This window comes from Quercus lobata, chromosome 12, assembly GCF_001633185.2.
Source record: "Quercus lobata isolate SW786 chromosome 12, ValleyOak3.0 Primary Assembly, whole genome shotgun sequence".
NCBI lineage: Eukaryota > Viridiplantae > Streptophyta > Magnoliopsida > Fagales > Fagaceae > Quercus > Quercus lobata.
The window spans coordinates 28,290,003-28,361,693 of record NC_044915.1 but is presented as its reverse complement, the minus strand read 5'-3'; the positions used below and the strand labels follow the sequence as shown (position 1 = coordinate 28,361,693).

Genomic DNA, 71,691 nt, shown 5'->3' with positions numbered 1-71,691 from the left:
GCTTAAAAATCCCCACCCCCACAACACCTTGTGTAAATGAGACACCCATCATCACTGGTGCACAGTAAAGCCAAAAATAAAATTTGTTCCATACATGAGAAGTGAGAACAGAAATCAATAAAGTTGCCTTTCTTTTGCTTCCTTTTTTATTGCACAAGGGAGAGGGGCTGGAGTTTTCTTGTTAAATAAAAATGACATCTACTTCAAGCATTCAGCACTTTAAGGAAAAATATAAATTTAGAATCAGGAGTACTCACATCTGATTCTTTTTCCTGCTCACCATAATCCATTTCCAACCAAGTATAACTCTTTGGGTGGCAAATGAACTCTTTTCGAGTGGACCAGTGGTTCTTGGTCTTGGCAAAGAATTTCTGTTCAAACTCCTGGATTGCACTGTCACGTGATGTATAAGGACCAAATAACTTGTCTTGACCCTTTATACCTACTCTCCCCCACCTATTGTAAACCATGAATGCGCTGCCATCATCAGATTCTGCAAGTAATTTTGAAATAATATCAGTAAGAATTCAGGATACTAGATTACTAGTGCAACAAAGTAAACAAACTAAGCTTGAGTGCATTACCAAACTAGATTATATGCTCAAGCTTAGTTCATTTTCTTGTCAAGAAAGTTCATGCTTCTTCACAAGCTACTTGCTTCTTCACATGCTAATAATTAATAACTAAATTTAGTTGAAACTATTTTATTTGGGTTAATTAGATAGAATGATAAGTTGCTTTGGCACAAAATAGGAAAGGGTCTCGTTACAATTACAAATACACCCTCCTCTATTTATCCATGGATCCTTTACTCATAATGATTTTCATTTATAAAACTACAAAAATTAAATTTACCAACCTCGTAATGTTAAAAAGTATACTTACTTTGATTACAAATGGACTTTCTAAATTATCAATAAATTTCAAATAATAAGTTCCACTTCAAGGGGATCTAGGTATATGAAGTGTGGGTTTGGATACCGCTTATTTTGTTGAAAACTGAAAACAATAAAAAAAAATTTTCGATTACTGTTCACTTTTAAAATTACTGTTCATTTGCCTATTTGCACTATGAACAGTGCAAGAGGTGCTGAGCTGGAAAAAAAAAAAAAAAAAAAACCGTAAATGCAGCAAACGCAGACGTGATCCACACGGAGCCGAAGTCTAGTGTGGTGAACTGACATTTTATGTCTCATGAATTTATTTACAAACTTAAAAAAAATTCAATCTTATGTCTATATAAGTATATTTCAAATATTTATACATATAAACATATAAAATTATATATACTTTAATTGAGCATTGTACAAACAAGCTTGTTTACAAGTACATTATTACGTATGAGCTCGGCTTTTTAATAATCAAGCCTAAATTTAGGCTTTAGCTTAGCTCTTTTACTAAATAAACAAGCTAAAACCAGATAAATTGGACCTCAAATTAAAAAAAAAAAACAACCGGCATTGTTATCATAAGAAGCTTCACAGTTCACAAATTGAATTCAAATCTTTACTCAAGCCTATAACTGTTTCTGGTTGGTTGCATAGACCATGTCACACCAATTTATCAGTGCAAAAACATGTCCAGTTTTGGAGAAGAGAAGTTGGTATAGTGCATAATCAATAAATTTGAGAAACAACCAGGGATTGAATCAACTAGAACTATAAATTTTTTTTCATTCAAACATCACTATTGACACAACTTCCTACTCAACATACTTTCATGATTCGAAATGAATTAACCAAAAAATATTAGAGTAAATAAAATTTGCAGGGAATCAAGAGCTAACCAAGAGCTTGAATCACGTAAAATTTATTATTATTATCCCCAACATTTGTCTGGTTCAACATGGCATCGTATATTTCATCACCCTACATCATAAAAAGCAACATTCAGTCCAAATTCAGAAAACCAAATACCAATCAGAACACTAAAAAAAATATTGATATTGATTACGTTCTAGTGAACAAAATCTCTACTCATTCACTACATTGTGCTACAATAACTATAGGACTTGCCAGCTGCAAAACATGGTAATGGGCCTTTATGTCATCTGGAAGCCATTGATCCAGCACTGCCGCACCCTTTTTGGTTGCTGTTACAATCTTCTCCTCCTTGCTTTCACGTTCTTCTTCATCAGCTGGCACCATCAAATTTATATATTAAATAAACTCCCCAACTCAATCAGAACCAAACCGTAAAAAATAAAAAAGGTCCACTTCTTTGTTGTGAAAACAACTCAAAAGAAATGCAATGCAAAAACTGTTAGCTTCACATTCTCTTAGGCTCCATAACAATAAATTATCAATTGTCCCAATAGCTTAAGCTATTAGAACACTCCACCTCACGTGGGGCCTAGACTCCCCCTAAATGGGAGGTAGAGTAGAGACAAGGTTTAAACTTAGGACCATTGCTCTAATATTATTATAAATTATTGATTGGCCCAAAAGCTTAAGCTATCATGATATGATAAATCCTCAAAGAAGCTAAATCAAAACAAAACTTTTTGAATTCCATATACGAACTATGTTATACTACATATACGACAGTAACCAGTCGGTATTGAACTCGCAAACCCAGTTGCCTAGTTCCTCATTTCCTACATTTTCTCAGCAACCAAACACAGCACAAAGAAAGAAAGAAAAAAAGAGTAGATACCTTGAGGACAGTCCTGTAAATCGTGGTTTGAATCTTTAGAGAGTCTTTCTATGAGTTCTTTTTTAGACCCAGTTGCGGAAATGCCACGAAGAGCAGCTTGTTGACGCAATTGCTGAATGCCCATTTCTCTAAACTTCTCAACGGCCATGATTTTCTGCTGGGACCCAATTGAATCCCCATTTTCCGAGTCTCTATCTCTCTTCTTATTGGCTGACAAACCATCGTCTGCACCCGCTGATTGCTTGTTTTCTTTGCGTAGCGCTGCTCCGAGTCTTCGAACCTGTCAAAGAAAACATTCAGTTGAGACTTACAAAAGAGAGAGAGTTTTGTAAATGTGAGAGAGTGAGAGAGAGACAGAGAGACAGAGAGGGCTGGACCAGAGTGGGTTTGGTTCCGGTGGTACTGAGTCCGCGTTGGCCGAGTTGGGTTCGGAGTTCTTCTACTTTGAGCTGTTGTATTGCCATGAATTCGCACAGAGACGCAGAGCTGTATGCGTTTGAACTTTGGAGTTAGAAGTTGAAAAGCTTCGCTGAGGTGAGGGACATATAAACGAGGCTGTAACAACCTTAAACGTCGTCGCTTCAGCAAGAAGAGTGCACAGCACGATAGACTCAGCGCGGGCTTTGGACTTTTTGTTTTGAATGGCCCAAGTTGCCAAATGACATCCCAACAACTTTTAGAAGGGACATGATATATAGTAACCAAGTTGTTTAAATAATAATTTTTGTTATTTAAATAATATAACATGTATTTTCACAACATATATTTTTATCAAAGGACTTTCATCAATCAATTTACTTTGCATTTAGTCAAGGAATTCCGCCACTCAGCTTCATCCAATGATTTATATCTATTTAAAGAATCTTATCATTTTGGGTTCGTCAAAATGATTTACATCCATTTAAGAAATTTTATCATTTTGGGTTCGTCAAAATGATTTACATCCATTTAACGAATCTTATCATTTTGTGACTTACATCCAATTAAGGAATTTCATCACTTTGTGACTTACATGTAGTTAAGGAATTTTATCACTATAATTTGAATGAACGAGCTCATAGTGGGCATTGATTAATATGTTTATTGATCTGCTTCAAAAATTATAAAACATTGTCAATCGTTTACAAGCGAGTTACAGTTTCTATTGGTAATACCTTTTCAGGTGTTCAACATTCCATGGACGAGGTAACTTATTTCCGTCAAGGTCCTCCAGGTGGTAACTTCCTCGTTGTGAATAGTGGATGACTCGGTATGGGCCTTCCCATGTTGGTCCTAATTTGCCTTGAGTTGAATCTTTCGTTGTGGGTGTCACTTTTTGTAGGATGAGATCTTCAATGCTAAATCTCTTGAGTTTTACCGTCTAGTTGTAATATTCAGTCATCTTCTGTTGGTACTTTGCCATTTTTTGAGAGGCTTGATCTCTAACTTCATCCAGGTAATCTAAATTTTGCTTCAGTTAATAGTCGTTGCTGTCTTCGTTGATGAACTCCTTTCTTAGGCTAGTGGCTCCTATCTCGACAGGGATGACTGCTTCCGTGCCGTATGTGAGGTTGAACGGTGTTTCTCCTGTTGGGGTCCTTGTTGTGGTTTAATAAGCCCATAAGACGCTTGGTAACTCTTCGGGCCATGCTCCTTGCCCTCACTAGTCGAGCCTTGATGATTTTCAGCAATGTTCAATTCATCACTTCTATTTGTCCGTTGGCTTGAGGATGTCCGGGTGAGGAGAATTTATTTTTGATGCCGAGGTTTGAGCAGAAAGAACGGAATCCTTGGTTGTCGAACTGATGACCGTTGTCCGAGATGATCGTCCTGAATATCCCAAATCTACATACGATGTTTTTCCATACAAAGTTCTAGATTTCTGCTTTTGTTATCGTGGAGAGCGCCTTTGCTTCCACCCATTTCGTGAAGTAATCAATTGCGACGAGCAGGAACTTTACTTGTTTCTTACCCTGTGGCAAAGGTCCCATGATATCAATTTCCTATTGGGCAAAAGGCCACGGTGAGGTGATAGCTGTCATCTTTTCTCCTGGCAATCGTTGGACATTCCTATATCTTTGGCAGCGATCACACTTTTTTTCAAACTCTGCTGCTTCTTTCTACATCGTGGGCCAAAAATAGCCCGCCCTCATGATTTTTCCTACTAAGGACCTTGCGCCCATATGATCCCTACAAATACCCTTATGGACTTCTTCTAGAATGTACTTAGCTTCTTCCACTTCAACACACCTCAAGTAGGGTTGTGAGAATCCCTTTTTGTAAAGTTTTTCATTCAGCATAGTAAATCTAGTAGCTCATTTTCTGATCTTCCTGGCTTCGTTTGGATTAGATGGCAATCATTCGTCTCTAAGGTAGGACATAATTGGGCTCGTCTAGCCAGCACGATTCTGTATTGGAAAAGTCTGAAATTCTTCTATACTGGGGGACTTTTGCACCTCCAATTTCAGATCAGTCAAGCTCGTCTTGCTTTCTGATGACGCATATCTAGTCACTTCGTCAGCTGCTGAATTCTGATCTCGTGGGACTTGAGTAAAACTTACCCAATCGAATTCATTAATTAGTTGGTTTGTTAACTTCAGGTATCTCTACATCCTTTTTTATTTTGCCTCGAATTCTCCATTGACTTGCCCTATGACGAGCTTTGAATCACTTTTAGCAACGCAATCTTAGCTCCAAGGGCCTTCACGACCTTTAGCCCTGTCAATATGGCCTCGTACTCAACCTCATTATTGGTTACAGGGAATTGGAGCTAGACTCCATACTTCAAAGTGTCTCCCTCAGGTGTAATAATGACAACGCCTGCCCCTTCCCTTTTTTTTGTCAACGATCTGTTTGTATGTATCGTCTATCAGTGCCTAGGCTTTTATAGCCATCTTGGGCTTGTATTCGATGTCGAATTGACTGAGCTCAATGGCCCACTGCACCATTTGTCTTGTGGCTTCAGGTTTATTCATCACCTTCTTGATGAGTTGGTCCATCATCATTATGATAGGGTTCGCTTGAAAGTATGGACGAAGCTTCTGGGAGGCAATAACAAGGGCAAATGTGATCTTCTACATGCAAGGGTATTTGGCTTTAGCCCCTTGGAAAGCCTAGCTAATATAATACACCGGGTGTTGTACTCTTTGCTCTTTCTTGATAAATGTCGCTCTCACAGCAGTTGTAGATACTGCCAAGTATAGGAATAGGTCCTCGCCTTCCTTTGATAGGCTCAGGAGTGAAGGGTTGCTCAAGTAGCGCTTCAGTTCTTGGAATGTTGCTTCACATTTGTTCGTTCAAAAGAAAACCCGTTTCAAGATTTTGAAGAAAGGAAGGCACTTATCTGTGGCTCTGGAGACGAACCTATTGGGTGTCGCGATCTCCCCGTGAGTGATTGTACCTCCTTCACTATCTTTGGTGATGACATCTCGAGGATGGCCTTCACTTTCTCTGGATTGGCTTCTATCCCTCTTTGTGATACCATGAAGCCGAGGAATTTTCCCGATGATACTCCGAATGCGCATTTGGTTGGGTTTAACTTTATATTGTCTTCTTTTAGTGTATCGAAGGTCTCTTTAAGGTCGTCTAGATGACCTTCTTCTTCCCTACTTTTGACGAGCATATCGTTTATATGCACTTCTACATTTCTTCCAATTTGTTTGTTGAACATTTGGTTCACCAATTTCTGATATGCGGCCTCTATGTTCTTCAGCCCGAAGGGCATAACCCTGTAACAATAAGGTCCTTGGCAGTGACAAAAGCCGTTTTCTCCTGATCTTCTTTAGCCATTTGTATTTGGTTGTACCCCGAGAAGGCGTCCATGAAGGTGAGGAGTTTATGCCTTGCTGTTGAGTCAACGAACTGGTCGATCCTAGGCAAAGGGAAGCTATCTTTGGGGCAGGCATTGTTTAAGTCTGTGAAGTCCATGCACATTCTCCATTTCTCGTTTGTTTTTTTTACCATGATGACATTGGCCAACCACTCTGGATAGTAGACTTCCTTGATAAAACCAGCGGCAAGTAACTTGTCCACTTCGTCCATTATTGCCCTATTTTGTTTAGGGGCAAAAACTCTTCTTCTCTATTGGATTGGTTTTCTTTCGGGATTCGCCTTTAAGTGATGCTAAATGATACTTGCTGGTATGCCAGGCATATCCTTATGGCTCTATGCGAACATGTCTAGGTTGTTCTTTAAAAAGCTTATGATTTTTTCTTTCGTCAAGGGATTCAGGTTTGTCCCTACTTTGGTTGTCTTCGTCGGTTCCCCTTCCACCAACTTGATTGTTTCCAAAGCTTCCATGACCTCTGGTGTTTTCTCCTCGATCATCCATGTATGGTTTTCCTTTGAAGCCAACACTGCTTGATAGCATTCTTGAGCTAGCACCTGATCCCCCTTTATCTCTCCAACTTCTTACTCCATTGGGAACTTCACCTTTAAGTAATAGGTGGACATGGTTGCTTTCCAACTGTTGAGAGTGGGCCTCCCTATGATGACATTATAGGATGAAGGAGAGTCAACTACCAAGAAATTATGTTGGTTAGTTACCTGGAAAGGGTATGAGCCAGCTGCAACCATCAACGTCATTATCCCTCTTGGGTACACCTTGTCTCCACTGAAACTGATGAGGGGAGATTCAAATGGACGAAGTTTCTTCAAGTCTACCTTCAGTTGTTGGAATGTGGAAAGATAGATGATGTCTACTGAGCTTCTGTTATCTACCAGGACTCCTCTGGTGTTGAAACCTTTTATCATGAGCATGATAACTAAGGGGTCGTCGTATGGCTGCGTCAGCCCTTGGGCATCCTTGTCGGAAAAAACCATGTCTAAGTTCTCCTTTCTTCGTTGTTTGGGTGGGCGTATTGCGTGGATGCTGTTTACTTGTCTTTGCTTTGACTTTTTAAAGGACTTAAACGACCCTCCTGTGGTAGGCCCTTCATTGATCATCCTTATTTCTCTTATTGTGTCCCTCGGGCGATCTTGTAGACTATCCTTGTTCCTAGGTTTCTCGTATGATCTCGTTCGTGCCACTTGCTTTGCCTGATCTAGTCTGTCCTTCCTTACAAATTTTTGAAACTTTCCTTTTTAGATCAATACTTCTATCTGTTCTTTTAGATCTCTGCAATCCTCCGTGTAATGGCCGTGGTTTTTATGAAAATGGCAATACTTCTTTTTATCGCGAATGTTGGGCGAGAAGTATAGCGGCCTTGGCCATTTGAGAGCATGGTCATCCTTGTTCTGCATCAAAATCTTGTCAACTGACATAACTAAATGAGTAAATTTTACCATCCTTGAAAGCTTGTCGTCTTTCCTCTTGATAGATTCTCGGCTAGACGCAGGGGAGCTTCTTTCCCTCTTCCTACTCCTTTGCTAATCCTGGATGCCTCTTCTTTCCTTCTATAGGCTCTCGTGCTCAATTATAGCTAGTGTCTTTAGCATTCATGTATTTTTTGGCCTTCAGCAACATCTCTGCCATTGATTCAAGGGGAATTTTTGCAAAGGCAACCACAAAATCCTTCGATTTCAAACTAGCCTTGAACATAGTCAACTGCACTTTGTCTTCCGCCTCATCTACCTCCAATACTTCCTTGTTGAACCTCTTCATGTAGGATCTCAGTGACTCCTTTTCTCCTTGCTTGATTGTGAGGAGATTTTGGTGCTAACCACCAACGAAATGACGAACGAAGGAGTTGCTGAGATGCTCAAAGTCGTCAATGGACGAACAAGTGAGTTTGTCGAACCACACCCTCGCGGCCCCCTTGAGGGTGGTCGGGAATGACCTGCATAAAATTTCGTCAGGGGTTTGCTATAAACTTAAGGTCATCTTGAAGGTGGTTATGCGATCCAGAGGATCCCTCAAGCCGTTGAACGACTCGAGCTGGGGGAGACAAAACTTCGGTGGCAGGGGGCACTCCAAGACTTTAAGGGTGAATAGAGAGCCAGTTCTTTTTACCATCACATCCAGGTTCTTGTCCGTCTTCTCCTTCATCGCATTCTTGAGCTCGTCCATCTCCCTTCGCATGCTCTTCAAGAGATCATTGCTAGCTCCATCTAATGGGTCTGCCCTTCTCAATCCATCTCTCCTGTTGCTGTTTTCTTCGTCCTCATTCCTGTTGACATCGTGATTTTCCTCTTGTAGTAGCTGCACTCTCATCTCTTGATTCTGTCTAGTGAGTTCTTCTATGTTGGTCGTGAGTGCCTGGATTTTTAAGGCTAAGGCTGCTGGATCTTGAGAAGCATTGGATTCCATTTGGGCGTCATAAAGGGTAGAGCTACGTTTTCAAACTAAGGTTTGAGACGTCCCTACAAATGGCACCAAACTAATGATGCCAAAATTGTCAGTCAAGGTGATCGTCTAGACGGAGGATAGCTCATAGTCGTCAAGAAGACCTACAAGAAATATAGAGTTCAAGCAAAAAGGGTCACTAGTGTGGTGCCAACCACTGAGCCTCCGATGACAAAGTCAGATGACTAGAAAAGAATAACTAAGAGCTACCAAAGTAGAGTTTGAACTTTTTGTTTTGAATGGGCCCAAGTTGTAGAATGACATCCTTACAACTTTTAGTGGGGATGGAATATGCATATACACTGATATGAAGACTGCTAAGGTTAGCGCATAATTTTTTTGCATCTCATTGAAAGGATAAATTGTGACTAAAACGACGTCACTTTAACACTTCTTGAAAATGCATTTTGGAGATAATTAGTTTGAGGTAAAAAAAAAAAAAAAATCATGAATATTGAAATGATGCAATATGATTTGCATTAATATAAAAGCAATTTCACTAGTAAGTGTTGGCGCTGAATAAGGATGTTTAGCTAGTGAGGACAGTGATAACATAGAGAGGAAAGTTTGAGTGGAAAATGACTTGAATGTTCCTATTTGTTGAAGTGTTTGTATAATTGTATCATTTCATGAAGAGTCTCAAAAGTAGGTAGAGTTGTGTCTTAAAGGCTACAACACCTTTTTTTTTTAGTTTAAAAAAAAATGGTTAGAAGTGAGTGATCATGGTGGTTTTCTTACATCATTTTGATGAAGTATAAAAAACACCAACATTTCACTAGTAAAGAAAGAGTGTCTAATTTAATGAGTACAATAATAAAGTACATGAGGTTGTATGCTATGGTTAGACCAACTCTCATTTATTTATGGTGTGCTCAAATGAAAGTGAAGTTACTTCAACCACAATTTACCACCTCAATAGTTATGAATAAAAATTATGAAATTTTTTGTTACCTTGGCCTTTATCTTCTAAATAAGTATTATTTTTTATGCAATGAAAAATTGTGGCTAAACTTCAAGATGTTTTAGTGCTAGTTAGGTGCTTTTTTTTGTGGTTTGCTTAATTAGCTTACTTGCTTATGTACTTTATATAAAAATTATATTTGTGTCCAATTTTTTATATATTATAATTTGCTAATTAGGAAATAAGGGATTTAAACCTTTAACATTTACGTTGAAAATATCATGAAATACCAATTGAGCTAGTTACCCAACTTCCTTTTTAAGCTTTAAGCTAAAAATGTTGATGAAAATAAATTATACCAAACCAAGCTTAGGAGGTTGACCAAAGTTTTCCCACGTTCTAAGAGACAAATTTTTCGCCATTCGTCTATACATTAGGATACCGTATAATTGGTTCTCATACTTTTTTGTCAAAATCTAATGAAGTACTAGTTATATGACATCTACGTTATAACCAAAAAGAACTAATCACAAATGAGATTTCTTGTAAATCGCTGTTTATATTAGATTAAAACACACCTCACAAGAAACACTCCTTTGTACATGATCTTTACAAATCCAAATCCATACCACCACCACAAATCTATATCTATATATATATATATATATATCTAAAAACTGCAACGTAGCATTTATTGTTGATATGCTTCTGTTAAGGCACATCAATAGCTACATCATTCACTTATTTTTTATATTTTATTTTCTCTATTTAAACTTTTCTTCCACTATTCTAAAATAATAATAAAAACTTCTTCTCCTATTAGTTCACGGGAAATTCTTACCTAGTCCCGGACTACAAGGTCACCAACCTGACCTTGTAGTCCCAACCAATAAAAACAAGACACGTAATATGAAAAAGCTAACATCATTTAAATAGTACAACTTGGCAGCACACTCTTGAAATCCCCAACGTTAATTCTCAAAACAATTAAAAAAATGTCCCCAACGTTAGTCAACAGTTAACGTTAACGTTATTAAAAGAATAAAATATGCAAAAGGGAGCCAGCCAGCTGTATTCCAATTGAAACTTAGGACAAGGAGAACCTTTTAGGGTTCTCACTCTTGTGAACAAAAGCCACAAGGTCTTCCTCAGTGCCGACAAAAACCAAGTGCACTGTGTGACTGCAAACAAATGTTACTGTGTGTGATTTTTAGTGAAATCAAGTGAAAAGTTCTAGTGTAAAGAGATAAAATCCTGTTCACATAAGCATGGAAGAGCCCAATTTTCAAAGTAATGGAGGTATAATTTATTATGTCTTCTTGTGTTTTGTTTCGTTTTTTAAAGAATGTATTATGATTTGTTGTGATATGTTAGATCCTAAATAAACATATAGAAATGTAATTAGGTATGAATTTAATGCTTTTTTTTGTGAAAAATTTAATGCTTTGTTGTGATATGTTTGCTCCCAAATAAAATATATAAAAATGTATTGAGGTATGAATTTAATGTTTTTTTTTGGTGAAAAATTTAATGCTTTGTTGTGATATGTTTGTTCCCAAATAAAATATATTGAGGTATGAATTAAATACTTTGTTGTGATAAGTTTGCTCCCAAATAAAATATGTGTAGTGATGTATGTTTTTTTTTTTTGTTATTATATTCTGAATTTACATGTGTGTATATATATATATATATATATATGACAGGAATAAATAATATATTCATCTTTATATTGGTAACTATGTCTAATTTCTAATTATATTTGTGCCTAGAAGTGGGGAAGCTTTGTAATCAAGCATACCATAGGCCTTTAAGTACACATAAAAAATTGCACACATAAGATAATTATTGTATTGTAAATTCCTTAATATTTTATTTCTAACATTTATATTTTTCATAGAAATTATTGTAGTTATTTGCAATTAAAGTGATATTGAAGGAATTGAAGATTGTTTATTTGTTGAACGACTAGAAAATAGTGATGACAATTTGTTGGATAAGGTGACAAATACTGAAAATGAAGCATACAATTTATACAACAATTATGCATTACGAACATGTTTTAGTATAGGAAAGGAAAGCCTAGATATTTTAATGGGACAAAGAACATAAGGCAACGTGAATTTCTATGTTCTAAGGAGGGGTTAAAAGTAGATGAAGATCCTTGTGAAGAGAAAAATTGGAAGAAACTAGAGACTAGAACTGGCTGTAAAGCATTTATTCGTTTCACAGTTAAAAATGATGCATGGAGGGTTACTGCATTTAATCCAGAGCATAATCATGAACTTGCACTACCATCAGAGAGACATTTGTTAAGATCGAGTTGTCGTATTTCAAAACCTAAGGTAGGTTTAATTGATTCCATGGTGAATGCTGGTATAAGTACAAAGAATACTTATTTGTATTTAACAGAAGAAGTTGGAGGGAGTGAGAATGTGGGCTTCACTGAAAAAGATTGTTATAATCATGTGAACACAAAAAAGATGCCTACGATTAGTGCTGGAGATGCTCAAAACCCATTGAATCATTTTAAGAAAAGGCAGATAGAAGATCCCATGTTTTTTTACACGATTCAAGTAGATCAAGAAAATCGCATGACGAATTTTTTTTGGAGAGATGGGAGATCAAGGGTTGATTATGATTGTTTTGCAGATGTTGTGGTATTTGACATTACTTACCGCACCAATAGATATAATTTGATTTGTGCTCCATTTGTAGGTGTTAATCACCATTGGCAGAATGTAATATTTGGGTGTGCATTTCTTTTGGATGAAACTACTGCTTCTTTCAAATGGTTGTTCAAGTCATTCTTAGACTCAATGGGGAATCGATCTCCAATAACAATTTTTACTGACCAAGATCAAGCCATGTCAAATGCTATTGAGGAAGTGTTTTCGAACACACATCATTGACTATGTTTGTGGCATACTTCAAAAAATGCACCTTCCTACTTTGGAGAGTTAAATTCTAATTCAGAGTTTCAGTCCTTGTGGAACAAGTGTCAAAAATATTGTGATTCAGAATTGGAATTTCAAAACACATGGGATAAAATGATGCATAAGTTTAATCTTGAAGATCATCACTGGCTTAATATGATGTACAAAATTCGACATAAATGGAGTACTGCATTCACTAAGGATAGCTTCACAGCTGAATTTAAAGCTTTCTCGAGGAGTGAAAGCACAAACCATGTTTTGAATAATATAGCAGATACAATAATAAGCCTCACTAACTTTGTAATTAAATATGAAAGTGTGTTGGCAGGTATGCGTTCTTCAGAGTTTAATGAAGATTTTCGATGCAAGCAAGGCGCCCCGCAAAGAGCAGTTAAGAAGAGTGGTATTTTGGGTCATGCAGCTCAAGTTTACACATGTAAGATATTTAGATTATTTGAATATGAATTCCTTAATAGTCTTGCAATAGAGTGGAAGCAAGTTGATTGTCAAGATACAATTGATGTCTTTGAGGTGAAAGAAGAAGATAGTGAAAGAGTACACATTGTCCATTTTGATCATTTCAATAGCAACATTTCTTGTTCTTGCAAGAAATTTGAGTCATTGGGAATTCTTTGTTGTCATGCGTTGCGGGTCTTCAATTTAAAAAATTTGACTAAAATTCCAAGCCAATACATTTTGAAATGTTGGACAAAGGAGGCTAAGCAAGGGATGATGGCTTATGAACAAGACAATCATTCAAGTGGCAATGCTAAAGAGGCCGAGATAGTGTGGCGTAATAGCATGTTACGTATAGCTAATACAATTATATCCAAAAGCCAAGAGGATGATAGCCTTAAAAGCATTTGTCAAAAGATACTATTGGGACTTGATGAAAAAATCGAAAGAGAGTCATCAAAGTTGGGTTCAAATGCAAATTTGGAAGAAAATGAAGTTGTAGAGCATAATATAGTTGATGAAATGCTTGGTTTATCAAATCATGTGTCAGTTTTAAATCTCTCATGTGTGAGATCAAAAGGCTTATGAAAAGATAGACTTAAAGGCCACTTTGAGAAGCGTAAGGCAAAATCGTCTAAGGATGCATCTTCTTCATGTAAGAAATTCTTTTTTTTCTTTATACTAAATATATGTCATATTTTTATTTTTAATAAAAAATTTTATTTACGATTATTATTATGTTTGATTTTTTTAATGTGCAATTTTATAGGAAAAGCAAAAAACAAGTTTCTAAAGAAAATCCAAATGTGTCATTCGATGGCTCATACAATCCAGCTATATACCAACCACCAAATCCCTACTCTCATTTAGGATTTACAAGTGATAATGCACATGATCAATCTTACATGTCATGGACAAATCATTCTCAGGTATTCATCATCATTTTATTTACAAATTTAGAATATTTATAACGTGTAATCATAATTTTGGTCATTGACGTAATATCTAAATATGAATTTTGTCTCTATATAGGAAATGAGTTGTGTAAATGTTCCATTTACAACTATGTTGCAAGGTACCAATGTTATAACACAACTTAGTCAGGTAAATTGACACGATTGATTATTTATTTGAAATGGAATAAAATATCTATCATTTATGTATTAACATGTGTACAAAGTTTTGTTTCGAAATAATGTTTTCTTATATTTTGATCTTTATAGAATCCAACGACTTATATTCCCTCACAAATAAACTCGTTGATGTATAGCTCCAAGCAATCAAATTCCACACATATACAAGAGGTAGATTTGAAAATTCTTGTGATGTGTTTGCATTATCAATTTTATTACTTATTTCTTGTTCCTAAGGATGACTTCCTTTATACTTTATTCTTAATGTATTCATTTTTGTTCCATTCAATATGCTAATATGATTTTTATATGTTTCCAGGTGGGAATACCGAAGATGTCATGCAGCCAAGAATCCTAGGAACTTCACAAATCTGGCACAAATTATTGACTTGGAGCCAAGTGACATTTATCATGACACCAAGTTTCTTTTGTTTGTTATTTTATTTTTGAGGAATACATTTGTTCTCTTTGGATTTATTTTGACTTGTTGCCAAGTGAAAGTTATGTATTAACTATAGTTTTATTGTTAATGGAGATAGGAGTATGGCTTTGGAGTAGAAAACCGTGATTGGAACCGATTGTATTAACTATAGTTTGCATTATCAATATTACACTCAAGGTTAAATTCCATGTCACAAAATGGCATGCGTGCAATTGGTGATTTTTTTTTTTTGATTGGAACAGTTTGTATTCATTCAACTGAAAATGGAAGACAACAAAGTCCAAATACAAAACTATAACAGAGCAGAAACACAGAAACAACTTCAAACTGACACAATAAAACATTAAAGTCTTATCCAGCTGAATAAGGTGTTGCACCATAGGGGGTGAAACTCCTTTCCAGACCTTATTAGTGCCGCTGCATTTTGCAAACTGTGCTAGCACACGAGCAACCTTGTTGCAGTCCCTTTTCAGGTGGTTAATCTTCCAAACAATAAAAGACTTCAAGTTTTCACTAATCCCTTGGATAAGATGGCTCCAAGTTTAGGTTGTGATTACATTATAGTAAAATTGATCTTTTGTTGGCACTTGACAGCTTCTCATATTCCACAAATACAGCCTTCAAGCACCCTTTTTTTTAAGATAACAAACAGAATTTTATTGATGTGTAAGTAAACAAAGAATACAAATTAAAAAGGTCCCAAGCTAGCTCAGTTTGTTCCCGAGGATACATCATGAATAGAAATAAACAACCCCCAAGCTTTTCCCCTGTTCCCACCTACTACAAACAGAGGATCATGTGTTCATGCCGAAAGTTGTGTTCAGGGTCATATGGCTAACGCTCCTTCCAAAATCACCTTTAAGCACCTATGATTCCATGAAAATGGAGATTAGAACTTAAATTTGGCACCAAGTTTTTCCTTCTATTTTCTCTGGAACCGAACAGAGGCTAATAACTTCATTGATGATTTAGAGCACTATAGACAAAAACGTAAAACAACACTTAATTGAGTAAGAGTGTAACACTTTTTGAGCTTTTGAAAGGAGAAAAAAATATTGTATAACAATGGAAACAGTGGTTAATTAAGACATTTACAATTAAAAGAGAATCCAGTAATCAAAATCAAAATTAAAAGAATCAATACCTGATGAAGCCAAGAAGCAGAGAGCGAAGCACAGACGGCGAGACAGAGACCGAGACCAAAGAAAAAAAAAAGAAAGAAAAAAAAAAAACCCAGAAGCAAAGGCAAGTTCAAACGCCGTGACGGTGAGAAGGAAAAAAAAAATTGTGAGTGAGAGAGATTCTGAGAGATGCGTGAGCTTGAGTGAGGTGAGACCATGAGCTTGAGTGGTGAGACCATGAGAGTAAGACAGAGAGGCATGAGAGTGAGACAGAGAGGCGTGAGGGTCTGAGATGAGGCGTGAAAGGGTTAGTTTTAGTTTAGGGTTAGTTTTAAAACCTTGAATGAAATATAATAAAAAAGCGGGTGGATTGAAATTTGAAATTTGAAATTATGGTGGGCCCGAAAACTTTTGAAACTGGTGATAAAACTATTGGAAACAAGTGGCTAACAGGAAAGGTAACGGAAAGACCAATATTTCCCATGGTTGATGAGTTGTACTATTTAAATTATGTCAGCTTTTTCATCTTACATGTCTTGTTTTTATTGGCTGGGACTACAAGGTCAGCTTGGTGACCTTGTATTTTGGGACCAAGTAAGAAATTCCCTTCGTTCACACCTACGGTAACATTTCTTCCAACATTTCCCTTCCTTTTTGTCTCTTTATCCCCCCACTACTCTCAATTTTACCGTTACACTTCCTTAATCTTTCTTATATTTTGACACTTCTTCTCCTCATCTTATTTTTATAAATTTTATATCATTTTTCTCATTCAATCCATTTTTTCCCCACACAAAACTATGAGTCTTCACTCTCTATCTCTGTCTCTCTCTCTTTCTCCCCTTTTTTTGGTGGATTTTCGTTCTTTCTTATATTTTACTTAAGGTTGATGGTTCTTTTTTTTTTTTTTTTTTTTTTCTTTTTAAGGCTAAATTACAAATTAGCCCCTCTAGCTTTGCTCAAAATTTATGTAAGTCCTCTAACTATTGTTTCGATCATTTCAGTCTTCTAACTTTAACAGTTATTCAATGTAGTCTTTCTGTTAAAACTAGCCTGTTTGTCGTCCAAAAATGAGGTCATTTTGGTATTTCTTGAGTTTATTAAATTAAAAAAAAAAAAAAAACTGTGGGGTGGCAAAAAGGTGAAACAGAGGATTGATGATTGTATCGTGATCCAATTACTATTCACTTACACAATGAATTTATAGAGATGGGATGCAAGGTCAACCTTTAAGTACCGATTACAAAACAAAAGATGAAAGTCCGACCAAAACTAAAAGTGTTGTGATTAATATTCAACTAAATAGAGCTTAGAAATGGCTAAGTGTTCGTCCTCGGGTTTAATCCAAGGATAGAATTACAATTGGATGATTTTTCTCTCTCTATTTCTTATCTCCAAATTAGACCTCTCATTTGATCCAGGTGCTTCTTGGCTTTATATAACTTAGCAAAGATGCATATGGATCTTACATTTGGAGGGTTATGATTAGACTTTCTTAATACTTGTCCCATCAAAACCTTACTAGAAGGTTTTTACACTAGAATATGAGTTGGAGGAACACTGTTCATGGTCATTTCCCCATTAATGCGGCCAGCTAAGTGGTTGCAGTGCATTTAATGCAGAGGGAATGGCTACCTTGTCCTTCTTTTTTCTTCTCTTCCTTGTTCAATACCAAGTTACCTTTGTCCCCACTAGGATTGCATCGTGCTCCCTTCATTCTTGATTCTCGGCCTTCCGAGGTAAAGTAGGAGTCCTCGATGCCCCTACCAACTGCAACATTCCGAACTCTTTATTAGTTAAATAAGTTCTTTCTAAAGATGCTTCGTGAAGTTCCCCTCCTCAAAAATGCCCTTACCTATTTTAGTAATTGCTTTGGATTCTCGTCCCCCCACAAAAACTAATACTAATTTTTTTTATACCCAATGACTTATACCCAGTAAATTAAAAAATCAAAAAAAAAAAAAAAAACTAATGTTTTGATCATTATTTTTTTTTAATTATCAAACATCAGGAAAACGTTACACTATACACAGTGACTTAACAGTAAAAAGAAAGGGAAAAAAAGGGATTCATTCAACTGGGGAGAATGTGAATTGCGCAGCAAAGAGAGTGACAAAATTAGAGGTGTTTGGGTCAATGGGTTGGGAATTGGAGGAGGGGTTATGGGAGAGGACTAGCTATTATATCGAATCTTACACTTTTTGGTGTTCTTCTTCCATTGCTGCATTGGGTTTTGAAGGGAATTGTGATTTTTTTTTTTTTGAGAAATGATATGTCTACAACATTTTTACAACAAATCTTAAGTGACAGATTGTTACTGGTTGTTAGTTGGGGCAAAAAAGTAATCTTAGTGTTAGGTTCAAATTTGAACTAATAACAACTAACCATCTATGATTTGTTATAAAAATGTTGTGAATGTAGCATCTATCCTTTTTTTTTTTTTTTTTCCAATTTTGTGAGATAGTGAGAAGTGAGGAGAGGATAGTTTTTACTCTTTTTTTTTTTTTTAATTTTATTTATTTTTTTTATATGGGCTCAGAAATGAGAAGGTACTTTCTGAAATTGGGTTTTTGATAACTTTAGGGTACAATACTGCTAGGTGCTATGGGTATATGAGTGTGAGCCCAATATCTAGTGCAACTAGTGTTGAATAGAAACTCCTAGGGCTAGTTTACTACCCTGTAGTACAAACAATTGGGAAGTGGCAAGTGGCAAGTTGAGCATTTTCAAATATATCTTAAACATAAAGGAAGTTAGATCTATGCCAAAAAGTTGCTTGAGTTTGAAAATTTCTTTCCCATTTTTTCTTATTTTGTGGGTTTTCTATTATGTAACGAGAGAGAGAGAGAGAGAGAGAGAGAGAGAGAGAGAGAGAGAGAGAGAGAGAGAGAGGTTGAACTTGGACCTGGCTGGTTCATATGGGTTGCGAGTTGCATCTTGCGATAGCAGCTAGGGAGAGAGATGATATCAGATTAGAAAGAGAGGAAGCATGAGAAATTCCTTTCAAAAAATATTTTATCATTTTTTTGGATTTTTCAATTTAATAAACTCAAAAATACCAAAATGATTTCACTTTTTTTTTTGACCGGGGGGGGGGGGGATGATTTCATTTTTTGGGTGACAAATGGTGCATTGTTATAAAATCTATTTTTATTCTTTTAGCTTCATTTTAATTTTGGCTAAGATAACATTATAATTTTGTGATAAGTTTTAATTATTATTATAATTTTCTTATTCCTTAAGAGATGAGATATTTGAATAATAAAATTGAAAATTATAATAAAAAAAAATATTAATAAAACACACAAAAAATAATAAAATAATAAAATAATATATTTGCAGAAATGAAAAGATAAAAAATACTTTTAGGTTTTTTTTAATAAAAAAAAATAGAAAATATTTGAAATAATAATTTTTTATATATTACACATTTACATAATATTTATATTCCCACGCATCGTGTGAGTATGCTATAATATAAAAGAGGTTTAGTTTAAGTGTTCCTATTAGAGAACTTATTTTCTTTGGTTTATTAGGCTTCAAGAAATAAGCTAAGTAAAACCATACCTAAAAGTAGTAAATCTTTTTTAAAAAATTGTATTAGAATTTTTAAATCACATAAACTGAATAAGTTGGATAAAAGCTATATTAGCAAAGGCTATTGAGAGAAAACTGCCTTTACAAAATAAGGTTCTATTGGCTTGTAGGGATGTCCTTCAAGCACATTCAATAAAATTGGAATAAAAATGCTAAATACATAATGTAAGGACTGAAATTAGATTGGTCCCAAAACAAGATTGGGCTCAAACCCAAGCGGCCCAAACAATAAATTTGTAGAGCATGGATGGAAGAACTAGATCTATCCCAGAAGAAAAAATGATTACATTTAATGGTTTAAGACTGTAAGACACAAATAAGATTAGAAAATTTATCTTTGGAATAGCTCAAGTAGTTTGTATCATATGATTTAGTTGAATAATAATTGTACAAGAGTCCCAGTACTGATCTTCGATAATCCCTCCCCTTTTTTAGTACATCTTTCCATCTTATATATTTCAGTCTTGGTGTCGCCCCTACTGCACACGTTTAGGTTAGATTTTGGGGAACTCCTTCCTGTCCCATCCAGCACTTCCCAGAACCATCAACTAGTAGTTGTAAGGCTGCTTGATCATTATTCAGGCGTCATTTCCACATTAATGCGGCCAGAGAGTTGGTTGAGAGTTATTTAATGCGGAGGTAGTAGCTTTTTGAAGATATTTGTTGCCCTTTACCTTTCTTATCCCTTATCCGACGTCTAGCTCTTAGTGATGATGTGACTCCGAAGTAAGTCCATGACAATATGACACTCGAACTGACCTCGGACACATGTTGCCGAGATGGCTTTTATCTTCGGACGCTTGTTGGATTTATCTCATATTGTCTCCACTCCTCTCTTCATTCCGTTCTCCTTATAATCTTATTTAGACCTCCTCGGATGATCTAACGTCCACGGATCGGGTCATAGGCCCAGTTAATACTGCCTTAATAGTACTTCCTAATTAACTAGCCCCCACACATAATAAATTGTACAACTAGTGAGGTGGTAGATTATGATTAATGTAATATCACTCTCACATGATACAACGATTGACACCATTTTTATTGAACAAAAATCACAATTCAACATCTCAACAATTGTAAAATTTGTTGTGGCGTTAAATTTGTTGAAATTGGAGTGATACTAGCTTATGGGGGCACTACACTTATCCAGGGCTGGTGCTAAGTGGGAACTAGAGCTTCAAAATTAATTCCCCTTGCAAATGACCTTTCCTGTAAAAGTTATCAACAATATTACAAACGCAGCAAATTTCACTTTTTTTTTTTCACAAAATTTAAGTTAACAAATTGTGATTTGTGCAACATCAATCACAAATTATATCACTTTATATTGTTAAGAAATTGTATACCCACTCAATCTAGCTAGAGAGATACTTTCTCTAGAGAGAGAAATTGTTAAATGAGTCTTCTAAATTTCAAATTTATTCAATTCAAGTCTTTTGTTCAATTTTATCAAAAAAAATTGCCCTTAAGTATGCAATTAACTAATAAAAAAAATATTTTTTGAAAAAAAAATTCTTACATAAAAAAAATCTATAAAATTAATAAATAATTTTATAGATTTTTTCTTTTTTCATGTGAAAATAAATTTTTTTTAATGGAAATATTTTAATAATGATGGGACTGACGAAATCAACTGGAGATGAACCCAATAAGACAGACAAGGTCATTCCTTAAGATGAGCCCAAACAAGTGCCCACGTCATCGATGAGGATAGCAGGACCATTCAATGCCGCCAATAATGCCTTGGACAGTTACAAAACCAGCTATACAGACCGTTGAAAGGATATTGAAGCCCAATTACTAAGCAGGAGGCGTTACCAAGAAAGGCATTAACACCACAATATTAACCACAATGGCTAGAATCCAAGGCAACATATATAAAGCCCTCACATCGCCAACACAAGGTACATAGACACTGATTGTTATCTTGCTATTTTGTTTCATTTTACGAAGCATTTTCCTGTTCTGACTTGGGCATCAGAAACGTTGTGACAGGCACCACACCGGTGACCACCCTGAAAGGAGCAATCTTCTCATTTACGCAGGTATCCAAGCGAGAATTTGGATCCATCTGGGGACGTTCAATTCGACTAACGAAGTCACGCTTCATCAAACAAAATTGGACAGAATGCCTTAATTGAATAAAAATTTGAAACTTAAAAGATTCAATTCAACAAAAGTAAAGTTTAAAAAGTGAAAAGAATTTCAGTCAAATTTAAAGAATGCAATTCCATGTTAGACAAATTTGATATAAAATAAAACCAGTTTAAAATATAATAGTTTTCTTTTTTACTCATTAGCTTATATCATAATCCATCTATTTTTGTGATTTTTCAAACAAATTATATCAATTCAAAAACTTCACTGTGACATAACCACTGTATAGTTTGTATTAATTAGCTCTGTATAATTTTAAAGTAAACTTCATTAGATCATGCTAAAAGTATATTGCAATGTATCATATACTATTACAACATCCCATTTTTAATTCTTTTGTTAATGGAATTTACGACCATGTCACTACAATGGGAGAAGTGACTTGGTGCTTCCCATCCGTCCACACTAGACGACCAGATTCACTCCCACTGTAATTATGATGCAGCCCCACTTTCTCAGACAAAATTCTTACCACATAGCTCTGCTTTTGACCTTTCTTCTTGAAAATCAGCTTCTCTTGATCAACGGCCACGGTAACACCTTTGGGATTAGTGATATTTATAGTATAGGTTGAATCACCATCACCAACATATGTAACCGCTCGATTAACCACAACCTCTGATTTGGACGGTGCTGATGCATCGAAAGACACTAATATTGACGGGTAGTTCAGGTCCCACATCTTAACTTGTTGGACCCCACTGCAACTCACTGCCTTCCTTGTGATCACTTGGATTTGCCCAGTGTTGTAATTGGAAGCACAAAGAAAATTCAAATAATCATCCACCGAGAGATCATAAACCAAGCCCGGATCAACGGCTTTATTAGGGTCCACGTGTCCAGCGCCAAAACCAAAGATGCTGGACACGCTGTAATCTTTCTCGTCCAATAGAGTCTTTCCATCGTGATCGACCGTGTAGGCCGTTGTCATCAACGCTGATTTGATCATCGCTGGGGACCAGTTAGGGTGGGCCCCTTTCAACAAAGCCGCCACGCCTGACACGTGTGGGCAAGACATTGACGTACCCGAGATTATGTTAAACTCTGTTCGCCTCTTATCAGCTGCTGCTTCAGTTGGTGGTACACCGTCAGGCCAAGCCGCTAAGATGTCGACACCTGGCGCGATGATATCTGGTTTTAAAACTGATGGAGATATCGAATTGGGCCCACGGGAAGAGAAGGAAGCAACCACGGGTGCTGGTTTTACTCCCAACTGGGTCCCTTTGAAAATCAAGGTGGCCTTTGGGTTTTTATTGGAGCTTATGTACTGAAGCACAGTTGTACGTTTTGATTGCGTGATTGCCAGTCCAGGAATTAAAAATGCATCCGCAATTAAGCCCTCTCCCATAGGTTCCACGTTGGCAAGAACAAACCCAACCCCACCAGCTTCTCTCACCACCTCTGCTTTCTCAATGCGTGGCCCATCATGATGATCACACAACACGATCTTACCATGTACCAAATCCTTATTTAACGTACCAGCCAAGCAAGTAGCAACAATTTTGGAATTGGATGCATTTCCCGCGTAAATCAACGGTAGATACTTCCCTTCCGGAAAACCATCGCCTTTGTAGAGCGATGATCCAGTAATGACGCTACCATCTCCAAGAACTAGATCTGCAAGGAATCTCCTATCAATGGTGCTTGCTCCCACTGTGGTTATCCAAGGTGCTACGTTTGCTATGGTGGAATCAGTTGGACCATTGTTACCACCTGAAGCGGAAAATAAAACCCCTTTCTCTATAGCACCGAAAGCGCCTATAGCAATCGGATCCTCATGGTATGGCACAGGGTCGCCAATTATGGAAATTGATATAACGTCGACACCATCTTCTACAGCGGCGTCGATCCCAGCAAGAATATCGTAAACTGGACAACCATCTTCCCAACACACCTTGTACACTGCAATTCTTGATTTGGGTGCAACCCCATTTGCAACGCCTTGGGCAAAGCCAAGCAAGGAAGCGTTAGGGACATGTCGTCCTGCGATTGTGGACGTTGTGTGCGTTCCATGGCCATCGGTGTCTCGGGCTGAGCCTTGTTGTTGTTGTTCATATAACTCGGTTGAGTAGTAGCGTGCACCAATTAACTTTTTGTTGCAAAGGTTTTCAGGGAAGTTGTCACCACCATCGCATTTGCCTCTCCAGCGAGAAGGTACGGGTTCGAGGTCTTGGTCATTGAAGCTAACGTGTTCGGGCCATATACCAGTGTCGAGGACTCCGATGATGACGTTGGAACCTGAATCAGACTCGTTGATGATACCATGTTTGTCTTTGGTACCAATAAGTCCCATGAATTGAGGTGTACGTGTGGTTTGGAGTTGGAGAAGCCGGTCGGGGAGGACCAAAAGTATTTCAGGGCGATTTGTGAGTTCTTCAACTTGTTGAGGTGTGAGTCTGGCTGAGAAACCATGAAAGACGGTGTTGTACACATGGAGCAAGCCATGGTTGTGTTGGGTTTGGGAGTTACTAGAGTTAATACTGGAATTGAGACTTTTAAGGGTAGACTCATACCATGTTTTGTGATTGGAGTATCGTTTAGGTTTAAGGTTGTTTTGGACTCGGACAATGAAGGTTTGGTGGGTGTTTAATTGGAGATTAGGTTTGCAGGAAACAATGGAGAGCATAAGGAGCACAATGAAAGTAACAAGATGTTGAAAGTGGCCCATTTGTGTAAGAGAGGACAAAGGGGAAGATGTGAATGGCAATTTATGCAATAGCTATGTATATATAGGAAAATTAAAGATATTGGGCGAGTTCAGTTACGTGCTAGTTAGTCCCCAATAAATGTAAGTCATTTAACCTAAAAATAAAATACTTAATAAGTAGGAGCAATTCCCCTTCATTTTCACATAATAATAAGTTTCACAAATAAAATTTTAGTTGGAAGTCATCAATCATATAAGATAATGGACCCTTCTTTTTTTTTTTTCTTTTTTTGAGAATCAAGATAAGGGAGCATTAAAACTAGAGTATTGAATCATTTTCTATAAAATTAATTTGACATAATTTCATATATTAAAGACAATTCATTTAATATAAAAAATACGACAAAAATTCATAAATTAATTATAGTATTAATTAACTTGCATTTATTACTTATTAGGGGTGATTTGCGGCTGGTTTTTAGTAGGTTTTACAACTGGACCGGTTTGGGTGATTTGTCAAAACCTTGGTCCAAAATTGACTGAAAATGTGGAGTGGATGGACTAGTTTGGTCGTTGTCAATCGGGTTACCAAACAGAGAATTCACATGAGAGAGAGTACTTGAACGAAAGAGCAAAAGTGGTGGTGGCAATGGTTTCAGTTCAACTTGATGCTATTTTTTGCAAGACTAGGATTGAAATCAAAATTGAAATTTTTTTATAAAGAGAATCAGAATTGACCAAATCCCTTAGGAAACTGAACCAAGCTTGTTTTTTCAACCGGTTTTGGTCGGTCAATGAGATTTTCCGGTTTTTGCTAATAGGCTTAGCATTTATTAGTGCAAAGCATTAACATTTATTAGGGTGAAGTATTATGTCAACTGTACTGCTTTTCAACTGAGAAAGTCTATTTCATTAATAAAATTTTATTTTCTAAATTTAACTTGTCATATTATTTAAGAAAAATGTCAATGAGTGCCCTTAGAGTACTAGTTAATAATCTATTTAAAAAAAATTATAAGAAATGAAAAAAAAAGTAATTAATATTTTGACAACTATTTTCATTTCCCATAAAAATGGTATCAAAACTTTCCTAAAATAAATGATTAATGAGTGTCATTATTTAAAGTGATAATTTTGTACATATGTAAATTTACAATATTCAATATGTTTTATGAAATGAATGGTCTATTTGAACTGAGGAGGAGAAAAAGGAGAGTAGAATAAATTTAGCTCAAAATTAACTTATTTTTAGTCAATTTTACTTTACTCTCTCTCTCTTTCCTTCAATCCAAACCGGTGGAATTGTCTTCAAACTCTAGTGAAATGTAAAGGAGACGATACTTTTTCTTTTTCTGCCGTAATATTTGCTAGAACAAAGGTTATATGAAAAGCTTCAAGAAGATGAATTGAATGTAAATCAAGGAAGAGGTTGAAGTGCTACTGGAAACGTATTGTTGAACCAATAAGAATTGAGAAACCGGACGGTGAAAGCCTGACACATGCATGCAATAGAGACAAATATTGGCTTACTATCTTTGTGGCAGTTTTTTTTTTTTTTTTTTTTTTTTTTTTCTTATCATGAAGTCATTAGAGTTGATCCTAATCCTTGAATAATATGTGCGTTACGTACTTTTGGCATACTTTTTCTTTTTCTTCCTTTTTTTGGGGTGCTGAAATCTTTGGAATAATAGTTTAAAAATAAAAAATAAAACGTTCATTTCTTGCATAAAGCTGCTTGAGATTTGGATATGTATGATTCAGTATTTATGTAGTGTGCGTCTGGGCAAACTAAAAGTTTCAGCTTATTTGCAATTTTAATTTATTTTTATTACTGTTCATGGATTTTACTATATTTTTTAATACTATCCAGTTAACTCAATTAATAAAGTCTCTGATGGTTGTCAAGGTCGGCTGAATGATGGAGCAAGAAATGCGGTCGCCTAAAGCCCCAAATAAAAAAAAGGCCCTCAAATTTTAACCAATAGGGTTATTTATAATCAATAAATAAATTTTTTTTTTACCAGATGAAAATCAAATAAAAAAATAGAGAAAAATGCAACGTCCATAATATTTTTTACAACACTCTTACAACTAATGTTAAGTAGCAGGTTGTTACAGCTTATTGTTGATGACAAAAAAATAATTATAGTGATATTTTCAAATAGAAAACAAAAAGCAATTTAAAATATAGGATTTGTTGTAAAAAATATTGTGAATGTTGCACTTCTAAAAAAAAAATAATAATAATAATAAGAGTTTAGTTAGCAAACTTTTACTAGTTTTTATCTAAATCTACTACTAACACCACTGTTTTAATTACCACTATCAATCTATCACATCAACAAGTATGAAAAATTTTGTCAAATTTTTTCTGTCTATAAAATTTCTAAAAAAAGAAAAAATTATACGTAGTTCATGTTAATTAGTAGTAATTTTACATCTAAAATAAGATGATCAATTTTCGCCTTAGGCCCCCAAATGCATCAAGCCGCCCCTGATGGTTGTATAAGAGATCTGTGGTTCAATCCCCACCTACACCAAAAACTAATTGGTGTCTTGATCTGATGATAAAGAGCTATCATTAAGAGTGGACGCCATAGGTTGAAACTCCCTCAAAACATTTATTTTTATTTACAATACTTTCAGTAAAAACTAATTGGTGTCTTAATCTGATGATAAAGAGCTATCATCAGGAGTGGACGTCATAGGTTGAAACTCCCTTAAAAACTAATTGGTGTCTTGATCTGATGATAAAGAACTATCATCAGGAGTAGACGTCATAGGTTGAAACTCCTTCAAAACGTTTATTTTTATTTACAGTACTTTCAGTAAAAAATTTTCAATTTTAACTAAACAAGTTGTTTTCAAACGTACCCGTAGTAGGAAAAAGTAAAAGAAAAAAAGCTTATCTAAATGTAGGAGAGGTTTGAGGGAGGATTTGGTACGTGGTTGATGAGAGATTATGCGTTAAAGGATTAAGGCCTCCCTCTATTCTTCTTTCATAAGTGTTAAATTTTGTGTACAACTCAAATTATGACTTCAATATCTATCAAGGGCGGACGGAAGGGGGGCCGGGAACTTTCAAATTTTTTTGCTACTAATATGGTACGTATAAGGAAATAGGAATCATAGGGGAATGGGGCTGACCTAATAATGATTAAAAAAAAAAAAGAAAAAAAAAAGAGGATCGTACTGCCAAACTTAAAAGGAATTACACAACCTAATACTAATACTAATAGGACTATTAAAAAAATATATATATATATATATATATATATAATATAAAGGAGTAAAGGATGCCTCACATAAAAAAAAAAAAAAAAAAAAAAAAAAAAATCTTTTGATACCAGTCACTACCTTAGAGTTTTTGAAAGCATTTAGCACTTAAAGGAATTGGACAGCTTGATGAAAGATTGTAGAAATGAAAATTGATGTTTCATATCCGTTGGTTTACTCATGACCTTGACATTGATTTTACCAGTTGTAACAACTATTATTGAAAGAGATTTTTCAGCAATGAACATAATTAAAAATCAACTACGTAATCGAATTGGAGATCAATGGATGAATGATTGTTTAGAAAAATATATTTAAGACTATTAAGTGTGAAAAAATCATGCAACAGTTTCAAAATATGAAAAATCTTCGAGGGCAATTGAGTAAATTAAGCTAGGTGTGAAAAGCCAAATTAAAATTTACATTTTATGTTAAATTCTATATGACAATTACATTAGCATATAGTTGCTTATTTATTTTGTTATTAATATTGATTAATTTTTTTAGATTAGTTTTTTACTTTTAATCTTGTCTTTTAATCTTGCCCCCCTTGACCTAAATTTCTGGCTCTGCCACTGATATCTATTGTCACATTTTGGTTAAATTAAAACATGCAATACAGCTAAAGAAATGGATTAATAACTTTTTGGAAGATTACATGATTAGTATAATGAGCTAAAGAAAAGTTAAGGGATTGCATGATTGTTTTTATGTGTTTAGATATCATTTATTTTGTTGAAACAGAAAAATTATTGCTGAAAGTACTGTAGATAAAGGTAAAAGTTAGTTGAAATAGTACAGTGAGGCTCATGAATAGTGCCAAAAAGTGCAATGAAGTCCATGAATAGTAGCAAAAATAAGCTGAATAGTTAAATAATTTTAATTTATAATTCTTTCCCAAATGCACACTTGATAGTAGTGAGACTAAAACTTGCGATTTGATGCTACAAATAATAAAATCAACCTCCTTCTTAGAGAGGATATCTAATGAGACGTATAGTCTTATAAGATCACCCTCTCACAACATGTAGGACAAATACATGTGATGTAAAATAAAAGTTGTATGAGACTGTCTCACAAGATATTTCCTTCTCTTACCCCCTTTTTCCTCCTAAAAAAAAAAAGACTTGTTAATGATAAATTACCGAACTAATTATCCAATGAAGCCTAACTCATATGAAGTTAGGAACTATTATTTTAAATTTATTTTAAAAGGTAACCCCAATATCCAAGATGGTAAAAAATGTGACGGCATGCACGCAACTGATGCGAGGGAGATAAGCGGTTGACTAATTGACTTGACTCTGCTTGTAACGGTTTTATCATTTTTTTTTTTTTTTTTTTTAAAGCGTAACGGTTTTATCATTAATTCTTAAGAGTTGAGTGGTTTTATCATTAACTCTGTTTGTAACGGTTTTATGTCATTAACTCTGTTCGTAAATGGAAGAGGAAAAAAAAATTAAAAAGTAGATGGTGGGATATTACGCGTGAGGGGACCCCTTCAATTTTTATTTCTTTTTTAAGTGCTTCACTTTTTAAAAAGGTTAAAATATTATTTTCCTCCGTAAATTTTATTAAAAGTTTGTTTTTTATTCTTAAATTTTGATTTTTTTTTTTTAAATCTTTAAACTTTGTAAGTAGCTTTCTTTTTTCAATAATTTAGAGGCAAAAATAGAGATGAAAAAATAACTTTTTTTAACAATTTAGGGATGAAAAAAAAAATCATTTTTAAACTTTAAGGATGAAAGTGAAATATTTTCAATAATTTAGAGATGAAAATGAACTTTTTTATAATTTAGGGATGAAAAATGAATTTATTAAAGTTTAGGGGTGAAAAAAAATAAATTTTTAGTAAAGTATAGGAACCAAAACAGTATTTAACCATTTTAAAAATATTTTGATAGTTGGGAGAGATCAAAGAGAATGTTTAAATTAGATGTCTCTATTATAAACCTAAAAAAGTACCAATTGAATTATAAAGTTTTTGACAGTAAATGATCAATTTGCATACGCATCTAAAGTTATGATGTTTTAAACTTTTTGTTGTGGCTAGAGGATGAGAGAGTACTTTTTGTGTGTATGTCTAACTTGAGTATGTGAAGTCATTAATATTTAACTTGTTCATTTATTATGATTCCAATGTCTATTATCACATTGTGGTTGGTACATGCAATAAAATTAAAGAATTTTTTTTTTTTTGAAACTATAAAATTAAAGAAATTAAATGTGGCTTTATAACGTTTTGGCATTTTGCATGACTAATAATGATGAGCTTTGAACCAATGAAATTAAAGAAACGTGGCTTAATATGTTAGTTAATTATTTTGTACTCATCATGTTTAGATTTGTCAATCTCTTTTCTGCAATATCTAGTTTTTGGTATCATTGATGACTATTAAAGAGCATTTGCAATGTTATTTGGCTATCAAAGTAATCAATATTCAATAGCCCAAATTATGATACACGGATTTCTTTTTCTTTTTCTCTTTTTTTTGGAAATAAGATTTTTTTTAATTATTTTTTTTATACAAAGATAGAAATTCTACTCTAGTTTAATCTAAGTATATATGTGGGTGAAGTTCTCTATTGAAAACTTGAACCCCAACCTTTGCCTCTCACACTCCACAAGTACTTGTATTAATTTGTAGAATGACTATCGCACCAAAGGTATGAGATGGTTGGAAGTAAGATTTGAATCTCTTAGTTTGTGTTTGACTTAATTGTACTAAACCATTAGGGAAACACACTGATAACTATTTTTTTGATAAAAAAAAAAATTGTGCCTTTTTAACTGGTAATGTTGAATTGTGGGGTAGCAAGCAAACCCATTAATAAAGCACTTTGCGGGGAAAGGGATTTTTTACACTTAAGGCAAGATAGATTTGGCACTCTGAAGCTGCGATTTATCTGAAATTTGGCATTCATTAATAGTTAAAGTCACCTATTCTTTCAATATTGCTTCACTAGAAGAATACAGTTTCAAATCTTTAACATGTGATTTGATAGAAATGTTAACTTCATGGAGGCAAGTTAGGACAGGAAGCTATATTGAAAGATATAAGATAAGAAGCATTTGACCAGTTTCTGATATAGATTAGTTGTTGAAGTTAACTTTTTATCTCACATTTAAGTAAACAAATTATACAACTGGCTAAACACAGGCATCCTTTTCTTCTTTTTTTGAATAATAAAATTGAAACTTATAATAAAAAAATATTAATCAAACACACAAAAAATACTAAAATAATATATTTGTAGAAATGAAAAGATAAAAAATACTTTTAGGTTTTTTTTTATAAAAAAAATAGAAAATACTTGAAATAACAATAATTTTTTATATATTACACATTTACATAATATTTATATTCCTACGCATCGTGTGAGTATGCTATAATATAAAAGAGGTTTAGTTTAAGTGTTCCTATTAGAGAACTTATTTTCTTTGGTTTATTAGGCTTCAAGAAATAAGCTAAGTAAAACCATACCTAAAAGTAGTAAATCTTTTTTAAAAAATTGTATTAGAATTTTTAAATCACATAATTTGAATAAGTTGGATAAAAGCTATATTAGCAAAGGCTACTGAGAGAAAACTGCCTTTACAAAATAAGGTTCTACTGGCTTGTAGGGATGTCCTTCAAGCACATTCAATAAAATTGGAATAAAAATGCTTAATACATAATGTAAGGACTGAAATTAGATTGGTCCCAAAACAAGATTGGGCTCAAACCCAAACGGCTCAAACAATAAATTTGTAGAGCGTGGATGGAAGAACTAGATCTATCCCAGAAGAAAAAATGATTAGATTTAATGGTTTAAGACTGTAAGACACAAATAAGATTAGCAAATTTATCTTCGGAATAGCTCAAGTAGTTTGTATCATATGATTTAGTTGAATAATAATTATACAAGAGTCCCAGTACTGATCTTCGATAATCCCTCCCCTTTTTTAGTACATCTTTCTATCTTATATATTCCAGTCTTGGTGTCGCCCCTACCGCACACGTTTAGGTTAGATTTTGGGGAACTTCTTCCTGTCCCATCCAGCACTTCCCAGAACCATCAACTAGTAGCTGTAAGGCTGCTTGATCATTATTCAGACATCATTTCCACATTAATGTGGCCAGAGAGTTGGTTGGGAGTTATTTAATGCGGAGGTAGCAGCTTTTTGAAGATATTTGTTGCCCTTTACCTTTCTTATCCCTTATCCGACGTTTAGCTCTTAGTGATGATGTGACTTCGAAGTAAGTCCATGACGATATGACACTCGAACTAACCTCGGACACATGTTGCCGAGATGGCTTTTATCTTCAGACGCTTGTTGGATTTATCTCATATTGTCTCCACTCCTCTCTTCATTCCGTTCTCCTCATAATCTTCTTTAGACCTCTTCGGATGATCTAACGTCCTCGGATCGGGCCATAGGCCCAGTTAATATTGCCTTAATAGTACTTCCTAATTAACTGGCCCCCACACATAATAAATTGTACAACTAGTGAGGTGGTAGATTATGATTAGTGTAATATCACTCTCACATGATACAACCATTGACACCATTTTTATTGAACAAAAATCACAATTCAACATCTCAACAATTGTAAAATTTGTTGTGGTGTTAAATTTATTGAAATTGGAGTGATACTAGCTTATGGGGGCACTACACTTATCCAGGGCTGGTGCTAAGTGGGAACTAGAGCTTCAAAATTAATTCCCCTTGCAAATGACCTTTCCTGTAAAAGTTATCAACAATATTACAAACGCAGCAAATTTCACTCTTTTTTTTTCACAAAATTTAAGTTAACAAATTGTGATTTGTGCAACATCAATCACAAATTATATCACTTTATATTGTTAAGAAATTGTATACCCACTCAATCTAGCTAGAGAGATACTTTCTCTACCTCTTTGTAATCTAAGAGTCAGAGATAAACTTCCTGTATGCAATTATATACCTCTAATAGAGAAAATTTTAAACTATGGTTAAGTTTATGGAAGATGAAGTAGCCTGAAATTTTTTTTACCTTTTTTATCTGTAAACTGCTCTCCAACTCACTTCCAATTAGAGTGGAGTTAAGGCAAAGGCATTAGGCATCTGAGCATTGACAAGGGAACTGAGGTTTGGATCTGACCTTTCACTCCATAGCTGAATGGATCAAAAGCTGGTTGTGTAGAGTTAATGGAAACCAAGAGAACTGGACCACCTTCTCTCTTAATTTTTCAATCACTTTGATCCCTTTCTTATAGTTGGCACTTGGGAGCATCGTACTAAGGAAGAAAACTTGGTCTTCTTGAGACAACCTCGGGTCCGCCAAGCAATTGTCAACCAATCTAATAGTCTTATTGTGGCATGATTCATTTGCAAGGACAGTTTGTTTTATGTCCAATTGCTATTCGGGGTGGAATTTGTTACCCAAATGCCCCCATGAGTAAAGATCTATCATAATTGGTATTAATTATTTCAAATTTGGTAACTTTTTTTTTTTTGGGGGCAAAAATGCAAATTACTCTCTAAATTTGGTTGAAATTCATCACTTCTCTAACTTTACTTTTGTTTAAATGAGTCTTCTAAATTTCAAATTTATTCAATTCAAGTCTTTTGTTCAATTTTATCAAAAAAATTGCCCTTAAGTATGCAATTAACTAATAAAAAAAAATTTTGAAAAAAAAAATTCTTACATAAAAAAAAAAAATCTATAAAATTAATAAATAATTTTATAGATTTTTTTTTTTTTCATGTGAAAATAATTTTTTTTAATAGAAATATTTTAACAATGATGGGACTGACGAAATCAACTGGAGATGAACCCAATAAGACAGACAAGGTCATTCCCTAAGATGAGCCCAAACAAGTGCCCACGTCACCGACGAGGATAGCAGGACCATTCAATGCCGCCAATAATGCCTTGGATGGTTACAAAACCAGCTGTACAAACCGTTGAGAGGATATTGAAGCCCAATTACTAAGCAGGAGGCGTTACCAAGAAAGACATTAACACCACAATATTAACCACAATGGCTAGAATCCAAGGTAACATATATAAAGACCTCACATCGCCAACACAAGGTACATAGACACTGATTGTTATCTTGCTATTTTGTTTCATTTTACGAAACATTTTCCTATTCTGACTTGGGTATCGGAAACGTTGTGACAGGCACCACACGGTGACCACCCTGAAAGGAGCAGTCTTCTCATTTACGCAGGTATACAGGCGAGAATTTTTTTTTTTTTTTTTTGAGAGTCATCCAGGTGAGAATTTGGATCCATCTGGGGACGTTTAATTCGACTGATGAAGTCACGCTTCATCAAACAAAATTGGACAGAATGCCTTAATTGAATAAAAATTTGAAACTTAGAAGATTCAATTCAACAAAAGTAAAGTTAAAAAAATGAAAAGAATTTCAGTCAAATTTAAAAAATGCAATTCCATGTTAGGCAAATTTGATATAAAATAAAACCAATTTAAAATATAATAGTTTTCTTTTTTACTCATTAGCTTATATCATAATCCATCAATTTTTGTGATTTTTCAAACAGATGATATCAATTCAAAAACTTCACTGTGACATAACCACTGTATAGTTTGTATTAATTAGCTCTGTATAATTTTAAAGTAAACTTCATTAGATCATACTAAAAGTATATTGCAATGTATCATATACTATTACAACATCCCATTTTTAATTCTTTTGTTAATGGAATTTACGACCATGTCACTACAATGGGAGAAGTGACTTGGTGCTTCCCATCCATCCACACTAGATGACCAGATTCACTCCCACTGTAATTATGATGCAGCCCCACTTTCTCAGACAAAATTCTTACCACATAGCTCTGCTTTTGACCTTTCTTCTTGAAAATTAGCTTCTCTTGATCAACGGCCACGGTAACACCTTTGGGATTAGTGATATTTACAGTGTAGGTTGAATCACCATCACCAACATATGTAACCGTTCGATTAACCACAACCTCTGATTTGGACGGTGCTGATACATCGAAAGACACTAATATTGATGGGTAGTTCAGGTCCCACATCTTAACTTGTTGGACCCCACTGCAACTCACTGCCCTCCTTGTGATCACTTGGATTTGCCCAATGTTGAAATTGGAAGCACAAAGAAAATTCAAATAATCATCCACCGTGAGATCATAAACCAAGCCCGGATCAACGGCTTTATTAGGGTCCACGTGTCCAGCGCCAAAACCAAAGACGCTGGACACGCTGTAATCTTTCTCGTCCAATAGAGTCTTTCCATCGTGATCGTCCGTGTAGGCCGTTGTCATCAACGCTGATTTAATCATCGCTGGGGACCAGTCTGGGTGGGCCCCTTTCAACAAAGCCGCCACGCCTGACACGTGTGGGCAAGACATTGACGTACCTGAGATTATGTTAAACTCTGTTCGCCTCTTATCAGCTGCTGCTTCAGTTGGTGGTACACCGTCAGGCCAAGCCGCTAAGATGTCGACACCTGGCGCGATGATATCTGGTTTTAAAACTGATGGAGATATCGAATTGGGCCCACGGGAAGAGAAGGAAGCAACCACGGGTGCTGGTTTTACTCCCAACTGGGTCCCTTTGAAAATCAAGGTGGCCTTTGGGTTTTTACTGGAGCTTATGTACCGAAGCACGGTTGTACGTTTTGATTGCGTGATTGCCAGTCCAGGAATTAAAAATGCATCCGCGATTAAGCCCTCTCCCATAGGTTCCACGTTGGCAAGAACAAACCCGACCCCACCAGCTTCTCTCACCACCTCTGCTTTGTCAATGCGTGGCCCATCACGACGATCACACAGCACGATCTTACCATGTACCAAATCCTTATTTAACGTACCAGCCAAGCAAGAAGCAACAATTTTGGAATTGGATGCATTTCTCGCGTAAATCAACGGTAGATACTTCCCTTCCGGAAAACCATCGCCTTTGTAGAGCGATGATCCAGTAATGACGCTACCATCTCCAAGAACTAGATCTGCAAGGAATCTCCTATCAATGGTGCTTGCTCCCACTGTGGTTATCCAAGGTGCTACGTTTGTTATGGTGGAATCAGTTGGACCATTGTTACCACCTGAAGCAGAAAATAAAACTCCTTTCTCTATAGCACCGAAAGCGCCTATAGCAATCGGATCCTCATGGTATGGCGAAGGGTCGCCACCTATGGACATTGATATAACGTCGACACCATCTTCTACAGCGGCGTCGATCCCAGCAAGAACATCGGAAGCTGAACAATGATCTTCCCAACACACCTTGTACACTGCAATTCTTGATTTGGGTGCAACCCCATTTGCAACGCCTTGGGCAAAGCCAAGCAAGGAAGCGTTAGGGACATGTCGTCCTGCGATTGTGGACGTTGTGTGCGTTCCATGGCCATCGGTGTCTCGGGCTGAGCCTTGTTGTTGTTGTTCATAGAACTCGGTTGAGTAGTACCGTGCACCAATTAACTTTTTGTTGCAAAGGTTTTCAGGGAAGTTGTCACCACCATCGCATTTGCCTCTCCAGCGAGAAGGTATGGGTCCAAGGTCTTGGTCATTGAAGCTAACATGTTCGGGCCATATACCACTGTCGAGGACTCCGATGATGACGTTGGAACCTGAATCAGACTCTTCGATGATACCATGTTTGTCTTTGGTACCAATAAGTCCCATGAATTGAGGTGTACGTGTGGTTTGGAGTTGGAGAAGCCGGTCGGGGAGGACCGAAAGTATTTCAGGGCGATTTGTGAGTTCTTCAGCTTGTTGAGGTGTGAATCTGGCTGAGAAACCATGAAAGACGGTGTTGTACACATGGAGCAAGCCATGGTTGTGTTGGGTTTGGGAGTTATTAGAGTTAATACTGGAACTGAGACTTTTAAGGGTAGACTCATACCATGTTTTGTGATTGGAGTATCGTTTAGGTTTAAGGTTGTTTTGGACTCGGACAATGAAGGTTTGGTGGGTGTTTAATTGGAGATTAGGTTTGCAGGAAACAATGGAGAGCATAAGGAGCACAATGAAAGTAACAAGATGTTGAAAGTGGCCCATTTGTGAAGAGAGGAGAAAGGGGAAGATGTGAATGGCAATTTATGCAATAGCTATGTATATATAGGAAAATTAAAGATATTGGGTGACTTCAGTTCCGCGCTAGTCTATCCCCGATAAATGTAAGTCATTTAATATAAAAATAAAATACTTATAAGTAGGAGCAATTCTCCTTCATTTTCACATAATAATAAGTTTCACAAATAAAATTTTGGTTGGAAGTCATCAATCATATAAGATAATGGAGCTTTTCTATTAAAAAAAAAAGAAGAAGAAAAGATAATGGAGCTTTTTTATTTATTTTTTAGAATCAAGATAAGGGAGCATTAAAACTAGAGTATTGAATAATTTTTCATAAAATTAATTTGACATAATTTCATATATTAAAGACAATTCATTTAATATAAAAAATATGACAAAAGTTCATAAATTAATTATAGTATTAATTAACTTGCATTTATTAGGGGTAATTTCGGAGTGCGGCTGGTTTTTAGTAGGTTTTACAACTGGACCGGTTTGGATGATTTGTCAAAACCTTGGTCCAAAATTGACTGAAAATGTGGAGTGGATGGACTAGTTTGGTCGGTGTCAATCGGGTTACCAAACAGAGAATTCACATGAGAGAGAGTACTTGAACGAAAGAGCAAAAGTGGTGGTGGCAATGGTTTCAATTCAACTCGATGGTATTTTTTGCAAGACTAGCTAGGATTGAAATCAAAATTGAAATTTTTTTATAAAGAGAATCAGAATTGACCAAATCCCTTAGGAAACTGAACCAAGCTTGTTTTTTCAACCGGTTTTGGTCGATCAATGAGATTTTCCAGTTTTTGCTAATGGCCTTAGCATTTATTAGTGCAAAGCATTAACATTTATTAGGGTGAAGCATTATGTCAACTGTACTGCTTATCAATTGAGAAAGTCTATTTCATTAATAAAATTTTATTTTCTAAATTTAACTTGTCATATTATTTAAGGAAAATGCTAATGAGTGCTCTTGGGATACTGGTTAATAATCCATTTAAACAAAAAAATTTATGGGAAATGAAAAAAAAAAAAAGTAATTAATATTTTGACAGTTTTTTTCATTTCCCATAAAAGTGGTATTAAAACTTTTCTAAAATGAATTATTAATGAGTGCTATTATTTAAAGTGATAATTTTGTACATATGTAAATTTACAATATTCAATATGTTTTATGAAATGAATGGTCTATTTGAACTAAGGAGGAGAGAAAGGAAGGTGGAATAAATTTAGCTCAAAATTAACTTATTTTTAGTCAACTCTACTCTACTCTACTCTACTCTACTCTCTCTCCCTTTTCTTCAATCCAAACCGGTGGAATTGTCTTCAAACTCTAGTGAAATGTAAAGGAGACGATACTTTTTCTTTTTCTGCCGTAATATTTGCTAGAACAAAGGTTATATGAAAAGCTTCAAGAAGATGAATTGAATGTAAATCAAGGAAGAGGTTGAAGTGCTACTGGAAACGTATTGTGGAACCAATAAGAATTGAGAAACTGGACGGTGAAAGCCTGACACATGCATGCAATGGAGACAAATATTGGCTTACTATCTTTGTGGCAGTTTTTTTTTCTTATCATGAAGTCAAAGAGTTGATCCTAATCCTTGAATAATATGTGCGTTACGTACTTTTGGCATACTTTTTCTTTTTCTTCCTTTTTTTGGGATGATGAAATCTTTGGAATAATAGTTTAAAAATAAAAAATAAAACGTTCATTTCTTGCATAAAGCTGCTTGAGATTTGGATATGTATGATTCAGTATTTATGTAGTCTGCGTTTGGACAAGCTGAAAGTTTCAATTTATTTGCAATTTTAGCTTATTTTTGTTACTGTTTATGGGTTTCATTGTATTTTTTAGTACTATTCATAAGTCTCACTATATTATTCAGCTAACGTTTATCTTTATCTACAATATTTTCAGCAAAAAATTTTCAATTTCAGCTAAATAAATTGTTTTCAAACAGACACATAGTATTTATTTGGATAATGTTGAAAAAGCACTGCGTCTGCATCTATGTTTTTTTTTTTTTTTTTTTTTGAGAAGCGCATTTTAGCAAAATTTGTGCTTTTCCAGTGTTTATGGGGTCCACAAACCTTTTTTTTAGCAAAATTTTTATTAAAAATGGGTCTCATGGCACTATTCACACATTTAAAAATTATTTTACTACGGTGTTTTCAATTTTTAATTTTCAGCAATAAACAGTATCCAAACAAATCTATAAGAGGAAAAAGTAAAAGAAAAAAAAGATGATCTGTAGGAGAGGTTTAAGGGAGGATTTGGTAGGTGGCTGATGAGAGATTATGCGTTAAAGGATTAAGGCCTCCCTCTGTTCTTCTTTTATAAGTGTTAAATTTTGTGTACAACTCAAATTATGCCTTCAATATCTATTGTCACATTTTGGTTAAATTAAAACATGCAATACATTTAAAGAAATGGATTAATAACTTTTTGGAAGATTACATGATTAGTATAATGAGCTAAAGAAAAGTTAAGGGATTGCATGATTGTTTTTATGTGTTTAGATACCATTTATTTTGCTGAAAATAAAAAATTATTGTTGAAAGTATTGTAGATAAAGGTAAAAGTTAGTTAAATAGTACATTAAGGCTCATGAATAATGCCAAAAAGTGCAATGAAGTTCATAAATAGTAGTAAAAATAAGCTGAATAGTGAAATAATTTTAATTTATAATTCCTTCCCAAACGCACACTTGATAGTAGTGAGACTAAAACTTGTGATTTGATGCTACAAATAATAAAATCAACCTCCTCCTTAGAGAGGATACCTAATGAGACATATAGTCTTCTAAGATCACCCTCTCACAGCATGAAGGACAAATACATGTGATGTAAGATAAAAGTTGTATGAGACGTCTCACAATATATTCCCTCCTCTTACCCCCTTTTTCCTCCTTAAAAAAAAAAAAAAATTTGGACTTGTTAATGATAAATTACCGAACTAATTATCCAATGAAGCCTAACTCATATGAAGTTAGGAACTATGTCAAATTAACCATTATTTTAAAAGGTAAACCCAATATCCAAGATGGTAAAAAATGTGACGGCATGCACGCAACTGATGCGACATGCGAGGGAGATAAGCGGTTGACTAATTTGACTTGACTGTGCTTGTAACGGTCTTATCATTAATTCTTAAGAGTTAGCGGTTTTATCATTAACTCTGTTTGTATGTCATTAACTCTGTTCGTAAATGGAAGAGAAAAAAAAAAATAAATAAAAATAAAAAGTAGATGGTGGGATATTATGCGTGAGGGGACTTCTTCATTTATTTATTTTTTTTATTATCTTTAAACTTTGTAAATAGCTTTCTTTTTTCAAGACAAAAATAGAGATGAAAAAATAACTTTTTTTCAATAGTTTAGGGATGAAAAAAAAAATTTATTTTTAAACTTTAAGGATGAAAGTGAAACATTTTCAATAATTTAGAGATGAAAATGAACTTTTTTATAATTTAGGGATGAAAAATGAATTTGATGAAACGTAAGTTCGCCAGTCAGAGAAGGCAGATGGAACCGATCTTCAGCCTGGGTGATAGTGTCCTCAAGGTGGTCACCGGTGTGGTACCTGCCATAAAGTCTCCGATGCCAAAGTCAATATCAAGAAGTTCGTTTAGAAATAATAATGTAATATGACAGAGCAAGAAATATAGCTGAGTGTGTCTATGTACCTCGTGTTGGTAATGTGAGAGCTTTATATATATGTTGCCTTAGATTTTGACCGTTGTGGTTAATAATGGGACGTTAATGCCTTTCTTGGTAACGCCTCTTGCTTAGTAATGGGGTTTTAATGTGCTTTCCACGGTCTGCATAGCTGTTGTTGTAACCGTCCGAGGTGTTACTGGCAGTATTGAATGGTCCTGATACCTTCGTCAGTGATGGAGGCATTTGTTTCGGTTCGTCCATGAGGATGATCTCGTCTGTAATACTGGGTTCGTCGGTAGTTGATTTCGTTAGTCCTATCAGTTGCCCCCGGATTCTGTGGTCGTCTTGACATGTCATGACGACCATGGAAGGTGAAAAGGTTTTTTTTTTTTTTTTTGGACTTGTAAGCAACTCTTTGGGGTTTCGTGCCGTATTAAATACGTAGTGGCAGCTCTCCACAGGCACGTGGCGCTTTTTGACTGGTAGAGTTAATGCTCCGCTTTGTGGGACTATTGGGCTTCCCACTGGTTTTCAATTGTTTTGAGTCTTGAATTTTAAAACTTCTCCTCTTCTTATTTCCTTTACTTTTCTCAAAAAAAAAAAAAAACTTCCAATCATTGTTCTAAGCAATTTTTTCGAACTTTCATTCTGCAACTCTTCTTCAAACTGGTGTGCTACGTATTGGTGCTTCTTTTTCTCGCTATTTGTTAAGGTACACTTTTTCTTTCTTTCATGTTTTTACCTTTCCTTTTCATCTTGTTGCAATATAGCCTCTGATTTTCTTCTTCTTTTCTTCTTTTTCCTTTTGTTTGTCTTTGATTTCTTGGGGGTTTAGCTTGTGTTATTTCCCTTTGCACTTTTTCTATATTTCCATGGTTAGCAACTCTGAGGTTAGGATAGTTTGCCCATCAATTTCCTTTCTTTTTGCACGCCTAGGAGGGTCTTTGGGTGTTTTCCCAGATTTAGAGGATTTTGTTTTTAGGGTAATTGTTTGAGTGTTGTATTGGCCGACCTGCTGCCTTTGCTTCACCAATCGCTTAACTGGTTCGAGGGTCTGGTGAGAGATAGAAAGGCGATGTCTGAGGTTAGGTCTAGTGATCTCGAGATTGGGTTATCATCTAATGGTGACCTAGTGGAGGGAAATACAGCCGTCTCTACCCCTCGAGAGGTTAGGGCTTTTTATGCCCTCGGAGAGGTATGCGGGCTGGATGCCGACACTGTGAGTAGATTTAAGGATAGGTTGCAGTTTTCGGAGCGGGTTCGTGTTCGTCAACCTAATGACGAGGATAGGGCTTGTCATTTTTTTCCTGGTGAGGTATGCTTTTATGAGTCGGCCTTCACTTGTGGGCTTAGGCTCCACGTCCACCCGTTCCTGATGGAACTTCTGGCCCATTTTGGTATTGCTCCCGGGCAGTTTATACCCAACTCGTGGAGAATTGTAGTCAACTATATGCAAATATGGTTGGCTGCTAACGGAGACATGATTAAGGTAGGTGAACTCACCTATCTATACTGTTTGAAAGAGTCTAAAGAGTATGGATACTATGAGTTAGTCCCTTGGGAGAGAAGAACAAGGATTGTCAAGGGTCTACCTTCGTCCTTCAAGTATTGGAAATCGAGATTTTTCTTTGTGTCCGGGGATGATTTTGAAACTCAATCCAGTAGGGATTGGGGTGATATCCCGAGGTTGCTTCGTCGGTGGGGAACCTCGACTTTAGGTGCGTTAATATTTCTCCCCGTCGTTTTAGTTTTTCCGTATTTGCTGTTTATCGCTACTAACTCCTTTATCTTTTGTTTGGCACAGTTAAGAGACGGCCTAAGCTTAAAAGCAGGCATAAGGAGCGTGTTGAAACCGCGATAGGATATGCACAGACGATCGAAAGTTGGGACGATTTGGTTGATCCACAGACCCTTGCCTTTTACAACCTTGGACCTGACCCGTCTCCTTACGTTCTACGTAGTATTGGTATTGAAGGAAAAAAGAGTAAGTATTGACCTCGTCAGTATCGACTGTTCTTATGTACACTTGGATTTTCTTTTAAGTGTTTTTCTCTTGCAGAAATGACGACCAAGTTCAATAAGGATATGTACGCGAAGATGAGGTCCAAGAAGGATGAGCTCCTGTCAAACATTGGGAAGAAGACAGTGCGTGTTACCGAGAAGGGTCCTTCCGTCGCTCCCCTTGTCTCCGTCAATCCCATAGTTTCTGTTATCGAGACGATGCAGACAGCTTCTCCTGCTACGTCGGTAGAAGAGATCCCTACCCTAGGTTCCAAAAGGCCGCGCGTATCTGGTAAGGAGAAGGAGAAGGTTGATTCTCGGCCATCCACTATATGGGATGACGAGAGATTGGTAGTGGACAAGGCTCATGAGGTCGTGACCGCGGCAGACTTGAAGTCCCTTTCTGACGTTCCTCTTAACGAGGTTGCGTCTCGTCACGTCTATAGGCTCGTTCAAGTAGGGTGTTAACGTGCCTCCCTTCTTTTTTTTTTTTTTTTTTTTTGGTACTGACGACTTAAAACTTCTTTCCAGGTGTTGGGGGAAAGTCTTCACATCACCTCTGAGTATTTTACTCAAGAGGCTAAAGTGGCATCCTTAACATCTAGAATGGAGGCCTTGGAAAAGGAGAACTCTAAACTGAAGAAGAATCTTATTGCTTCTATGGATGAGGCTACCTCTTTAAAGGCGAAGGTCAAGACCTTGGATGACGACCTCAGAGTTGAGCTCAAATTGACTCTAGAGAAGGACGAGTAGCTCCTTATTGCCAAGGAAAAACTTAAAACAATTGCTGCCAGATTAGTTGAGGCCTTCCAAACCACTGATGAGTACAACACAGCACTCTTTAGTTGGTACTTCAAAGGCTTCGAGCTTCTCAGGAGGTATCTGGTTAAGCATCCTACTAGAGTTGACATGGAAAGTTTGGACCTGGAGGAGGTTGACAAAGAGATGGCGATGAATGAAGCTACCCAATCCTCAGCTCCTGAAGGTGATGCCCCTGAGAATGCTACTGACGCTCCGGCTGGTGAAAATTTTGTTGTTGATGCCTGATCTTGTTACTTAAGAAAATTTATTTTCATTTTTGTGGATGCCCGTAATGTTTTGGGCCCTTTTTTTTTTTTTTTTTTGTAAATCTAATTTCAGAACAATTGCTTGTTATCCTGTCTTGAGAACAATATTTGTGGCCCAACGTCTATGGGTCTTTTTGGATATAACAACAATGGTAATTGCCCTTGATTTTTGGGCTTTAATTGAATTTGCTGCATACTTACTTGTTACTTGTATTTATGGTTGCACACTTGTTGGTTCATGATATGTTTGTGGGATTCGTCCATACTTTGTACTTAGCAAAAGTTTTCAGTTATGCCTTTCTTCTTCCTCAATGATTTTATTTCTTGTTACTTAGTTGTTTTCCAGTAACCTGAACCCCTTTAGGCATCTCGTTGAGGGTTCTGGTGAACTGGTTGGGAGCCCAAATCTAGCCTTGGCTTTGTTGCAAGGTTTTTCATCAGTAACTTACATCTGTCAAGGCGGAATCTTGTTACTTGGCTATTTTATGACTTACAGCCATTTAAGGGATCTTGTCGTGCTTGTCTGGATTCGTCGGTAACATACATTCGTCAAAGCGGAATCTTGTTACTTAGCCATTTTATGACTTACACCCATTTAAGGGATTTTGGATTCGTCAGTAACTTACATCCGTCGAGACAGAATCTTGTTACTTAGTCATTTTGTTTTGTACAGTTGACTAGATCTGCTTGCATAAAGACATTAGATGAATAATTCTTTTATTAATTTCAGGAATGAATATATTCATTTGTTACATCTATTGGTGGTACTTTTTTAAGTACTCGATGTTCCATGGCCGAGGGAGTCTTTGTCCGTCTATGGTTTCCAGGTGGTAACTGCCTTGCCTAAAGTAGTGGACGACTCGGTAAGGTCCTTCCCATGTGGGGCCAAGCTTTTCTTGAGCAGGGTCTTTAGTTGCTGTGGTAATCTTGTGCAGGACGAGGTCACCTATATCAAGTCGTCTGAGTTTTACCCTCTTATTGTAGTATTCGGCCATCTTCTATTGGTACTTTGTCATTTTGCTGGAAGCTTTGTCTCTTACTTCGCCCAAATAGTCCAGGTTGATTCGTAGTTCATCGCCATTGCCCTCTTCGTTGAATGTCTCTCGCTTGATGCTTGTTACTCCTACTTCGACCGGGATTACTGCTTCAGTGCCATAGGTAAGCCTGAAGGGGGTTTCTCCCATTGGGGTTCTTGCTATGGTTCTATAAGCCCACAGGACATTAGGTAATTCTTCTGGCCAAGCACCCTTCGCGTCGTCTAACTTGGCTTTGATAATCTTGAGCAGTGTCCGGTTCGTTACTTCCGTCTATCCGTTTGCCTGGGGATGCCCTGGGGATGAGAACTAGTTCTTGATTCCTACGTTTGAACAGAAGTCTCTGAAGCCTTGGTTGTCGAACTGTCTCCCATTATCTGATATAATCGTCAATGGAATCCTGAACCTGCAAATTATATTCTTCCACACAAAGGTCCAAATTCTTGCCTCGGTGATTATTGCTAGAGCCTCTGCTTCGACCCACTTTGTGAAGTAGTTAATAGCAACTAATAGGAATTTTACCTGACCTTTACCTTAGGGTAGTGAACCGACGATGTCGATTCCCCATTGTGCGAATGGCCACGGGGAGGCTATCGTCGTTAGTTTCTCTGCTGGAAGTCGTTGTACATTCCCGTATCGTTGGCACTTGTTGCACTTTTTAACGATCTCCACAGCGTCTACCTGCATAGTAGGCCAGAAGTAACCTGTTCGTATTACCTTGTTTACCAGGGACCTGGAGCCGGCGTGGTTGCCGCAAATTCCTCCGTGGATTTCTTCCAGTATGAACTTGGCTTCATCTTCATCAACACATTTCAAGTAAGGCATGGAGAAGCCTCTCTTGTATAAGGCGTCATTAAGAATCGTAAATTTGGCCGCCCTTTTCTTGATCTTTTTGGCCTCTTTTGTATTCTGAGTGAGGTGCCCGTCCTGGAGGAAGGAAATTACTAGCGTCATCAAGCTGTTTGTGCTCTAGATTGTGAAAGTTGGGACTTCTTCAATGTTGGGGCGTTTTTGGGCATCCATTGCCAAGCCCTTGCTTATCCCCCCTTCTTCTGACGATGCTAGCTTCGAGATTTCGTCTGCCGCCATGTTCTGGCTTCTGGGGATCTGAACAAACTCCACCTTATCGAACTCCTGAGTAAGATGTTTCGTCAGCCTGAGGTATTTCTGCATTCTCTCCTCTTTTGCTTCGTACTCTCCCTTGATTTGCTCAATCACCAGCTTTGAATCACTTTGGACTAACAGGTTCTTAGCCCCAAGCGCTTTTCTGAGCCTCAACTCCGTCAATATTCCTTCATATTCAGCTTCACTGTTGGAGCCGAAAATTTTAGTTGAACTCCGTATTTGAGCACTTCTCCGTCCGGGGCAGTTATGACGACCCCTACTCCCTCTTGCTTTTGGGTTGACGAACCATCTGTCTGTATCATCCATCGTTCGGCTTCTTTGGTGAGACTGTCTTCGTCCGAAAGGGTGAACTTGGCGATGAAGTCTACCAAAGCTTGTACCTTGATGGCTGGGATGGTACTCAATGTCAAATTGGCTGAGCTTAATTGCCCATTGGACCATTCTTCCGGCTGCTTCAGGTTTGTTCATGGATTTTTTAATGGGTTGGTCCGTCATCACCAGGATAGGATTTGCCTGAAAATATTGCCTTAGTTTTCGTGAGGCTACTATTAACGCGAACGCAATCTTTTCAATCCGGGGATACTTGGACTCAGCCTCTTGGAAAGCTTAGCTGACGTAGTAAACTGGGAGCTGTGTCTTGTCTTCTTCTCTAATTAGGGCTGCACTCACTGCTGTAGTTGATACTGCCAAGTACAGGTATAGGTTTTCCCTTTGCTTGGACGGACTTAAGAGGGGTGGGTTACTCAGGTAACGTTTGAGTTCTTGGAACGTTGCTTCGCATTCATCGGTCCAGGCGAAAGCCTACTTCAAAGTCTTGAAAAAGGGTAGACACTTGTCCATCGCTCTAGAGACGAACCTGTTTAAGGTTGCGATCCTTCCTGTGAGTTTCTGGACTTCCTTGACGGTTCTGGGTGATGCCATATTGATTTTGGCTTGCACTTTCTCCGGGTTTGTTTTTATTCCTCTTTGGGATGCCATGAAGCCCAAAAACTTCCCTGACGCTACACCAAAAACGCACTTACTTGGGTTCAACTTCATCTGGTATTATTTGAGGGTAGCTAACGTCTCCCTTAGGTCATCCAGATGCGCAAGCTCTTCTTTACTCTTGATGAGTATATCATCCACGTATACTTCCATGTTCCTGCCAATCTGTTTGCTGAACATTTTGTTCACTAGTCTCTGATACGTAGCTCCGGCAATCTTCAGTCCAAAAGGCACTACCTTGTAACAACAAAGTCCCTAACTCGTGATAAAAGTAGTATTCTCTTGATCTTCTTCTGCCATCCTTATCTGGTTATATTCTGAGAAAGTGTCCATAAACAACAGCTACTTATGTCCGGCCGTGGAATCCATAAGCTGATCTATCCTTGGTAGGGGGAAACTGTCCTTCGGGCATGCTTTGTTCAGGTTTGTAAAATCCACGCACATTCTTCATTTCCTATTTGCTTTCTTTACTAGGATAGTGTACTTCCTGGATGAAACCTGTCGCCAACAGTTTGATAACTTCGTCTGTAACTGCTTGGTCTCGTTTTGGGGCAAAGACTCTTCGTCTTTGTTGGACGGGTTTTCTTTCCTGGTTCACATTCAACTTATGTTGAATGACTTCTGGAGCTATGCCTAGCATGTCCTCGTGGCTCCATGCGAAGGCGTCTTGGTTTTCTTTAAGGAATTGGATGAGCCTTGTTCTCATTTCAGGGCTTAACGTCGTCCCTATCTTCGTGGTGTTGGTTGCCTCTCCTTTGACCAGTTCCACTGTTTCCAAGGCTTCCATTTTGTCCTCGTCATTCCCTTCGATCATCCATGTATGATTCTCCTTTGCGTCCAGGACGGCTTGATAACACTCCCTGGCTAAGACTTGATCTCCTTTTACTTCGCCGACACCGTTATCCGTTGGGAATTTTACCTTCAAGCAATAAGTTGACGTGGCCGCTTTCCATTTGTTAAATGTGAGCCTCCCAATGATCACGTTGTAAGACGAGGGGCAATCTACCACCAGGAAGTCTAATTTACGGGTTAACTGCGCCGGATAGGTCCCCACTGTTACTGTTAGCATCACTATGCCCTTGGGATATACCCTCTCTCCGCTGAAATTGACGAGGGGGGAGTCAAATGAGCGTAGTCTCCTTGGATCTAGCTTCAGCTGTTGAAAGGTAGGGAGGTAGATGATGTTTGTGGAGCTACCATTGTCCACGAGGATCCTTTTGGTATTGAATCCCTCTATATTCAGCATTATAACCAAAGGGTCATTGTGGGGCTGCTTCACTCCCTTGGCGTCCACTTCATTGAAGGACATGTCCCGGTCCGTCCGTTGCTGCTTGAACGGAGGTATCGTGTGGACGCTATTCACCTGTCTTTGGTACGCTTTCTTGAGGGATTTAAATGACCCTCCTATAATTGTCTTTATCTCCCCGATCACGTCTTGTGTAGGTTGGAACGGTTGATCATCACTCCTAGAAGAGGACTCATGCTGATTCTTATTGTCGTCCCTGAACTTGTTATATTCTCCCTTCTTCACGTATTTCTATAATTTGCCTTTCCATATCAACTCTTCTATCTATTCCTTTAGGTCCCTACAATCTTCCGTGTTGTGGCCATGATCCTTATGGAATCGGCAGTACTTGTTCTTATCACGAACGTTAGGAGATGAGTGCAATGGTCTTAACCATTTGAGATAGTGTTCGTCCTTAATCTGCATTAAAATTTTGTCAACAAGCATAACTAGAGGGGTAAATTTTACCGTCCGAGGACCTTTGTCCTCTTTTCTTCTATTCTCATCATTATTTCGACGATCTGGGTGTTCCCTCTTTTGACCCCTACGCTCGTCATCCCTTCTGTTGTAGTGAAAGACGAATCCGTGACCCTTACCATTCTGTCTACGTTTCGGTCTGTCTTCTCCTTAATAGCATTCCTTAATTTGTCCATCTCCTTCCTCATCTCTCGAAGGAAATCTGAATTCTGCTAGTCCGGAATAGTATGTCTTTGATGAATACTCCTCCTATGGCTATCCCCTTCTCCCTCCATGTTATCCTTGGACCGATTCTCTTCCTGTTAAGCCTGAAACCTGCTGAAGCTGTAGCTTCGTTTCCTGATTTTGTTTGGTAAGTTCTTCAATGGTGGCCGCAAAAACTTGAACTTGCTGGGCCAATGCGGAATCTGGATTGGATTCCATCTGAATGTAGAAGTTGAAGGAAACTATGTTTTCAAATATAAATCTGAAAATGTCGTCCCCACAGACGACGCCAAACTGATGAAGCGTAAGTTCGTTAGTCAAAGAAGGCAGATGGAACCGATCTTCAGCCTGGGTGATAGTGTCCTCAAGGTGGTCACCGGTGTGGTGCTTGCCACAAAGTCTCCGATGCCAAAGTCAATATCAAGAAGTTCGTTCAGAAAGAATAATGAAATATGACAGAGCAAGAAATATAGCTAAGTGTGTCTATGTACCTCGTGTTGGTAATGTGAGAGTTTTATATATATGTTGCCTTGGATTCTGACTGTTGTGGTTTATAATGGGACGTTAATGTCTTTCTTGGTAACGCCTCTTGCTTAGTAATGGGGTTTTAATGTGCTTTCAATAGTCTGCATAGCTGTTGTTGTAACCGTCCAAGGTGTTACTGGCAGTATTGAATGGTCCTGATACCTTTGTCAGTGATGAAGGCATTTTGTTTCAGTTCGTCCATGAGGATGATCTCGTCTGTAATACTGGGTTCGTCATTAGTTGATTTTGTCAGTCCCATCAGAATTTATTAAAGTTTAAAGGTGAAAAAAAATAAATTTTTAGTAAAGTTTAAGGACTAAAATAGTATTTTACTATTTTAATAATATTTTGATAGTTGGGAGAGATCAAAGAGAATGTTAAGATTAGACGTCTCTATTATAAACCTAAAAAAGTACCAATTGAATTACAAGATTTTTGATAGTAAATGATCAATTTGCGTATGCATCTAAAGTTATGATGTTTTAAACTTTTTGTTGTGGCTAGAGGATGAGAGAGTACTTTTTGTGTGTATGTCTAACTTGAGTATGTGAAGCCATTAATATTTAACTTGTTTATTTATTATGATTCCAATGTCCATCATCACATTGTGGTTGGTACATGCAATAAAATTAAAGAAATTAAATGTGGCTTTATAACGTTTTGGCATTTTGCATGACTAATAATGATGAGCTTTGACCCAATGAAATTAAAGAAATGTGGCTTAATATGTTAGTTAATTATTTTGTGCTCATCGTGTTTAGATTTGTCAATTTCTTTTCTGCAATATCTAGTTTTTGGTATCATTGATGACTATTAAAGAGCATTTGCAATGTTATTTGGCTATCAAAGTAATCAATATTCAATAGCCCAAATTATGATACACGGATTTCTTTTTCTTTTTCTCTTTTTTTGGAAGTAAGATTTTTTTTAATTATTATTTTTTATACAAAGATAGAAATTCTACCCTAGTCTAATCTAAGTGTATATGCGTGTGAAGTTCTCTATTAAAAACTTGAATCCTGACCTTTGCCCCTTACACTCCACAAGCACTTGTATTTGTGGAATGACTACCGCACCAAAGATATGAGATGGTTGGAAGTAAGTTTTGAATCTATTAGTTTGTGTTTGACTTAATTGTGTTAAACCATTAGGGAAACACACTGATAATGAATCTTTTCTTCATTTTTTTCTTAATAAAAAAATTGTGCCTTTTTAACTGGTAATGTTGCATTGTGGGGTAGCAAGCAAACCCATTAATAAAGCACTTTGTGGGGAAGGGGATTTTATACACTTGAGGCAAGATAATCGATTTGGCACTCTGAAGCTGCGATTTATCTGAAATTTGGCATTCATTAATAGTTAAAGTCACCTATTCTTTCAATATTGTTTCACTAGAAGAATACAGTTTCAAATCTTTAACATGTGGTTTGATAGAAATGTTAACTTCATGGAGGCAGGTTAGGACAGGAAGCTATATTGAAAGACATAAGATAAGAAGCATTTGACCAGTTTCTGATGTAGCTTATTTGTTGAAGTTACTTTTTGTCTCACATTTAAGTAAATAAATTATATAACTAGCTAAACACAGGCATCCTTTTCTTCTTTTTTTGCCAACAATAATTTCTACCCACAATTATTGTTGTCTTCTATCAACTATCAAACCACATAAAAAGATCCCACTCTAGGAGAAGGTATATCCGTATATGGTATTTTGGCTCTATATAAGAGCATTCACATCTGGATTGTTAAATGCCAAATGTACGATAGATTTAGCATTAAAGCCCATAAACCCCCAACACCCGAACTTGTAAAAGCTTAGAATTGCAAAAAAATTTCCAATACTGCTACAATACCGTCTTACTTTTACGACGGTACTGTAGACTATTGTATTGGTTTTTTTAATCCCTTTTATTCTTTCTCTCTCCTCTATGTCAGAATCACTTTCTTTCTCAACTCTCTTTCCTCATCTCAGAATTTCATCTCCCTCTCTCTCTGTAACTTGCTCTGTTGTCTCTCACTCTCTCACTTTGTGCTGGTGGTTGACCCTCCACGCTGGTAAGAAACAGAGGTCGTGGGTTCCGATCCGTGTTCTTGTGGTTTGTGGTCGATGTCTAGCGAATTTTGTTGTGGTGCCGTGGTTGTTGTTTCTGGGTTCTGTGGGTCAGATGATGGGTTTGGATAGGTAGATCAGTGTATCATGGGTCAAGTGGCTGCGTGGGTTTGGATCGGTTGTGGCCGGTGGGTTTGGATCGTGGAGATTGGTGGATTTTGGGTTTGGGACCGGCATGGGTTTGGATTAGTTGTGGCTTGTGGGTTTGGATCGGAGTTGGGTTTTGGCTTGGTTTGAGTTCGGCGTAGCTCCGATGGTGATTTTTTTTTTTTTTTTTTTTTGGCTTGGTTTGAGATCGGCGTAGCTCCGATTGTAGAGGTTGAGGCCAGTGCTAGAGGTTGAGGGAGAAAGAGAGGAAAAGGAAGAGAAAAAGAGAAATAGTAAAAAAAGGAATAAAAAAAATATTTAAATAAAATGGGAAAAAATAAAGTTTTGGGATGTTGGATGTATTGTAAAATGGTATTGTATAATTGATAAAGTAACTTTTTGAGATGATAAAATAGGATGTGATGCAATTTTCGGATGTGAATGCTCTAACATAACGCTTATAAAACTGGTCAAACGCACTCATCCTTTTCTTCTTTTGCCAACAATAATTTATCCCAATTTCTCAACCAAAAAAAAAAAATTATGCCACGATTAATATTGTTGTCTATTATCAACTACTAGACCACAGAAACTAAAAAAGATCTTGCTCTAGGAGAATGTATATCTGTATATGGTATTTCTGCTCCATATAACATAACACTTATAATTTGTGGGTCCCACAGTTGGATGGCCCCCACACAATATGATTATGATGTTGTATGGAGTGAAAATATAATATAGTTTCATCATCTCTATAGAGAGGTTTTATAAACTTACACAAGGCAAGACAAGATTCAACTTTTAATAGAATAGTAATGATTTATTTATTTTTGGAATTGTATTATGTTTTTATTTCATCTAATATTAGCCGCAATCATTTGTAACTTCTTATACTTGATGTGATGTTTAAAATTTGATCATTCAAGAGGACTTGCAATATATATATATATATATATAATTTTTTTTTTTGGTTAAACAGGCTTAATATATAACAGTACGCAATAACCAGTCTATTACAAAATAGCTCAGCTTTATCATAAGCTAACAAATTATCCACCACAGGCAGTAGTTCATACAAAATAAGGAAGCCAATTAATTAAATTGCTCCCATTTTAGCAAGCCTATCAGCACATCTATTAGCTTCCCTAAAGATGTCAGTCACTATGTAGTTAGGGAAGCCTCTGATCAAGGTCTTGCAATCATTCAAAAGGGGACATGCATTTGATTCACCATAATAAGTTCACATATAATAATTATCATATCATACATATGAATATTGAATATTTGGTTATAAAATAAAATTTTACTTGTTGAGCTAACTAAAACCCACAACTCTTAGTTGTTTTACCTAAGTTTTACCCATTTATTAAAAAATAAAAACAATGAGATATAAAAATTTTATCGAACTATTTTGTTGTTGTTGTTGTTGTTGTTGTTTTTTTTTTTTTTTTTTTTTTTTTTTTTTTTAAATAATTTTAAAAAAACAAACACACACACAAGAGAGAGGGAAACAAGAGAGAGGAAAATGAGTTCTAATGCAAAGGCACACTACAACTCCATTAAAAAACTATGGTAATTTTTAAGGGAAACTTTTTAGTTGTTAATACATACAACGTACGTAAATAAAAGTTCAAAATACAAAAACATCATGGGTTCCAGTTAGCTTAATTGATAAAGTCTCTGATGGTTGTATAAGAGATTTGGGCCTACACCAAAAACTGATTGGTGTCTTGGCCTGATGATAAAGAGCTATTATAAAAAACGGACGCTATAGGTTGAAACTCTCTAAGAAAAAAAAAAAGCCAAAACATCAAGAAGAGGTTCCTCAAATAAAATAAAGTTTAACGAAAGATAATAGCCTCTCTTTGCTAAGGCATCAGCAACACACTTGAATTAGTCAGGTGATCATACCTTAAAACCTAAAATTTAGGTGGATTAGTTGGTCTATTACCCCATGACTTAAATAAACATGTCAATTGTAACATAACATCCAAGCATTTTTTTTAAAATTATATAAAAAAATAAAAATAAATAATAAAACTCTGTAGGCTGAGATTGGACCTATGCCTATTCAGTCAAGTGTCTAGTGACTCGGGCAGCCCAAGGCCCATATTTCTAAACCCAGCTGAAATCAAACAACACCAAAAGCCTCTCTCATATGTTTCTTCTGTTGTGGATGACATTGATAGAAGCAGTACCAAGCTCTACGGGATTCGAGTTCGAGTTCGAGTTGTAGAGGAAAAAGGACAGGTTGAAGAGACAGAAGCTTAAGTTAGTGCAGAACTCGCTCTCGAAGTCCTCTCTGTTTCAGGTTGGACTCTCTCTCTCTCTCTCATTGACATTCTTTCAGCTTTTGGGTTTTTTTAATTGGGGTGTTTGATAAATTGCCAGAGAGAGCTGAGGATAACCCTTTTTTTTTTTTTTTTGGGGGGGGGGGGGGGGTAATCTTAATGGGTATGATACAGATTTTTGTTTTGTTTTTCGTGGTCGGAGAAATAGTAGGCCGATTGGTGTATTTGACAAGATATGACAGAGTTGTGGTCAATTTCACTAATAGAGTAGCATTATATGGGTGTTATTGGTTTTGTCAACTATTTATGTTATGAATGAATGTTTTGATTCATATAAATTTTTGAAATTATAGGAAATATTATTGATTTTATGCGCGTACCAATTGTTGGAAAATGTTTTCTCACTCATTTTCAGGATTGCAAACAAACACTAGAGAACATAGAAGTTTTCCTCAAAATATATTCTGGAAAACAAGTCATTTTCTAGAAAACATTTTTAGTCCAAAGGTTCTCTGAGTTGGAGAGAATTGTTTTCCCAGTACCTCTCCCTCTCATGGGGTGTGTGTTAATTTTTAGTAATTTGGCCATCTGAGTTGGTTTGGGTTTTTTCATTTTTTCAATGTCTGATTTTATATATCACATTAAAAATTTGCAGCTTTGGGTATCAATCTGTGAAATATAAACATGGCTGAGCGACAAACGCTGGATCAGCAGCACCAAATTGATCAACAGATTCAATCCTCACCGCCTCCAAGGGACGACATGATTGCATGTGTGATGGCATTGGAGGCTGCTTTGCTTCCATGTTTGCCTGCGCGAGAGCTTCAGGCTATAGACCGTTCTCCACACCCTTCTCATCAGAGTTAGTAATCCATTTCCTCCTCCTGATATAAGGGTTTAGACTTGTAGACCTGATATATTGTGTTTTGCATTTAATTTTGGAGATGGTCAAGTAACCACATGATGCTTATAGTGTTATATTAATTCTTAGAATCTTTGCAAGGTAACTTTGAAAGACCCTGTTTTGAAACAAAACAGAACTAATTTCTGATTAATTATTGAACTTAAGATGTATGTTTATTATTTTAAAGCTGATGTAGAAACATCTTCTGGGAAGAAAATCATTACATCCTAGCTAGAAGTGGATGCTTGGAAAACTTAAAATGCGAGAAAAGGAAAGTCATGTACATACAAATGTAGATATAATGGAAGGAATACGTTTGGTATCTATAGAATGGGCTCATTTTGAAGTACTTAATTTTGTTTTGTTTTGTTTGTTTGTTTGTTTGTTTGTTTTTGAGCTAGATTTTATATTGGAGGGCATTTTTCCAAAATTGTTTGTTTGTGATAAAACTATTGTGAGGAAAGAACATAGAATGCTTTGTGTTTTTTGGATAAGTTTGAATTGAAAGGATGATATCATAGAATTAATTGAGGGGTTGGAAAATTAGAATTATGGGAAGAAGGTTATATTCACTTTATGCAGAAAGGAAAGGTACAAATATGAGGCCTGCAAAATGAAGGCTGCTTGCTAAGATTTATAATTTGGAATTTGGTAGCAAACTGCAGAGCTTTTGTTTTGGCTATAAATGAATGTTACTGGGATGCTATTGATTGATTTCTTATCTATTGCTTTGCTAAGAACTGCATGGAAAATTCTGAGTTATTCCAGGTGGTTAATGCCTGAGGAGTTTCTTAAGCTATTTAGTGTTTGGTTATGGAGATGCTTTTATTTGTGGCATTAAATGTCCAAGGAGGAGTAACATTTTCTTCTATTTTGGGGTAACTTTTATCGTCTGTGATAAATTATTTTGGGTTGGTCTTGGATTTGGAAGGATAATAATCAGCTTGATTGATTATTCTGGAGTTTAACTGGGAAATTATTTCTTCAAATGGATAGTGTATTGTAAGATGTGAGGAGAGTGGGGTGGGGGGATGCACGAACCAACTATATGCTATTAGCAACAGTGAGCTCTTTGAAAGGAGGAAGGAATGATAGTTTACTTGCATAGCTATCATAACATATAGTTGAGGGTTGTTCAGTAAGTTAACATTGGACTCAAAAGAATTAACTGGGTTCTTGAAAATGTGAAGTCTATCGTAGAAAACTTGTTTGTAGGAAATTTTTTGACATCTCATCCTCTAAGATTTCAAAAGTCCTTAATTTGTTTAATGGAGCATATTATGTTACTAACAGAATATTTGTGCATGGCTTGCATTTTATCCTGAAAGCATGGACTATCTTAGATTTGAAATTGCAACTTTTCAGAACCTTGTTTGAATGGATGATAGTGTCAGGTTTATTTGCTTTTTCAAATTTTTTGGATTCCGCTGGTCATTGTATCTTTAGAGTTTAATTGGGGTTGTACCTACAGTAGACTTCCTGGGTTGCCTTCCTTTTCCTTCATAAAACTTCTTATTTATCCTTTTTTTTTTAAAGGAAAAGAAAAGCAAAAAGAAAGAAGTCCAATGCCATTGATATATGCTTTGGCAATTGATCTACCCATGAAATAGATCCCCCCCCCCCCCCCCACCCTCTCTCTCTCTCTTAAAAAATAAAATAAGTCATCAACATCTCAAGCCGGTGGAGTAGTGGACTACTAGAGTCCCTTGGACAAAGATTACCTCTCTTATATTTCTGAATGTGCAAGTGATTGTAGAAATAGCTTACAGTGAAGTTACAAAACCTCTAATATTTCTAACTAATTCCCAAGTGTTTGACCTCATTATTATGCTTTGGAACATCATCTATATTGTTTTTGGATCAATTACTGTGGTCTGTTTATCAATCCTTTCTTAGACTGCATGGCTTTAATCTGTCAATAACAAATGTTTGGAATAGCTGATTGAAGTGCTTATATGTCTTTTCATTAGTACATGCTGAAAGGTGTTAAATTTTTGAGTGCTTCAGTTGATGTAGAAAGGCATGCCAGAGATTTTATGGATGCTGCCAAGAAGCTTCAGCTGTATTTTATTGGCCTGCAACGGGAGGATCAACCAACCAAGGTTGAAACACTTGGAAAGGTAACTCAAAGGCTATTTGCAGTTGATGTTGTGTATCCTACCCACTGATTCAGAAATTTGCTGGGAACTTGATGACAAGTCATTTTCATTGTGATTTCTGCTTTTAACAGGAGATCGCTATGATGGAGGAAGAATTAAAGATAAAGACTGAAATTATCAAGAAGCAGGAGAGACTGATCCAAGGATGGAGAAAAGAGCTGAAAGACCAATTGGACAAGCACAATGCCGAGTTGGAGAGGGTATAGAGTGTGGTTTTTGAGCAATAAGCTTGTAATGATTCTTCCAATTGGTGCTAACTTTTCTTGGTGCGTCATGCTCCTGGCCTTGGGATTGTTACTACATGCTAATGGCATTTTTTAAAAGATCTTCTTGCCTGTGTAGCTTGTAAATGTGAATTAGAAACATTTCTTGAATCCCTAACAATTTTAAATTCGTAGTGTTGCAAGCTGCTGTGATTGATTGAACGAGAGGTTGCAAGCTGTAGCGTTCTATACAGCGCAATGTATGTGATTTGCCTCTAATGAGCCTAAAAGTGAACGGTCATCTTTAAAGACTGATTTTCCTAACATTCCCCATTAAACATAGGCCAATTGACAATTTCAATTGGCACCTCTTCGAGTTTCCAACACCTCCTTTGCATATATTGAAAAAAAAAACAAACAAAATTTACCAATCCAAAAAAAAATCAACAAAATTCGCTAATCCAGTTCTTCATTACTGGGCAACGATGGCTATCTTAGTATACCAGTGCAGAATGAAATGATCATGAAATGCCATGTCAACAGTACTATAAGCAGACCTGGCTGGAAAATTGCACTGCTGTGCAAGCCGAAGGGCAATAATTTTGAGATCTCTCGGGGTACAGATTTGGCTTTACAAGTTCGTGGAATACGCAGAAGGCAATAAAGGATAAGCATTGCAGTTTGCCACCGTTTCCTCACGCCAGTACAGAATTTCAATATATGGTTAAAACCATCATCGTGTTCCAAACAGCTGAGATGTCAATAATTTTCAAGGCACTTGAGAGGCAAAACAGAAATGAAACTTAAAGGGGGTTGATAACTCAAAAAGGAGTCAGATAAGCTTCTTAATTCTTTTTCAAATGGGTAAAGCAACATTGAAAAGATTACAATTACAATGATACACGATCACTTCTAAAGGCTACTTTTGAAAAATGAGAATGTAACAAAGATAACTAGCAAATGAGAAGATATCACATCTAATTCAGTAGGTAATATCCCAGTTGAAGATGCATTTCAGCCTTCCCCCTTGTGGATAGAAAAGGTAAAACCTAATTTGTCTATTTCTTTGCATATGTGATCAACATTGGATTCTGTTGGGTTATCTTGAAACCTTGGAGTGCCTGCATCGCAGCTGTTGATTGCATCTCATCTGTATACTCCACAAAGGCAATTCCTGGCTTTGTTTCCACCATTCTAACTTCCTTAAAACCATGATATTGGTGGAAGAGCATTTGCAGCATCATAGGAGTTGTCTCGTGGGGAAGATTCTGCACGAACAGTATATTGTTTGGTGGAGCAGGTGCCTCTGGTACCAAAGACTTTACACCACCCGGATAGGGTATTTGAGATAGCTGCACCATTTTGGAGAGAGAGTGAGAGAAAGCAATACGATAAGGATTTTATTACAAAATATAAAGTATTGACACACCCATATGAATTCATATAGAGCACAAGGGATTAAGAAAAATTACTAAAACATGAAACCACATTTCAAATAAACTCAGAAGTGGTCTCAAAAAAGAAAGCATGCTTACTGGAGGTGCAGATCCATAAGCTCCAGCATATGCAGGATTCAGACCCAATCCAGCTTGAGCATCATGTTGTTCTTTTTTCTTCTTTCCTGCAACAATAAGGAAACATGTAAATCTCAGTAAAACAAAAACAAGTTATAAGAAAACCAGGTGTAGGCCATACATTTGCCACTCTAGCTAAAAGAAAGAAACAAGGGAGTGTCCAGTACTTCTTATATACTACAAGATAAGCATCCAATACTTAAATTTTTATTTAAAAAAAAAAAAAAAAATTTCTTGCATCGTCCTGAACATGTAACATTAGGACATGACCTTCAGTTTAAAGGAACATAATTACAAGTTAAAGCATGGGAAAGGTTTAAAACATATGTTCTGACCAATGTTCAAAGAAAAGATGCTTGTCTGATTAATATAAAACAATAAAGCATTGTATCCATGTCCTAGTTCATCCTAATTATGGAATTTTCACATCAAAATAAATCATACTGTATCCAAATCCTGAATCCACATCAATGCTTCATAGTCAACACTGGATTTACTCTTAGAACCATGACAAAAACTTCAAAAAACTGACAAATAATATATAGTGAAAAACTACATACAACAACAATAACAACAAAAAAGCTTAGTCCTAAAAATCTGGGGTCATCTATGGATCATCAACACACTTGTTACAGTAGGCCGCATATACTCTTTTCCGTCATTCTATTCTATCCAAAGTTATTCTCTCTATTAATTCCTCAATAGATGTCATTTTTCATTACTATTAATGTTAGTTTTGGTCTTCCTCTATTTTTTTATATTCTTAATTTGAATCAACTCACTCTTTTCTCATTGATGCATTAATCACTATCCCTTAAATATGACCAAACTATCTCAAGTGACTCTCCCTTATCTTTTCACCAATAGGGGCACCCCTATCTTTAGCGAATTTTTTTCATTTTAAGTGTCCATTTGGGAACAGCTTATTTAGCTGAAACTGAAATTTTTTTGCTAAAAGTACTATAGATTAAAGTAAAAGTTAGCTGAATAGTATAATAGGATCCATGAATAGTACAAAAACGTGATCTTTAGCGAATTTTTTCCATTTTAAGTGTCCGTTTGAGAACAGCTTATTTAGCTAAAACTGAAAACTTTTTGCTAAAAGTAATGTAGATTAAGATAAAAGTTAGCTGAATAGTACAGTGTGACCCATAAATAATACCAAAAAGTGCAGTCAAACCCATGAATAATAACAAAAATAAGTTGAAATTGCAAATAAGATGAAATTTTCAACTTGTCCCAAACGCACACTAAAACTAATATTTCCTTATATTTTCACAAATCCATCCTAAAATTCTCATTTTATGAATATGTTGCTTCTTCACAGCTAGCATTTAGTATCATTGAGCATGGATGGCATTTTAGTAGTCTTATAAAAATTTTCCTTTTAACTTAAGGATAAATCTTAGGTATAATACCTTGAGTGTTGTACAGAAGGTTCCCTTAATTAAATTATAACACATGGTTGTATTGACCAATGAAATACAAATAGTGTTTTCTTTTCCTATGACAATCAAATTCAATATTCAATATAGCCATGTGTTTTGAATTTAATTGAGGAACCTAATGTACTACACATAAGGTATTCTACCTAAGTTTTACCCTTGATAGGTATTCTACAACCACACAATACTACAGATATGCTTCTCGGCTTTATCTACTAAGCTATTATCCAATGATTCTAAAATGGTGGGTATACCTGAATTTATTTAATTTTTTTTGATCAGTGGGTATACCCGAATTGAATATCATAAGATCCCAAGCATCACTTAGAGTCTTGGTACAAAGAGAAGATAACAAATACAATACAAATATGCATTTATCTTACAAAAAAAAAAAAAAAAAAAAAAAGCATTTATGACATTATTGCTCAAGAAAGTTTTCCTGACAAGTGAAAGAGTTCAAACTGTCCAAGCAGAGAGGACAAACATTTGTAGGAGAAAATAGAACAAAAAGGAAAAGAGAGGGGGGGTGGGGGGGAGGATTCTTACCCTTTTCCTCATGCCTCTTACGTCTTTCACGTGGAACAAAAGTACCATCAGCCTTGGCTATCACATCTGATTTTGTCTTTGCATATTGTATTCTCTGTGATAATCACAAATATCAATTAAATTCAGTTGATAGCAAAAACAAAGAGTTCCATCTGCAATGGCAGTTTTAAAATTAAAGCAACACATGCAAAACCATCAACTAGGCCATATGAACATGATCAAGGAAAAGAAGTGTACCATCCAAGTTGACAGCCATTTAATTCATTCATGCTCTAATTGATAAAATACCACAAGTTGTATGGAAGCTACAATACAAAATAACCTTACAAAGAATAAGCAATTTCACGTAACTGGCAAAACCATTCCAGAAAATTTAAATTAAGGTTGAGGACTGTTATTTGACCTCATCATGTTAGGGAGGAAGAAACCCACAGCCAATCGATGAGAAACAACCAATTCACCAAGAAGTCCATGGGTGGCAGTCAAGTGTGTTGAAGGTCGAAACCAGCTAAAATCTAGGCGGAACGAGCTATATTTTTGATAGGATCAGATTTGTCAGATAAGAGGTTTATCCAGACCACCATTTGACCTGCAACTCACCTTTTTTCTTTAACACTCAACCTCCCACCTGGTTGAAACCATCTGAAAGCCTTCGAGTAAATCCAGGTTGGATGGATGGGTTGGGCTGAGTGGGTTGTTGCTCACTCCAATCACAGAGGTAAGGAACAAGTGCATATGTGCATAGATTTTTATTTTTTTATATCTTATCATTTAAATGAGCAGGATCTTTTTGGAGCGACTAAAAATTGTTTGGAGGAGGCACCTTAAATTGAGGGCAGAGGCAAAGTCTGTTGAGAGGAAGGAGAGACTAAGTAGTTTAGATTGTTCCATCTTATTGTCTAATGTCTTTGTTGAGATTGTTCTATATTGTTTTCTAATGTTATGGAAAGTTATAGGATAGAAGAGACATTATGTTGCCATTTAAAATGTGAGGTTGCAACCATGAATATTGGAAAGTAATAAGAGAGGTTAGAAAAGAAAACAAGAACATGGTTGCCCCCTTTTCCTGCATCATTTGCATAGAATGGGTGGCAGAAGACATGCAGCCATCTGCCTGACAAGCAAAACACATACGAAAACCTTAATTTATTTTTCAATTACACATACTGAGAATATGACCTACAAGCCATTAACATGTTCTTCTGATGCGTTTAAAACCCAATGAAGTTAAAGACATTTTGGCATTTTCCATATACAGGAACTAATGACGCACCCACTGTATCTTTTATCAATATTAAACCCCTAAAAAACTGATTATTGGAGTATTTCAATAAACTAATCTTTTTCTTCTCTTTTGGGTTAAGTAAATTAAATTCATTAGTAACGCAAGGGGGTCCAACTCAGGTATACAGGAAGTATACAAGAGATGCACCAATAAATCAAGTAAAAGTAAAGAGATTGAAGGAAATTCTAGCAAGATTAAGAAAGAAAAACATCCATTTGCAACCATCCAATCATAGAGGGTCTTCAAGGGTAAAAGTTTCAACTCCGTAATTGTCTTCTCACAATCTTCAAATTCCGCACAAGCTTCAACTCCACATGATGCATGAAGGGATAGCATTCCATATGCTTACATATCAGTGCCAACCAAACCTTACTTTCCAACAATTGAATAAAGGCATGACCCATTTCACCACAAACAAACATAAAAACAGCTCTCATAGTTTCTTGGTTACTTTACAGTTCAGGAGCACATGATCTGTGGTTTTCCTGCTCTCTTTACTCATACAATACCATATGGCACTTTCTCAAACTATCCATCATTAAGGGCTCGTTTGGATTGAGAGGGGAGGGAGGGGGAGTGGAGGGGAGTAGAGTAAAAGTTGGCTAAGAATAGGCTAATTTTGGGCCAATTCCACTCTACTCTACTCTACTCTACTCCTCCTCCCTCCCTCTCAATCCAAACGGACCATAAGATTTCACTTAATGCTGCAATCCCCTCCACCCCCAAAAAAAAAAAAAAAAAAAAAAACTCTCTTCCAAATGCTCCTCCAAAGGAAAGAGATTCCGCCATTGGGTGTCAAAACTTTGTAATATGCTTTAACCTCAAGATAAACCAATTATTGTATTGCATGATCTCCCTATATTCTCTATGCTCACCAAAGACCAAGATAACAAGATATTAATTGTAAAGATTTTCAAAATTAAGGGTTAGTTATAACTATCCACCATAAACTATGGAGGCATTTACATTTTGCAAGGACAGAGAAATCGCCTCTAATCTAGAACACCACAATATAATTCAATCCCATGACCCATTAAGCAATTTAAATAAGTCATGTATTTAAAAAGTACATGTGTATGGCCATTTCATTGCCACATAATGAGTTTTAGAAGCTTTCTCCAAACGGGTTTAAAGAAAAATCCTATCCCATACACAATGTGGATTTTGGAATCAACACCCATTACAATTTAGACATCCACCCTAAACAAAGAGGCAGTTTGCTATGCAAATCCTAAACTTAACAAAAATTTATGCAAAATCAAATTAATCTTCTATCCCACTAATATGATAATTTAGACACTAACTAGGAATCAAATTGCATAAAAGAAAATTCCAAGTTTTGACAAAAGAAATTTACCATGGGCTTGTCGTAGAATGGGAAGCCCTGCATTTGGCGAAGCGCATTGGTGGCAGAGGAAACTTCATCGAACACAACCCAAGCTTGGCCTTTGTGCTTCAGAGTCTTGAAGGCCAGCACCTCCAATATCTTCCCGAATTGCGAGAACACCGCGTGCAGAGACTTCTTCAACTCTAATAACAAAACCCAATTCCCATAAATTCAAAACGATTCGTTTTTGCAGAGAGCGTGAGTGAGTGAATGAGTGATAGACATAGTTGAGTAGTGTTTACCTTCGAGCTTGATTTTCTCGTTGAGGTTGTTAATGTATATGGTCACGTTCGGAGGGACTTCTGTGCCTGTAGTATTAATCTCTGCCATCTTTGCTTTCTCTGGTCTCTGAACTAAGCTAAAAAAACATCAAGAAGAAACTGTTAAAACGGTGAATTTTAAGGGTTTAAGCCTTTAAGGGTTTTTTTGCCCTAACAGTGATCGGAAAGTAGTGAGTACTGAGAGAAAGGGATAGAGATAGGAGAAATTTAGAGAGAATAGTGTGATATGGGCTGGGCTTCTTTGGTCGTAAAAATATAGGTCCATAATTTTATTTTATTTTTGGGCTAAAACGTAAAACTCACCTTCTATATATTTCATCAAAATTCATTTTAGTTTTTAATTTTACTTTTATTTATTTAAGTTCTTTAACTTTCAAGTTTATATTAAAACTGTATAAAAAAAAGTTTATATTAAAACATTTTCATCAACTTTTATTATATGTTGTGGTTAATTTTTCAATTTTTTAAATTTTTCTTCAAGTTTTTTAAATTAAAAAAATACAATTAATAATTGAAGAATATTTTTCAGATTTTTTTTTTCAAAATATTTTAACAAAAACTAATAGAAAGTACTTAATTGAATAAATCTGAAACTTAAAGGACTGATATGAACGAAAACAAAGTAAAAGGATTGAAATGAATTCTAGAGAAACAAATTCTAGAAAAACATAGAAGATGAGTTTTGTATTTTAGTTTTTTTTTTTTTTTTTAATTATTGTGAGACTGGGACAAGTTCTGGGATTAAAGGTCTAAAGCTAAAAATACAAGAAGAAACTGTTAAGAAGGTGACTTTTAAGGGTTTAAGGGTTTTTTTGTCCCAACAACGATAGGAGAGTGGTGACTCCTGAGAGAGAGGGGGATAGAGATAAGAGAAATTAAGAGAGAGCAGTGTGATATGGGCTTGGGCTTATTTGGTCATAAAAATATAGGTCCATAGTTTTTTTTTTTTTTTTTTTTGTGAGACTAGGGCAAGTTCTGGGATTAAAGGCCTAAGGCCCAAATTTCCAAACCCAAATTGGGTTTTCATTATACCCATGCCAACCAACTCAATTCAACTAAATTCAAGGCACAGCCCAGTTTTGAAAATGACAATGAGGTAGTATACCAACGCGTTGGTGAGCCTGGTCGTAAAACATGCCTCTGGCCTCTGGGGGCATGGGTTCCACTAACAGCGTATATTGCGGCTCCTACCTCACTTGCACACTGTTCACTCAGCTCATCATTGAATATTGTATGGGGTCTTAGTCCGAAAGCAGTTATGATAGTATTATGGTTAATGCTCAAATAGAAGAATTGCACTGATCGTCCCCTCGAATATTTTTTTGTTTTTTTGTTTTTTAAAAGGAATTACGTCCAGTATTTGGCAATTCCAAGTTCCAACCTTTTTCCGAAAGGGCACAATTTGAAAATCTGACCCCAAAGCCTTTTACCCCCATTATACGTTTTCGGTAGATTCCTGTGTCCCAACTCTTGCGATGGACGTAAAGCCAAATTGTCTAAAAAAAAAGGAATTATAGCTAAATCAACATTTTATGAAAAGCCTTTTACCCCCATTAAGCTTGTGTCTGGGAAAAAATTAAACAATCAGTTTATTTTATTATTCAATCTATTTTTGCTACTATTTATATATCTCATTGCACTTTTTGGTACTACTCATGAGTCACACTATACTATTTCAACTAATTTTTATCTTTATTCATAATACTTTCAACAAAAAATTTTTAATTCTAACAAAATACGTAGATCTTAAATATTCCATAATACTTGGTCCAACATTTTTTGTCGCTGGAATATGGATACGTAATACTTTTTGTCCAATTGCTTTCGGGATAAAGCTGAAAACAAGTTGGAAAGTCTTCGCTCTCAGCCTCAGGCACATTATTTGAAGTCAAAAAGAAAATATCTTCCTCAACCTCAAGACGAATCTAATCTATACCCTATTTTATGTGTAGTGTTTCGTTTATAGTTTTTCTAATTTGATTTACTGTGGAATTTAAATTTTTTTAATACTTTTATAAGGGAAATCAATAATCGTTGACCCAACATTTCCCACCATTGTTTCCATGGAACCACGTCAAAGAATGCAAACGTGTTTTTCTTTATATTTTAGAAAAGTATAAGATATCATTCAATGTATGCTTAAACTATACCCGTGCGCACTCATTAACGTTATTTTTGATTAATTTAATTGATAAACTTTTTTTTTTCCAAATAAGAAATTTGAGATTTGAATTGTCTATACTAAAAATTAATTAATATACCTTACAAATTGAGATTCTATTATTTCTATCAAAAAAATGGACAATTGTCATTCACATTAATTAAACATTTTTTAATAGTATTTTGGTGCTTATAATAATGGAGGATGTGGGATTTCAACTTTTAAGAGATTATTGAATTATAAAGCTCTTAGCAAAAATAAAATATAATTACTAACAAACAAAAGCTCATAAGAATATGCTAATAATTTTTTAACTCAACTAGTTAGCACCTTTTTACTTAAAAAAAAATAAAATAAAATAGTTAGCACCTTTTGATTTTTTAACTAAGATATTCATGATTTAATTCTCTATTAACTATTTCTCAAAAAAAAAAAAAAAAAAATCACCCATTAACTATTGAACTATATATCTTCATCAATTATGGATGATACTGTGGTAGTTGCCTATCAATAAATCATTCACAGGATGGGTATGATATTGGGCTTTAACCTTTTGCCACTTTAATACCGTGTGAACTTAATGTTTTCCATGTACCAGCTTGTTGTTGCTTCTGTGTTTCTGCCGTGTGCAGCTGTGTTTTGGACTTTGTTGTCTTTCTTTTTCAGCTTTTTGAATAAAATCCGGTCCAATAAAAAAAAAAAAAAAAAAATACCGTCTGAACGTGGCAGCACCAATGAAAAAAAGCCATTGATACGTGTGCTACATAGATTCTTATATTTAGATTATAAAATCTTATTGTGTTATGAGTATGCATGACAGTGAAGGAGGTTGGATTTGTACCATAAATCTTCTAAGCATAGAGAGAAAGCAATACTATTGAACTATTAAATTATTGATAAAAATAAAACATAATTAATAACAAACAGAACCCCGTAAGAATATTCTTCATCCATTATGAATGGGTAGTTATCTATCAATAAGTCATCAATAAATTTGATGTATGAATATTGGGTTGCAACCTCTGGCCACTTGAATATTGTGTCAACACGGCAGCAATATTGATTAAAAAAAGCCATTTTCATCTTAGAAAAATTATTAGGCACACTTGAAATACCATAAATATATACTTTTCCCACTCACATAATTAGTGGATCTCACCATGAATTTAATTAGTGAGACCTACCATTCATGTGAGAGAATAAAATATGCATTTATGATACTCCGAAAATACACAATAATTTCTCTTCATCCAATACGTCAAGTATTAGAATTCTCTTTATTTGAAATGGATCTTTAAAATAATATAATTTAAAATTGTATTTAGTGATATGTCATTAAATGATATGGCATTTTGCATATTATTGTATTCAAGAAACTAAAATTTTTAATTATAATTTTGTAATATTATGAGAGAAAATTTAAATTTTAGATATCTACGATAGAAACACCAGGATGTTAAGAAACAACGTTAGAAACAGCATAGGATGTTAAGAAACACCATAGGATGTTAAGCTGTTGAATTACAAACCTTTTTGAAACATTATTTGTAGTGGGATATAGCATCACTAAAACTTTTTAACGTGGCAATTCTTGCATAGATATAAATTGGTCCCCCTCTAAGATCGCTATCATCAAATCAACTATAAGTTGGTAAGCATATCCACTAAAATGGCAATATTGGGATTGATTATTGAACATTAAATAAGATGTAAGCATTTAAAATTAAGAGAAATAAACATGACAAGTCAACTACTTTTTTGTACTGATGAAGTGGTCATAAGACTCATATATTGCTGCACAATTGATGGAGGGAAACTCTTGACCAGCCACCGACCCACCAGCAACCTTTTATGACCAGAAGCTTGTCCGGATAACCATGACTATAATGAAAGGGACTGGGGTGTTCCTGTAATGGAAGGAAATGAGAGTGGACCGTGTCTAACTTTTAGGGAAAATATTTCGAGAGAGAGAAGGTTAAACCTTAGGTTAATTAACCTAATTTCATGCTTCTTACACGCTTCAAATGATATATTAAGTTGTGGGTTCTGATTAACTCAACAGGTAAAATCTTTTATAGTTGAATAAGATATTTAGAATTCAATTTCTGCCTACACTAACAACTTATTAGTATTTTAATTTGATGATAAAATGTATTATTAAGAACAGATGTCATAGTTTAAAACTCTAAAATAAAAAACAAACAAACAAATAAATGATATGCTAGGTTTGCTTTATCTATAATTTGAAAATAATTCCTACTTACTTACAAAATATAAACCTGGATTAAGATATAAAATAGACTTGGACTTGGAGTTAAATCAATAAATGGCCATTGATATTTATATATGCTCTGTGCTCACCCTTCATCTCTCTTTCACTCTGTCAAAACTCAAAAATAGTGTTGAGAGAATGCAGTAGTATTATACCTTTTCGGTCTCTTTTAAATCCTCTCTCTCTCTCTCTCTCTCTCAGAAAAAGTCCAAATAAATAAAGAAAAAATATCCCTCTAGCCCTTTTCTTCCCCCCAACTTCTTTCTCTCTCGTCACATCATAGTATCATACTATAAACCGTGTAATAGCCAATGGGCCATAATTAAATGGCTGATCAGGATTGAACAAGTTGAAAAGTCACTGAAACAAACGAAGTCAGTTGGTGGAGCCCATAATATGCTGTATTAAGCAATTTGATTCTGCGGACAGTGAACCACAAAACAAAAGAATCATCACAGTAAACGCATAACATAAATACAGCACAGCTGCAGCGAGTCAGTGACGTTAATTAACGTGGTGCATTAAATATGCGGCGCTAGCTAGCTGCAGCCTGCAGTAGTATCATAAATCACTGAAGACACAGCGCTCTGTCTTTGTCATGGGTTTTTATTGGTTTTTTGATATTATTTGCAGCACCACGAGGAATGCTTATGGGGATTCATGGCTTACACGATGCCACGATCCTCTTCGAAATAAACGAGTGTCGTTTTATGATGCTTGCCTTGTTTATTCGGCACTGCCTAGTGTATTGGCCAATAGATATTCGCCTATACGGCTATACCCCTTATATTTAGTTTGTGACTTTGTGTAGAGCATAACCATCTCACAAAAGCGATTGGATGGTGATGATAGAAACTATGCATCACCTACCACTAATACAACTCACAACTATTTTTGTCAAGGTATTGAGCTTCATCAATCATATTCATTAGTATATTCATTTATAAATTTTATGCAGTAAAATTTGTTATACCATTAACATTTTTCTTGATTGATATCAAAAACAAAAAAAAAAATCTTGAGAATAAAAGATGAAAAAAAAATTTGAGAACAAAAGAAAGTACAAAATTATTCATACTTTTTCATTGTTTCATTACTGATCACAAATCCATAGTAGTGTTTTATTTTCTATACATCCACTTTTCATTATTCCTACCAAATGAAGTGGTGAAAAATACAAATATTTTTTATCTTTCCACTTTTTCATCATTTTAACCTAATAGAGTCTAAGTAAGAGTCAATAGAATGGGTATGACAAGACATTCATTTCTTTATTTTTCTCTTAGAAATCTAATATTTATTCTCGAATTTAAGAGAAATTGGAAATAATGGAATAGAGTTTAGTAAAACTTTGAATGAAATCCCTATAACATCCCTAATATTTCACAAATTTCATTTAACACATCAATCTCTCTTGTATTTGCCCCACCTTTCTCATTTTACATTTAGTAATGCAAATAATATCTAGTCATTCTCTAAAAATAGTACAAATAATAACCCGTTACTAACTCGTACAACATGCATGAGAAAGTTTGACAAAAAAATATGTATATATGATACATGTTTAATTTTTATAAGTATTGATAAATAAGAATGCAAATTAAAATTCTGTAGAAAAGAAGTTACCTAATTTCATATAATTTATTTAGTGAAGATCAGACCTAAATTAATTATAATTTGTTTAGTTTTGCATTAATGATTTTTTTTTAAAAAAAAAAACAATAAGTTCTAATTAATTTAAACTATTTTCTATAACTTAAAAAAACCAAACTAAAAAATAGAAATATTTTAATGATGACATTGAAAAACATGAACTTTCAAAAACTTATTAACGATCTTAAAGAAAATAACAAAAAATTTATATATAAAAAGAATAATTTATAGATATGAGAAATTGTAATAATAACAAATGACAATGGCTTGGTATTTATTAAATAAGAGGCATAATAATAATGTTATGCTGTTATAAAATGTTTATTTACTATTCATTCTTGTGATACTTCCAAGCAAAGTGTTTTCTTTTCACTCCCATTCATTCATAACCTTTAAAACTTTCCGCTAACATAATTTTTTTCTATTTCATTTTTTTCCCCATTTGTATACCCCCATTACATTCTCTTCCATTATCGTTTACTTATTATATTATGTTCCAATCCTCTATGAACTCTCCAATTAAAAGAAGTCTAATTAGACCGAGAATATATTCATTTTTGTGACCCATTCCAACATTTGTTGAACTTTAACATCAAGCACTTCTTGAATAGCAAATCAATTGTCTCCAATCAGGGGCGGAGCCAGATGGCTCCTAGGCCCACAAAATTTAAAATTTCTCCAATAGCATACATGGCAAAATGATTTGAGCATACTTAAAAATTATAACCGGCCTCCCATTTGTTACTTGAAGTTGTACTAGTCCAACAACTTAAAGAAACTTGTCCTCAAATAAAATAATATTTGGCACTTTCAGTTGTTCAAACACTTGTAATTAATCCAATGGTCAATAACTACTCTCTCAACCCATTAATCATTTCAAACACATAACTTTACTTTTCCCCATTCATTCTCACTGTCAAGGAAACTACAGTCTACAGGTGCTTTGCCTTGTTTTCCTCTATAGAGCTGCCAACCCATTATTTATTTCTTATCAACTCATCTCATCCCAATATTCTCAACGCAGTCAAACAAAACCATCAAACTTTGTATTGGTGTTTAGATTTTAAGAATATGTTTTGTTTATTAAGGTTGTGTTCTTTTTTTTTTCCTATAGTTATATGATGTATAGTTATATGATGGTATATTACTTGTAGGAGCAAGGGTCTAGATCGTATATTGGGCATTGGGCTTTATCCGAGGGCACAAATGGGTCCGAGGATAAGCAAATAATTATGAGATATTCCCAGATCAAGTCCCATTAGCATAGGGCAAATGAAGGATCGTCTGAAGAGTACATCCTCCTCAGATTTAATGAATAGGGGTCAAAATACATAATCCAGTAATTAAAGCGACCTTCCAGGAAGCTTCAATGACATAGATGTACTTCGTGGACACATGAGAAGGAAAGAAACCTGAAAATATCTAAGAGAAGGCTGTCACCACCACATTAAATGCACTGCAGCTACTTTTCTGACAACATTTACATGAAGAATATCTCTGAACAGTGTTACCTTAACTACCGCAACTCACAGAGAGCTAGAGAGGGTGTCTGATGGGACAAGCACTCAAGTAGAGCTTTGGTTTATCAACAAGTGGAGGGTAAAGATTATTCAAAGAGAGACATATAAGGAGAAGGACCCTTTCATGAAGGGGGATCGAAAAGAGAGAGAGAGAACATTGTAACAATCTAAACTGTCTTAGTATCCAACTGTGATCAATATCTCTTATTTGTGCTTAATTGTCATTTAGTCCAATACTAGCCGTTGTTCAATTCATTAGGACCTAGTTCTTTGACTCATTCTCTACAAATTCATTATATTGGGCTCATTGGATCAAGACTCCATACATTTTGAACTTAAGCCCCAAATTGCGACTCTATATTACCATATTACATTTCTCTTCCAGTTAATATATCGTCATGTGTTTTTTAAGTTTATTTTTTGGGATTTGAAATTAGGTGCCAAATAATTCATTAAAAAAATTAAAGTAGAAGAAAATTTTAATAATATGGACAATGATGAGTTGATAATGCTTAAAATAATAGTAGAATTTTCAATAGATTTATGAATTATAATTATTGTATCAACACTATAACTCGGCCTCCTAAGCGAACATTTTTTATTACTGTCTCCAATAGTCAATCCCAAAAGAAATAAAATTGAATTAAAATTATAAAATGTTGAAAAGATGTGTGTTGAAAATTTGAAATTATAGCCACCTCAAATTTGTAGTAAATTGTAGTAGAGGGAATAGAGAACCCAACATGTACAGCCCAACATGTGGAACTTGTGGAAAGCCTAAAAAAGAGTTCATTGAATATAGCACATTCCCTGTGAGCCGAAAGTG

General features: G+C 35.6%; 6 protein-coding genes across 7 annotated transcripts in view; 2 read left to right on the top strand and 4 right to left on the bottom strand.

Moving 5' to 3' along the window:
• LOC115969988 (poly [ADP-ribose] polymerase 2) overlaps positions 1-3,193 on the bottom strand; it is a 7,683-nt gene extending 4,490 nt beyond the window's left edge. For both annotated transcript variants that reach the window (XM_031089630.1, XM_031089631.1), the window contains exons 1-5: positions 3,033-3,193; positions 2,656-2,935; positions 2,016-2,137; positions 1,787-1,868; positions 258-493 (exon numbers count right to left, since the gene is read on the bottom strand). In XM_031089630.1, the coding sequence (XP_030945490.1) occupies positions 258-493; positions 1,787-1,868; positions 2,016-2,137; positions 2,656-2,935; positions 3,033-3,119 (807 nt within the window). In that variant the 5' untranslated portion in view covers positions 3,120-3,193. The remainder of the gene's footprint in view (positions 1-257; positions 494-1,786; positions 1,869-2,015; positions 2,138-2,655; positions 2,936-3,032) is intronic.
• A 9,891-nt stretch (positions 3,194-13,084) lies between these two features.
• Positions 13,085-14,701, top strand: LOC115970488 (protein FAR1-RELATED SEQUENCE 9-like). The gene is made up of 5 exons (XM_031090118.1): positions 13,085-13,755; positions 13,980-14,139; positions 14,243-14,314; positions 14,434-14,514; positions 14,663-14,701. The coding sequence occupies exons 1-5, from the start codon at positions 13,085-13,087 to the stop codon at positions 14,699-14,701; spliced, it is 1,023 nt and encodes a 340-aa protein (XP_030945978.1).
• Positions 14,702-21,911: 7,210 nt separating this feature from the next.
• Positions 21,912-24,359, bottom strand: LOC115971093 (subtilisin-like protease SBT1.5). The gene has a single exon (XM_031090785.1). It carries the CDS (start codon positions 24,329-24,331, stop codon positions 22,013-22,015), a length of 2,319 nt encoding a protein of 772 aa, XP_030946645.1. The 5' UTR covers positions 24,332-24,359; the 3' UTR covers positions 21,912-22,012.
• Positions 24,360-34,286: 9,927 nt separating this feature from the next.
• On the bottom strand, positions 34,287-36,605 carry LOC115970487 (subtilisin-like protease SBT1.5). Its single transcript, XM_031090117.1, has one exon. The coding sequence runs from the start codon at positions 36,603-36,605 to the stop codon at positions 34,287-34,289; it is 2,319 nt and encodes a 772-aa protein (XP_030945977.1).
• A 16,705-nt stretch (positions 36,606-53,310) lies between these two features.
• Positions 53,311-56,963, top strand: LOC115971464 (mediator of RNA polymerase II transcription subunit 28). Its single transcript, XM_031091396.1, has 4 exons — positions 53,311-53,495; positions 54,131-54,337; positions 56,387-56,499; positions 56,610-56,963. The coding sequence occupies exons 2-4, from the start codon at positions 54,160-54,162 to the stop codon at positions 56,742-56,744; spliced, it is 426 nt and encodes a 141-aa protein (XP_030947256.1). The 5' UTR covers positions 53,311-53,495; positions 54,131-54,159; the 3' UTR covers positions 56,745-56,963.
• Positions 56,964-57,534: 571 nt separating this feature from the next.
• Positions 57,535-63,491, bottom strand: LOC115971462 (U1 small nuclear ribonucleoprotein A). Its single transcript, XM_031091395.1, has 5 exons — positions 63,221-63,491; positions 62,949-63,121; positions 60,307-60,400; positions 58,277-58,362; positions 57,535-58,093 (listed from the first exon to the last, which is right to left on the bottom strand). The coding sequence occupies exons 1-5, from the start codon at positions 63,306-63,308 to the stop codon at positions 57,800-57,802; spliced, it is 735 nt and encodes a 244-aa protein (XP_030947255.1). The 5' UTR covers positions 63,309-63,491; the 3' UTR covers positions 57,535-57,799.
• Between the last annotated feature and the right edge of the window lie 8,200 nt (positions 63,492-71,691).

Bases quoted from the DNA above. Each gene is read 5' to 3' on its own strand.
- LOC115971462 (XM_031091395.1), bottom strand. From the start codon at position 63,308: ATGGCAGAGATTAATACTACAGGCACAGAAGTCCCTCCGAACGTGACC. The intron at 63,122-63,220 runs GTAAACACTACT...TTTTGTTATTAG, and splicing joins CGAGAAAATCAAGCTCGAAG to AGTTGAAGAAGTCTCTGCAC. The intron at 58,094-58,276 runs GTAAGCATGCTT...AAAATGGTGCAG, and splicing joins CTTATGGATCTGCACCTCCA to CTATCTCAAATACCCTATCC.
- LOC115970487 (XM_031090117.1), bottom strand. From the start codon at position 36,605: ATGGGCCACTTTCAACATCTTGTTACTTTCATTGTGCTCCTTATGCTC.
- LOC115970488 (XM_031090118.1), top strand. From the start codon at position 13,085: ATGCGTTCTTCAGAGTTTAATGAAGATTTTCGATGCAAGCAAGGCGCC. The intron at 14,140-14,242 runs GTATTCATCATC...GTCTCTATATAG, and splicing joins CATGGACAAATCATTCTCAG to GAAATGAGTTGTGTAAATGT. The intron at 14,315-14,433 runs GTAAATTGACAC...TGATCTTTATAG, and splicing joins TTATAACACAACTTAGTCAG to AATCCAACGACTTATATTCC.
- LOC115971093 (XM_031090785.1), bottom strand. From the start codon at position 24,331: ATGGGCCACTTTCAACATCTTGTTACTTTCATTGTGCTCCTTATGCTC.
- LOC115971464 (XM_031091396.1), top strand. From the start codon at position 54,160: ATGGCTGAGCGACAAACGCTGGATCAGCAGCACCAAATTGATCAACAG. The intron at 54,338-56,386 runs GTTAGTAATCCA...TGAGTGCTTCAG, and splicing joins TCCACACCCTTCTCATCAGA to TTGATGTAGAAAGGCATGCC. The intron at 56,500-56,609 runs GTAACTCAAAGG...TGCTTTTAACAG, and splicing joins AGGTTGAAACACTTGGAAAG to GAGATCGCTATGATGGAGGA.